Below are 72089 nucleotides of genomic sequence, written 5' to 3'. Positions count from 1 at the left end.
CTAATGCAACATGATAAGGTTATTGCGTATGCGTCTAGACAGTTAAAGCCCCATGAGCAGAAATATCCAGTTCATGATCTTGAGCTGGCGGCTATAGTGTTTGCTTTGAAGTTATGACGTCATTAATTGTACGGAGAGAAATGTGATATCTACACGGATCATAAAAGCTTAAAGTATATATTCACCCAAAAGGACTTAAACATGAGACAAAAGAGATGGTTGGAGTTTATTAAGGACTATGACTGTTCAATTAACTATCACCCAGGTAAGGCTAATATGGTAGCTGTGCCCTAAGTAGAAAAGAAAAATTAAGCATGGCCCGTATCGCGAATGAATTAGCCCGGGACTTAGAAAAGATGGAAATCGAAATTCGAGTATCAGGTGAAGATCGGGAAACGCTATACGAGATTACTTTCCAGCCAGCGTTAATGGAAAAGATTAAAAGAGGTCAAAAAGGAGTTATGGAACGAGAATCGGAAGATCTGACCGGAGAAGAATATGTACTCAAAAGGATAACCGCGGTCTATATAAGTTTTCCTCTCGCATCTGGATTCCTAATGTAGAAGAACTGAAGAATGAAATATTGCATGAAGCACACAATTCTAGGTTTTCTATTCATCCTGGTAGCACGAAGATGTACCAAGATTTAAAGAAACACTTCTGGTGGCCAGGAATGAAGAAAGAGATTGCGGAGTGGGTTAGCAAGTGTCATGTGTGTCAGAGAGTAAAAGCAGAGCACCAAAGGCCCAGTGGATTGTTGCAGCCTCTGGAAATTCCACAATGGAAGTGGGAAGAAATTGCAATGGATTTTGTGGTAGGCTTGCCAAGGAGAAGATCGAATCACGATGCCATTTGGGTAATCATTGATAGATTGACCAAGTCAGTGCATTTCCTCCCAATTAATGAAAAGTATTCTCTGGAAAAGCTAGTTAAAATATATTTAGATGAGATAGTTTCCAAGCATGGGGTACCTGTGTCTATAGTATCAGATCGAGATCCAAGATTTAATTCGAGGTTTTGGACAAAGTTACAAGAGTGTTTAGGAACTAAGTTAAATATGAGCACCGCTTATCATCCTCAAACTGATGGCCAGAGTGAGAGAACGATCCAGACAATCGAAGATATGTTAAGGGTATGTGCTTTGGATTTCAAGGGAAGTTGGGACGATCATTTACCATTAATAGAATTTTCCTATAATAACATCTACTATGCCAGTATTGGAATGCCACCCTACGAAGCTTTATATAGACGAAAGTGTAGATCACCTCTATACTGGGATGAGGTAGGAGAAAAGAAAGTGTTAGGACCTGAATTAGTGTAGCAGACAAAAGAAGCAGTGGTGTTAATTCGGAAAAGATTGGAAGCCGCTCTGATAGACAGAAAAAGAATGCAGATTTACATCGAAAGGACATAAGTTTTAAAATAGGATCATTGGTATTACTAAAAGTTTTGCCATGGAAAGGATTGATTCGATTCGGTCAGAAAGGTAAACTGAGTCCGAGATATATAGGACCATTTGAAGTTTTGAAGCAAATAGGAAAAGTGGCATACGAGATAGCTCTACCCCCGCAGTGGCAGCATATCCATAATGTATTTCATGTGTCCATGTTGAAGCCGTACATTCCTACCTCGAATCAAGTAATTGAATATGAACCGATCGAGCTTCAATCGGATTTATCCTATGTGGAGCAGCCAATCCAGATATTAGATCGTAAGGAGCGTGTACTTAGAAATAAATCTATCCCTATAGTTAAAGTACTTTGGAGAAACCCTAGGGTAGAAGAGTCTACCTGTGAACTAGAATCAGATATGCTTGACAAATATCCTCACTTATTTAATTAGTAAAGATTCTGAGGACAGAACCTTTTTAAGGGGGGAAGGATATAACGACTCGTATATTTATGTAATATTTAAATATGCAATTATTGCATAAATATATTGAATAAATAATTTTGTATTAATTTTGGTCCCTGTTTCTGATTTATTATTGTTTATAGGTGATTGTTGGATTGCGTGGTGTGTTTTCATAATTAGTTGCTGCACCATTTTATTTTGATTTCACTTTTAAAAATGATTTTACGACAATCTTATTTTTAAAAGCTATCTAGGTTGCCTCTAAATTTTTTTTTATGATTCTAAAATTTTAAGGACTATTTCTGGGATTTTATAAAATTTACAAATCAATATTCTGTTAATTATTTATTTTTGAATGATTTTATTAGGTTCATAATATTCTGAGAATTTTAAAAATTATTTTGGAAATTTTCGGGATTAAACTTACCCGCGCATGGTTTCATTTAAAGGCTAAAAGCGGGTATAAGTTGCGTTTTGAAAATTTTCTTAAAATTTCAAAATCTATGTTTTTACAAACTTCGGGATATTTGTGACATTTTAAGACTATTTTGGAATTTTTCCGACTAACTCTCGCGCGCGGTATGTATCGCCAATTTTACGATTCAGTGTTATAAAAATTTTGTCCAGTCTTGGAAGTAGCCACGTGTTCCTTTTTATTGGACACGCGGCTTAACAGAAGGAGGGGGCATTTCTTTTCCTTTCGGTTAATTCGACCCGGTCTCTCTCTCTCTCTCGAATAATCTCATCATTCTCCCTATCTTCTCTGTTCTTTCTCTTTGCTTTCCTGTTTCTTGCTGTTGTTCGCCGTGTTCCGGCCGTTATTTTTCCGGTTGGTCCCTGCCTTCGATTCGCCTCTGTATATATATATATTTATATATGTGTGTGTGTATGTGTGAGTATATGTGTACGTGTGTGAGTATGTGTGTGTGTGTGTTTTGCTTCCGTGTTGCTGTTGTGTGGCGGTGTCGCCTGTCCTTGCCGAGAATTAATCGGCGGAGTTTCGTGTTGGGAACCCGAGAATTAATTGGGTACCCGCGAAATTTTGCTGCCGTCCGCGATGACTTTTTACGAGCGGATGGTGGACGGTGATGACGTTGTTCCGAGTCCTAAATATTTTAATAATTAAAATGAGTTATATAAATTGTTTTCGGGACTAAAAAAATTTAGTTATGTGGCGATTTGAATTGTTTTGTTGGGATTTGGCGTCGATTGAAGTTTCGAAGGGTAGGCCTATAAACAGAAGAGTCGATGTCCAAATTTTTCTAAAAATTTCCTTAAATTATAAATCGAGTACATAAATCTCGTTTAATACAAATTAACCCATGATTGTTATGTGCACTATTATTGCATATATATTATTGTTATTAATATGCATGCGAGTCGGGAATTATATCGTTAGATAATTATTAGTGAGGAAAAGTCAAGCACAATCGGTCATTTAACCTAGGTTGTTTTGATTTCGTAGGTTCGAGTCAAAGGACCCGGTAGTTGAAGTCAATTAGAGTTAAGCCAAGAGTTAGTACAAAGCTTCGCAAGGCAAGTACCCCTGAACTAATCTTTTACAGTTCAGTATATATGAATGGTTGTTGATTTGAATTACGTACTGGAACATAACGTTTTAAGTTACGTATTCCCCGTATTTAAATATGTTTTACTGAACGAGGTTTTGGGGAAAAAGTAACTTCTGAAAATGCCTATCTCTAGATTGTGATTAAAAATTTAAAAAGGGATTTTTAGAATGTGTGTTATAATTGTTTAAAAAGGAGATATGTGTAAATGGTTTTGGAAACTGGATAAAAATAAATCAGATATTGGGTGGTCAGTTGGCATAAGAGGTCCATTATTAGGTAACGGCCCAGCATGGTGGCGTAAGAGGCTAAGTCGGATGCACGCACTGGTCGGCCGCTTAGTCCAGCATGACAGAGGCCTAGCTAGTCTCTGAGTTCTGGAACGAAACTTGTGGTGGGATAGACTGATCAGCTGTCCCTAGAATTCATCCTCTTTTATATATCTGATAAAGGTTTAATGGTTCCCGAAACGGAATAAATGGTTTATAGTCCCCGTAACGGGACATGTGATTTATGGGTCCAGCAATGGACAATGGTTTTGGAAAGGAAATAGCATGCTAAACTTGAACTCTGGTATTTTTTTTTACACAGCACACTACAAATGATGTTATTTTGCAAAGCATGCTAGTTTCGATATCCAGTTTATACCTGTTTTATGGATTTTTCATATATCAGTTTAATATCTGTTCCTATACTATTTCATACATCCTGTTACTTATTATTCATATAGAGGTACTGTTGGGCAATGGATTGCTCACCCTTGCAGCTTGTTTTGTATTATTTATTGCAGATGTCTAGAAGACTAGCTCAACGTAGAGTGTTAGCCTCCGGTCCCGGCTCCTCTGAGGTAGTTTGTATCAGGCCCTGAGGTCTGATGAGTTGCTGTAATAAGGGAGAGTGTCTAGTTTTGAATAAATTAGTGTGTGTGTTGTAACCTAAATAATACTTGAACCTGTGTCGGCTCCTGGTTGGGGTCGTGTATTATAATAAAGTTTATTTAGTAGTTTTGTTATAATTTATCATATTTTTGGTGACGTCAACCCCTGACCCCGGGGTTGAGGCCGTCACATCCTTCCTTAGTTGCTGCTTCCTCATCATCTGAAGCTGGCCTTTTAGCTCTCTGTTTCTTGTATCTCTTAGAAGGTGGGGATTCCTTGGGAGGTTCAGCAGAAGTCATTCTTCTAAGCCTTTTGAGAAGCTTAGATCCCCCAATTCGAGAATCCTTCTGAGAAGGGACCTTCTCAGCTTCTGTAACAACAGGTTCTGATACAGAAACCTGTTCCTCACTATCAGACTCATCTCTCAGAACAATCCTCCTTCTCTTCTGTGGTGTCTGAGGAACAGTCTTTGTCCTCTTGGGCTTGGAAGATGAAGGCTTCACAGTAGGTGCTGAGGATGAAGGTTGAGCTGTCTGTGAAGGTGTGAGATATGTTTTAAGATATGTTCTGAGGGAGGGTTGAGGTATAGATGTATCTATGGTTTGTTCTGATGGTTGGTGTGATATTTCAGATGTGGTGGTAGATTGAACATCTGGATAAACAGATCTATAGGTTTGAGGATCAGCATTTACCAGGATCTGTTTTACAGACTGAGGTATCTGTAAAGGTCTAACCACCATTTTCTTAAGGTCAGCATTTACCAAGTCATTAAAAGCCCGTTTTGCAAGTTTAAAAGGTGGAATTAAAGAACTGGCTAGTTGAGGGTCATCAGCACAGCAAAAGGTATATATAAGCTGACAGAATCTAGCAAAGTAAACTACATTTTTATCCTCTGTCCTCCTATCCCCTATAAAACCTAGCACAACACTTGCAAAATCAAAATGAGTTTGGTTAATAATGGCATACCCGATGTGCTGACTCATTATTGGAATGGCATCAAAGTTGGAACACTTATTGCCGAATGCTTTAGTGATGTAGTCGAAGAAAAAGCTCCATTCCTTTCTGATATGTGCTCGTTTCAACTGTCCAAGCTTGGCCAAACTCTTCTCATACCCCAAATTGGCCATGAGCTGTTATAGAGCTGGTTCCTCCGGTGTTGAGAAAATGCAGCCTTCTGGTAAATGTAAAGCCTTGCGAACTGTTCCAGGAGTTACCACATGTTCAGAATCATCCACTTCAAAAACAATGCTGGGAGTACCATTAGCACCACCATTATCAAAATGCCCAGTCCGCCAAAACGTCAGAACTTGTTGGCTTGAAAAGACTGAAGGTTGGGTCAATGCATACCCAATTTCACTGTGTGCAAGAAGAACTTGCACAAAATGCAACTCAGACGGAGCTTCATCATGGTTTAGGATTGCAGCATAGTTGTTGGGAACGAACTTAGCTCCATCGATGATCAAATCCTTAGGTGCCATGAGAAAAATTTAAAATTAAGATTGCCTGTAAGGTGTTTGATAAAATATTTGTATGAAAAAACAACGTCAGGAGATGAGAGAGAGTAAAAGCAAAGAAAGAGAGATAAAGTGTAAAAGTAAATAAAAGATTCTATAATCTTCTCTCTCTCTTACTTATACTTTGTTAAAAAAATAACCGTTGGACACCTGTCAGACATGCAGCAATAATGAATAGTTAATGGGCACGGGAAAACAATAATCATTACTTATCACATTCAGTTTTTCAAGGAAAAACCGTTCCACTTACCTAGTAATCCCATTTATTAAGGTAAGTCAGTTTTAATTCAAAATTTAAACAGTTCCCACTTAATTAATCATTGTTACTGCAAAATCAATATTTTGAAAAAAAAATCAAGTGTGAGAATGACCAAAAAATAAATCAGGTAAACAAGTATTGATATTTTAAAATCAGAACTTAATTTAAATAAAAAATTAAAAATGGTCATCAAATTATGGATATATCAGGATTTAACAGTGTAGTAAAATTGCAAACATCTCAGAAATAGAATCTTGCAAAAATAAGAAATTCCATTAATATATTAAGAGAATACATCCATGAAATTGAAATTACATCAGAGCATTACAGGATTGTCCTAAGCTTCTAAACCTAACATCAACAGCTTTTGTCCTTGGCTAAGAAGCCAGACAAAGCTGACGATGAAGAAAAACAGGAAGAAGAAAACAAATTATTTCTTCTTCCGACTCTCTACAAAAAGAATAGCGAGTTGAATGATTCGCTCTTGTTGGCGGAGAGCTTCCAGCCTTTCTTCTTCCAATCGCTCCAAATGGCGATGGTAGTCCATGTAAAAGAACAGGAGGTGTGTGAGAACCTCCTGGGGAACCGAGTCCCAAATCTCATCAGGAATGACAGTTACGTGCCATTCCTGCTGCCAGTCCTCACAGCTCAGCTCCATGTTGAAGGTCTCATAGTTCAAAAACATATTGTAGTTGACCATGTTTGTGTTGGTATGAAGGAAAGAAGAGTGAGTATGTGAGAAAAGAAATGATGTGTAGACTGATTTGAGGTGTTGGTTTATATAGGCAAGAGAATGCCAGGAGACACAAGGAAATTTAATGCTGACAGGTAGAAATAATTCTACCTTGTCTCCCTAGACTTGGGAAGAAGAAAAACGGTCATTGGAAAAGTAAAACAGGGTTTAATGCGCACAACAAACAAGTAAAAAAAATTACTGTGCATGTACGTGTTCTACTAACCCTAATTGTATTGACTGTTAATATCTTACCCGTTCATATTCTGAGTAAAAATAGGACTGTTTCAAATTTTAACCACAAATAAGTCAAGTAGAGGATCAGAATTTAATAATAGCACTTAGACTTATATCAGAACTTAACAGTAATCAGAACATGATTTCTTAACTCTAAAAATGAATGCTTACCTTTGTGATTCTTCACACAAATTCTGAGTTCGGTTCTTCAGAACTTATTAAGCAGAACTTCCATCAGAACTTGTCCTCAGAATTTATGCAATCTGACACATAAACTGTTCATCTAAAAGAACATTGATCACCACAGAAATTTTCATTATTCATATGGAGTGTAAGTGTGTGCATTAAGCAAAATATCAGACAAAGAGTAAGGTCTGATTCACTTCAGGACATCTTAGAAATAAGGCTTAATTAAAACTTTACTTAAAATCTGTCAGTATTCTGAAGTCTACTATTGAATGAGTTCATGCATGAGTCCACCTCAACTGTTTTGTGCTTATTTTATGCATCTTTTGAAATTCCATTTTACAGTTGCTTCTCAATGTAAGTGAGTCACGACTACTTATCAGAATTTATGCTATTAACCGAGTATTTCTCCAGTAATCATAGAGTGTGAAAAGTCACCAAGAAAAATAATTATTTGCTTTTCTGATGCATATTACTTAATACCAGCAATGCAATTGGGTCGTCCCTTCCACATTTTTACTCTAGACCTCAAAGGAGTACCTGATTTTTATTTCTTTTTCTTTTCTTTTTCTTTTGATAAGTGAGGTTTATCAGCACTTAGTACATTCAACAGATTTACTAAATCAGAACTTAACAGATGAGAAGCATTCTTCTAGTTTTCGACTTAGTAATAAGATAGACAAAGTAAACTTAACTAAGCTCAATATCAGAATTTGCTTGTGTCAATGGATTTCAACATAAATAACTACTTCTAATATGAGATCTCTAGTATATTGAAGACTACTAGGTCAGTATCTAGCACAGTTATCCTCATAGGATTGAATAGGAACATAAACAGACATATCACTATCAGAGTTTAGAAATACACATCAGACAACAATCAGTACTTAGGCAATTTTCAATTAAGCACAGAATACACAAAGAGAGTAATTTCTGAAAATACTGATCATAAAGTTTGATGCATCACAACAAAAACTAAGCAGATTTAGAGAAAGAACCTGAAACCATTCCAAGTTCATTTACCAATCTTGTAAAAGTAGCTTCACACAGTGGTTTTGTGAAGATATCTGCTAGTTGTTGATCTGTTGGAACCTAATGTTCCCTTATGAAGTGGTACCTAATGCTGATGTATTTTGTCATTGAGTGTTGAACTGGATTACCTGTCATAGCAATAGCACTTTGATTATCACAGTATATAGGGATTTTAAAATATGTTAACCCATAATCCAGTAACTGATTCTTCATCCAAAGAATCTGTACACAACAGCTTCCTGCAGCAATGTACTCTGCTTCTGCAGTTGATGTGGAAATTGACTTTTGTTTCTTGCTAAACCAAGAAACCAATCTGCCTCCAAGAAATTGGCAGCTTCCACTTGTGCTTTTCCTGTCAATTTTGCAACCTGCAAAATTTGCATATGAGTAACCTATTAGTTTAAAATCTGATTCTCTGGGATACCACAATCCCAGATCAGCTGTTCCCTTTAGATACTTGAAAATTATTTTCACAGCTGTTAAGTGAGGTTCTCTTGGATTTGCTTGAAATCTTGCACAAAGACAGGTAGCATACATGATATCAGGTCTACTAGCAGTTAGATAGAGTAGAGAGCCAATCATACCTCCGTAATCAGTGATATCTACTGATTTACCAGTATCCTTATCTAGTTTTGTTGTAGTGGCCATGGGAGTGGATGCACTTGAACAATCTTGCATTCCAAATTTCTTCCACAAATTTCTGGTGTACTTGGTTTGACAAATAAAAGTGCCTTCTTCATTCTGCTTGACTTGAAAGCCCAGAAAATAGCTAAGTTCCCCCATCATACTCATTTGATATCTTGACTGCATCAGTTTGGTAAACTTCTTGCAAAGTCTGTCATTTGTAGAACCAAAGATGATATCATCAACATATATCTGAACCCGAAGTAAGTCCTTTCCATGGTTGAGGTAGAACAGTGTTTTGTCTACAGTTCCTCTGTTAAATCCACTTTCCAGAAAAAACTGAGCTAAAGTCTCATACCATGCTCTCGGAGCTTGCTTAAGGCCATAAAGTGCTTTATCAAGCCTGTAGACATGATTAGGATATTTGGGATCTACAAAGCCTGGAGGTTGTTCAACATATACTTCCTCCTCCAATTCTCCATTGAGAAAAGCATTTTTCATATCCATTTGAAAGACATTAAACTTTTTGTGAGCAGCATAAGCCAAAAATATCCTTATGGCTTCCAATCTAGCAACTGGTGCAAATGTTTTATCATAGTCAATTCCCTCATGTTGAGAATATCCTTTTGCAACCAACCTTGCCTTATTTCTTGTAATTATGCCATCACTATCAGTTTTGTTTCTGAATACCCACTTTGTACCAACAACAGATTTGTTCTTTGGTCTTGGCACTAGGGTCCATACTTTGTTTCTTTCAAATTCATTTAACTCTTCCTGCATTGCTTGCACCCAATCAACATCTTGAAGAGCTTCTTCCACTTTCTTTGGTTCAGTCTGAGAGAGAAAAGAATTGTAAAGACATTCACTCGAAGTAGCTGTTCTAGTTCTGACACCTGCATCAGGATTTCCGATTATTAAGTCAGGTGTATGTGATTTAGTCCACTTTCTTGCAGATGGAAGGTTTTCTCTAGAACTGAATGCTCCCCCGTGATCCATGCAATCTTCATCAACATTTTCTGATGCTCCCCCTGAAACTATGCTCTCTGAGTTGGATTCTTCAAAATTTAAGTTTTCAGAATTATCAGAACTTGGCTTATCAGAGCTTGACGAATCAGAACTTGAAGAGCCAGATTTATGTTCAGATGCTTCTTGAGATGTGGTTGTATCTTGAGTATGCCCCCCCTGCATAGGTGCATCTTCCTTTGGCGTAGTCACCACAGTTTTAATAACATTAGAGTTTAATCCATCAGAGTTTGCAGTATCAGAATTTAGACTGTCAGGATTTTCAGTATCAGAATTTAAGTCTTCATTTTCAAATCTCAGCTGATCATGATCATTGAAATCTTCAAGTCCAGAAATCTTCTTATCATCAAAAGAGACATTGATAGATTCCATGACCACTCTTGTTCTCAAGTTATATACTCTGAAGGCTTTTTTGGAAAGTGGATATCCAACAAAGATTCCTTCATCAGCTTTTAGATCAAATTTGGATAGCTGTTCAGGATGAGTCTTAAGAACAAAACACTTGCATCCAAATATGTGAAAATACTTCAGATTTGGCTTTTTTTTCTTCACCATCCCATATGGTGTCTTTCCATGCTTGTTAATTAGTGTTGCATTCTGAGTAAAACAAGCAGTCTGCACAGCTTCAGCCCAGAAATAGGTTGGAAGCTTTGCTTTATCAAGCATTGTACGTGCATCTTCAATGAGAGTTCTATTCTTTCTTTCAACAACTCCATTTTGCTGTGGAATTCCGGGAGCAGAAATTCCTGCTTGATTCCATGGTTGTTGCAAAACTCTTCCATTATCATATTCTTGAACTCAGTACCATTATCACTTCTTATTATTTTCACATAATTTTTGACCAATTTATCCAGTTGCCTGACATGATCAATCAAGATAGATGCAGTTTCACTTTTTGTGTGCAAGAAATACACCCATGTGTATCTGGTGAACTCATCCACTATGACCATAGCATATTTCTTCTTTGCAATAGACATGACATTTACTGGACCAAATAGATCAACATGTAGTATGTGATAAGGCTCAAGAATTGATGATTCAGTCTTGCTCTTGAATGAGGATTTCCTTTGTTTAGCCTTCTGACAAGAATCACAAAGGCCATCAGGAGCAAATACTGACTTTGGCAGTCCTCTCACAAGATCTTTCTTGACTAGTTCATTTATATTGTTGAAATTTAAATGAGAGAGTTTCTTGTGCCAATTCCAGCTTTCTTCAATTGATGCTCTACTCATCAGACAGATTGCAGAACCATCGGTACTTATTGAAAGCTTGGCTTCATAAATGTTACCACGCCTGTATCCTTGCAGAACAAATTTACCTGTAGATTTGCTTACAACTTCACAGTGTTCTTCAAATAAATCCACATGATAACCTCTATCACAGATTTGACTGACACTCAGCAGATTGTGTTTAAGTCCTGAGACCAGAGCTACTTCTTTTATGATGACATTCCCAAGATTGATATTGCCATATCTCAATGTTTTTCCAATGTTGCCATCTCCATAAGAAACACTTGGGCCAGCCTTGTCCACAAAGTCTAATAGCAGGGCTTTATTTCAAGTCATATGTCCTGAACATCCACTGTCCAGAACTAGGATGTTTTTCCTGTTGCCCTGCAATCACAAAGACCACTAATGATTAGTTTTAAGGACCCAGATTTGCTTGGATCCTTTGGCCTTATTAAGTTTGTTAATATTTGCAGCGGATTTAGCATCAGAGTTTATGTTAACATTTTTCTTATCAGAATTTACACTATCAGACTTTGAATCAGAACTTACACTAGAAGAAACATTGCTAACTTTCTTTAAAGAAGGTTTTATCTGATAATAATCATGGTACAGACTATGATATTCCTTACAAGTATAAATGGAATGCCATAAACTACCACAATGAAAACAAGGATTTTGTGGCTTATATCTAACAGACTGACTCTTAACTCCTGACTTTGAAGGTAAGGAGTTTATGTTCTTATTCTTCCTGCAAAAAGAAGCCAGATGGTTAGAACTTCCACAGTTATGACATGTTTTTCTAGTTGCATCAGGAACAGGTTTATAATCATTGCTTTTATTCACACCTTCCTTTCCATTCCTATTTTTTCTAGGTGATTTTACCTTGTTTGCATTCTTAACATCTTTCAGCTTATGCTTAAGCTGCTTCTTCATCATTAAGCCTACGTTTACTTCAGTTGTCTTTTCCTGTTTTAGTTTGTCAGAAGTTAATTCCTTTTTAACTTCTGATTTTTCAGTATCAGACTTTATAGCTACAAACTTAACATGTTTTAACTTTGACTTTTGTTTAACAACTATAGACTTAATATCTACAGTTCTTTTATCATTCTTATCATCTCCATAACCTAAGCCCTCTTTCCAGTTTTCACTACTTAACAAATTCTGAGTTGTTCTTCCAGAGTTAGTCCAAGTCCTGATAATCTCTCTTTCCTTTTCTAACTCAGCTTTTAGAGATTCATTCATTTTAAGCAGTTCATCTCTAACAAGGAAAGCATCATCTCTATCTTTCTGAGTTTGATGGAACATGACTAACTCTTTTTCTAAATAGTCATTCCTCTTTTTGCAAACAAGATTTTCAGAACTTAATATTTCACATGTTAAAGTTTGATCTTTATAGCTAATGAACATGGTTTTAAGATATCTTCTCAACTCATTAATATCATCAGTATGAAAGGAATAAGTAGTTTGAGGTACTTTTAACTCAGCAGCTTCAGAACTGCTTTCAGCACTTGTCATATCAGCATTTGCCATCAAGACATAATTTTCCTCACTTTCAGAATCTGAGGTGTCTGTCCAGCTTTTGTTCTTTGTGACAAGAGCCTTGCCTTTATCACTCTTCACTTTCTTGCAATCAGGAGATATGTGGCCTTTCTCACCACAGTTGTAGCATTTGACATTTGTATAATCTCCTCTGCCAGACTTTCCTCCTTTGCCCTCAGATTTTCTGAAATTCTTCTTATCAGAACTTGCACCTTTCCTGGAAAACTTCTTTCCCTTCCTGAACTTTCTGTATGAAATCTTCGTGATTCCTTTCACCATAAGAGCACACAGCTTCATCATCTCTTCATCAGCATCCGTCTCAGACAAGCTTTCAGATTCTGAATCATCATCACTATCAGAACTTGATGACTCAGTATCAGACTTTGTGAAGAGAGCTTTACCCTTGTATTTCCTTGAGGTAGCTGCCTTGGGGGATTCTTCTTCATCCTTAAGAGCAACTATTCTTGACTTTCCTCCTTTCCTCTTGCTTCTTTGTGTTAGTGTATACTGAAAATATTTATTTGAAGTATATACATTTATTTCTGGCCAGTTTATTTGAGAATCATTTGAATGTTTACATGTTGTCTAATATTATATATTGTGAACAATCTAGTATCAAATGGGATACAGAATATTAGATTGTTAAATACGGTTATATAATATAATAAGGTTCACAACACAGTTGATGTTGGACAATCTACTTGTATGGCTGTAGTATTATTTAGATTAGTTTATATTGACTAATAAATAATGCTAGTATACTTTGTGTATGTTGAACAGGATCAAATTTAGAATTGTTCCCTTAATACTGATTAAGAAGGAGAACTAAGATTCTATGTTATTATTAATGCTTAGGTTCTTAATCCGGAAATAGTAATTGACACGTGTATATTATTTACATGCTTTGATTTATATATGAAATAATTCTTTTGAATTATATCATTATATTTTGGGTGATGGAATTATATACATGGTGGATATTATTTATTAAAGGAATCCATGTCCTGATAATATTCGGGTTAATGATGTCCCCTTGAAAGCTCAAAAAGATTTAATTATGTGAAACCCTACAGGTGGAATTTATTCTGGCATAATTAAATAAAGGTTGAGTGGATGATCAAGGATAAAAGATATTAATTAAATAAATTATCAGTAATTTATTTAATTAATGGACATATGATATTTTAAACATGGGGAATTTAATAAGCAAATAATATTGGAACCGAATTAATTAAATTACGGTATTAGGAAAGGTAGTGCAAATATTAATTCTTTAGTGGATTGAATTAATATTTAATTACATTGGGCTAGGCTCAAGATGTAATTAGAAGGCCCAACCTAATTATCCATGGTCCCTATTGTAGCCTATATATATTCTTATTCTCTTCTTGCTTGGAATTGTGTGAAAACATATTGTAGCCACCAAGGAGCAAGAAGAGAGGATAACTTGAGAAGACGGAGGCCACACTTCGCTCAAGGGAATTTGGGAATACAATAGAAGAGCGTGGAATCAACCATTAACAAGGTAATCCTCTTTTCGTAATTTTTATCGTAAAACGTAGTAACACCCTAAGTCCGTGGTTCCCAACAATTGGTATCAGAGCCTGGTAATGGGTTCTACGTTTTATGATATAATGTCCATGTCGTAATTATATATGTGTGTATATAGTGTTTTGCTTGTATTATTTTTGATGCAGGTTGTTAATCCACTATTATGGCCATGTATATTTTAATTATGTGTTTGGATCCCACGTGGTTTAATCGTGGTTAATTTTTGTTTTGGTTTCCACGTGGTTTAATCGTGGTTGTAATTTACATGAGGGTTGATCGTGTTAAAATAGATTTTACAAAATTAGTTTTGTATTAAATCTATTTTTTTTGTAATTGTTCCGGGTATTTTGTAATAGTTATGTGCGATCAGAAATCAATTCCGGTAGTTTTTTGTTCCGCTGTGCGATTACAAGGGGCTGCTGTTGATGTTTGGATCGAACAAAATCAAAACAAAACTCACAGAAAAGCAACAGGCGCGCGCGCTGGGGCCGCTGCGGCAGCTGGGGCTGCTGGGGCCGCTGCGGCAGCTGGGGCTGCTGGGGCCGCTGCGGCAGCTGGGGCTGCTGGGGCAGCTGGGGCTGCTGGGGCTACTGGGGCTGCTGGGACTGCTGGGGCTGCTGGGGGCGTCGGGGCGCGCTTGGGGAAGTTTTTTTTTAGAGCTGGATTTTTTTTTCAAGGGCCATAATAGTGGAAAATTTATTTTAATTTTTTTTCCATTAAATTTTAATTATTGCTTTAATTTATTGATTATGTGTGTCGTTAATTATGTGTGTAATTCTTTTAAAATTGCATGTTTAACTTAATTAGGACGACATGGACATAAATTTTATTTATTGCTTTAATTAAATGTTATATGTTGCTAAAATTATGTGTGTATTTTGAATGCATGATTAGACATAATTATAACAACATAGGGCCCCATTTAATTTTAAAATTCCTCAATTTTAATAAAAAAAATTCTAAGTGGGAGAGGGAATTAATATGAAATTAAATCCCATGGTCTCCATTATTGGTTGTAGGTAATTTAACATAAAGACGAATATAAATTATATATACGTCACCCATCGTGGCATGTAATTTATGGTGTCTAGAATGTTATAGAAATTAGCAGAACAAACTTCTTAAATTAATTTTAAAAGGAATAAAATACGGATTTTCTTTATTTCTGATTTGGGGCGATTTTGTCAAAAACGAGTTCATCGAACTTGTAAGGCTGTGGGTTTTAAGCGAGACCGATGTGACTCCTCCACTACCTGGAAATCAAACCATTGATGAATATTGAATTGAAGTATTCTATTCAAGGCAAAATTACGAATATTGGAAGGTATACACGCCACCCATCGTGGCGTACCAAGTTCCATAGATTCTAAATAATTTAAGATTTGATGATGGTATACACTTAGCTATGAAAAATAATATAGTCCACCCCATCGTGGCATATTATTTAGTAATAGGACCGAAGTAACATTTAAACAAAATTAGGTGGTATACATGTCACACATCGTGGCGTACCAGAAGCTTATGGTGTTTAGATGTTAGTGCATTAAATTTTAATAATTGTTAGAGGAATCAATAGATCTTAATAATTAATGCACCCTTATTTATGTGATGTTTTTATGCATGATTCTCAGGATAAAATGGGCTTTAATCCACTATTCACCATACTTAAGGATAACAAACTTACCGGACCTAACTATATTGAATGGAAACGAAATTTGGACATTGTGTTGACTGCTGAGGAGTACAAGTTTTGCACTTATGAACCCAAGCCTGAACAGCCTGCTGCTGATGCTCCTGAAGATGAGAAAGAGTATTATAAACGGTGGATTAAGGCTGATGAGATGTCGCGATGTTACATTCTGTCAGCAATGTCGGGTGTTTTGCAGCATCAGCATCAGTCTATGGCCACTGCTTCGGATATGCTCTTTAATCTCAAGGAACTTTTTGGAGATCAGAATAGGGCTGCTAGGCAAGTAGCCATGAAGGCTTTAATAAATACTCAGATGGCTGAAGGCACACCTGTAAGGGATCATGTTCTCAAGATGATGTCGCATCTGAATGAGATAGAGATCCTTGGTGCTGAACTTGACGGGGAAACCCAGATTGACATTATCCTTATGAGCTTGTCCAAGAGTTTTGAGTAGTTCCGCTTGAATTACAACATGAACAAGAGGCAGTATAGTCTCGCGGAACTGCTGACAGAACTTCAGGCAGCTGAAGGATTATTTCGGCAGAGTGTTCAAGTGAATGTGGCTGAGAAAGGTTCTTCCTCTAAGCCGAAAGGTATTAAGAAGAAGAAAAAGGCTCAGACACAGAAAGCTGTGAAGGCAGTGGGAGTTCAGGGTGGTGTGAAAAAGCCTAAGGGAAAGTGCTTCAGATGCAAACAGTCAGATCACTGGAAACAGGATTGTCCTCTTCCTAAGAAGACAAACAATACTGGTATATCTCTTTCTCTAGTTACAAAAACATTTATAGCGGCTATATCTACGAGCACTTGGTGTGTAGATGCAGGAGCCACTGATCATGTTTGTAAATATATGCAGGGGTTCCAACTATCCAGAATGCTTAGAGATGGTGAGATATACGTGTTCATGGGAGATGCTACGAAAGTAGCAGTAGTTGCAGTAGGAGTTATTTATTTATCTTTTGGTTCTGATAGGATTTTGGTTTTGAACAATTGTCTTTATGTACCTTCTTTTAGAAGGAATTTAATTTCGGTTTCTAAACTTGCTTTGGATGGTTATAATGTTTGTTTGGATCGTAATGTTTCTATTATGATGAATAAAGGAATTATATGTTCTGGTACATTGCAAGACAATTTGTATATAATTAATCCTAGTCAACCTGCACTACAACTGCAATTTAGGGAATTGAACAACACATCTTCTAACTCTACTAAAAGAAAGGAACCTTCTAGTTTGAACCAAACATATCTTTGGCACTTGAGATTAGGTCATATTAACTTGAGGATGATTCAAAGACTGGTAGTAGACGGGCCTTTAAGCTCATTGGTAGTGGAGCCATTTCCAGTTTGTGAATCCTGCTTGGAAGGTAAAATGACTAATAGGCCTTTCAAGGCAAAAGGGAATAGAGCCAAACAACTGTTAGAATTGGTTCACTCTGATTTATGTGGACCCATGAATATCCAAGCAAGAGGTGGTTATGAATATTTCGTCACTTTCATTGATGATTATTCTAGATATGGGTACGTTTATTTGTTGCATCGTAAGTCTGAGTGCTTTGATAAGTTCAAAGAGTACAAAGCTAAAACGGAGAAGCGACTTAATAAAAGTATCAAGTCACTACGATCAGATCATAGTGGCAAATACTTGCTTGGAGAATTTAGGGAATATTTATCAGAAAATGGGATAGAATCCCAGTTAACTGCACCAGGCACACCCCAGCAGAACGGTGTAGCAGAGAGAAGGAACCAGACTCTTTTAGAGAGTGTTAAATTGATGATGAGTTATTCGGATTTACCCAAGTCATTTTGGGGACATGCCTTAGAGACATCAGCTTATCTTCTGAACTTAGTACCTTCTAAGTCGGTTCCTAAAACCCCCTTAGAATTGTGGACCGGGGATAAACCGAGTCTAAGACATATTCGAATATGGGGTTGTCCAGCACATGTGCTGAACAAGAACGCGACTAAGTTAGAATCTCGTACAGAAGTAAGGTTGTTTGTAGGCTACCCCATGGGAACGAAAGGATATTTATTTTATAGTCTGAAGAATCGGGATGTCATTGTTAGCACCAATGCAAGATTCTTAGAGGAGGAATATATAATGAATCACAAACCCATGAGTAGTGTCATTTTAGAGGAACTAGTGGGAGGGACAAATAATACCCATGAAGCTGTAGTACAAGTAGAACAACCACAACATAATGTACAACCTGTCACTAATACCGCACCAGTGCCTCGTCGTAGTGGGAGGGTTGTTCAACAGCCTGATAGATTCATGTTTTTGGGAGAGTCTTCAGACTTGGTCTCTGGTGAACATGATGATGATCCCCGTACATACGAAGAGGCAGCACAAGACAAAGATGCAGATCTTTGGCAAAAGGCGATGGAATCTGAGATAGAATCAATGTATTCTAATCAGGTCTGGGAGCTCATGGAACCACCCAAAGGTATAAAACCTATTGGATGTAAGTGGATCTACAAGAAAAAGAGGGGATTAGATAAAAAGGTGAAAGCCTGGAAAGCAAGACTTGGTGCGAAAGGGTATACTCAGAAAGACGGTATCGATTATGAGGAAACCTTTTCACCGGTAGTCATGCTTAAGTCAATCCGTATTCTTTTATCTATAGCAGCTCATCTCGATTATGAGATTTGGCAAATGGATGTCAAGACAGCTTTTCTTAATGGAAGTCTTGAAGAAACCATCTATATGCAGCAACTAAAAGGATTCATTAAGGAAGGCCAAGAACACCTGGTATGTAAGCTTAAGAGGTCTATTTATGGACTTAAACAAGCTTCTAGAGACTGGAATATTCATTTTGATCAGGCAGTCCAGTCATATGGATTTCATCAAAGTCCAAGCGAATCCTGCATGTATAAGAGAAGTGAAGGTAATGCAGTGGTTTTTCTAGTACTATATGTAGATGATATTTTACTCATTGGAAACAATGTTGAGATGTTGTCATCAGTAAAGGCATGGTTGTTCAAACAATTTGACATGAAGGACTTAGGTGAAGCGGCATACATCCTTGGGATAAAAGTTATAAGGGATCGCAAGAAAAGGATGTTGGCTTATCTCAAGAGCCCTACATTGATAAAGTATTAGCTCGTTTTAACATGCAAAACTCCAAGAAAGGTTTTCTAATAAGCAGTGTCCTTCGACACCTAAGGATATAGAGAGCATGAAAGCAGTTTCTTATGCTTCAGCATGTGGAAGCTTAATGTATGCTATGTTATGTACGAAGCCTGACATCTGCTTTGCTGTAGGCATGGTTAGTAGATATCAGTCGAACCCAGGTCAGGAATATTGGAGTACAGTAAAAACTAAACTCAAGTACCTGAGAAGGACTAAGGAGTATATGTTAATTTACAAGGCCTCAGATCTATTTCCTTTGGGATATACTGATTCAGATTTCCAATCAGATAGGGATAAGAGGAAATCAACCTCGGGATATGTTTTTACTTTGGGAGGTGGAGCCGTTATATGGAGGAGTGTAAAGCAGAAATGCATTGCAGACTCCACCATGGAGGCCGAGTACGTGGCGGCCTCTGAGGCTGCCAAGGAGGCTGTATGGTTCAGGAACTTCCTTTTGGACTTAGATGTGGTACCTAATTTGCCTAGGAGCTTGACGGTGTATTGTGATAACATTGGTGATGTGGCAAATTCAAAGGAACCGCAAGACCACAAAGCAGCTAAACATATTGAACGTAAGTATCATCTCATACGAGGAATCGTAAAGTGAGGGGATATAGTTGTGGCTCACATATCATCAGAAGACAACCGAGCAGATCCTTTCACAAAGAGCTTGCCAACCAAGGTTTTTGACAAGCATATGGAAGCGATAGGAGTCAGATGATGGACACATAGATTTTTATGTAATAGTGGATTAAATAAACACTGATGTACACATAGAATATTTTGAGTATAAGTGGGAGATTATTAGTGTATATTGAAAATATTTATTTGAAGTATGTACATTTATTTCTGGCCAGTTTATTTGAGAATCATTTGAATGTTTACATGTTGTCTAATATTATATATTGTGAACAATCTAGTATCAAATGGGATACAGAATATTAGATTGTTAAATACGATTATATAATATAATAAGGTTCACAACACAGGTGGTGTTGGACAATCCACTGGTATGGCTGTAGTATTATTTAGATTAGTTTATATTGACTAATAAATAATGCTAGTATACTTTGTGTATATTGAACATGATCAAATTTAGAATTGTTCCCTTAATACTGATTAAGAAGGAGAACTAAGATTCTATGTTATTATTAATGCTTAGGTTCTTAATCCGGAAATAGTAATTGACACGTGTATATTATTTACATGCTTTGATTTATATATGAAATAATTCTTTTGAATTATATCATTATATTTTGGGTGATGGAATTATATACATGGTGGATATTATTTATTAAAGGAATCCATGTCCTGATAATATTCGGGTTAATGATGTCCCCTTGAAAGCTCAAAAAGATTTAATTATGTGAAACCCTGCAGGTGGAATTTATTCTGGCATAATTAAATAAAGGTTGAGTGGATGATCAAGGATAAAAGATATTAATTAAATAAATTATCAGTAATTTATTTAATTAATGGACATATGATATTTTATACATGGGGAATTTAATAAGCAAATAATATTGGAACCGAATTAATTAAATTACGGTATTAGGTAAGGTAGTGTAAATATTAATTCTATAGTGGATTGAATTAATATTTAATTACATTGGGCTAGGCTCAAGATGTAATTAGAAGGCCCAACCTAATTATCCATGGTCCCTATTTTAGCCTATATATATTCTTATTCTCTTCTTGCTTGGAATTGTGTGAAAACATATTGTAGCCACCAAGGAGCAAGAAGAGAGGATAACTTGAGAAGACGGAGGCCACACTTCGCTCAAGGGAATTTGGGAATACAATAGAAGAGCGTGGAATCAACCATTAACAAGGTAATCCTCTTTTCGTAATCTTTATCGTAAAACGTAGTAACACCCTAAGTCCGTGGTTCCCAAAACTTTGTTCCATCTCAAGTTCATGAGTCTTGAGCATCCCATAAATTTCATCAAGAGTCATTTCATCAAGATTATAGTTGTCTCTTATTTTTGTTGCCTTCAAATCCCAGCTTTCAGGAAGAGCCAACAGGAATTTAAGGTTTGAGTCTTCAAGATCAAACTCCTTATCAACCAGTGACAAATCATTCAAGAGTTTGACAAATCTATCATATAAATCAGTCAATGACTCATTAGCCTTTGAGTCAAAGTGTTCATACTCTTGAGTAAGTATTGTCTTCCTGTTCTTAATCGTATCAGTTCCCTGACATCTTGTTTCCAAGGCATCCCATATCTCCTTTGCAGTCTTGTAGTTTATTACCCTGTTTCACATTACATTATCAATGGCACTATGCAGTAAGTGTCGTACCTTAGCATCCTTAGCAATTGATGCGATATCTTCAGCAGTGTAGTCACTCTTTTCCTTTGGTACTGACTTTGCTGCTTCACCTGCAACTGCAACTGTGAGCTTGGTTGGTTTGTGAGGCCCTTCCTTGATTCTATATGGTCATCCTCACCTTCCATATGGGATATTCAGATGGTCTCAATATGGGAACTCTAATTGTCTCATATCGGCTTTGGATTTGTGTTTTTGGAGGTTCTTCAGTTTTGGTGGGCTTAGTTGGAGTTTCTACTTCAGACATGATTGTTTTTTTATCTTAAACTGTTTGTGTGTTAACAGATAGGCTCTGATACCACTTGTTAGGTCACACACACTGTAGAGGGGGGTGAATACAGTGTATAGCACAATCAAATCAAACTTTAATAACTCAAGTAACATAAAACAAACTTTATTCAAAACAATAAACTCTGTTACAGTATGGAACTGTCCTCTCTCAGTGATGAACAAATATCACGAGAGCTGTTAGGGTTACAATGAATAATCTTCTCGATAATGATAACACTTATAGTGTAAACCCTATGTCTGTGTTTATATACTATACAGTTACAAGATAATCGCTAATTGATATGGAATATAATTTTGCTTCCTAAAATATATCAATCAGATATCTTTTCTTCCAAGTATTCTATTCTTCATAGAATTCCTTCTTCATGCATATCTCTTCTTATGTTTGTCTCGATCTTCTCTTCTTGTAAATCAGCTGCCTTGCTTATCTGAACATTTTTTTTAAGTCCTGATATTATCTTCTGATAAATATCTCCTGAACCTTAAGTACTGATAACTTAAGTTCTGACTTCAGTATAAGTGCTGATTTCAGTTAAGTACTGATTTGTCCTGTTTAAGTAAGATCTGAAAACTAAACATAAATCTCATTAGTTATGACATTATCAAATATATCTAACAAATATTATTTCAAATATTCTTTTAAAACATAATTATTCGAGGTCTAATTGTTTAATAATTATTATTTAATTATTAATTATTTATTAAATGATTTAATATGATTTAAAAATCATAAAACCTATTCTAAAATACTCCTAGATTTCAGAAAATCATTAGAATACTTTCAGATTCTCGATGAATATATCTCGACTTAATTTAAATATTTAAACATAGTTTCAAAGGAAACTTCCCCCTTATTTATTTATCTGTTGACAACGTTCAACTCACGTTATCTTAGTACTTCATCCGAAAATTTTTGGAAGTACATATGTATACATATATGAGAAGAGCGGTGCCTATCAACAAGCAAAATGCTCGGGGCACTTCGATATAGTTCGATGTTCCAAGTACATGATAAGATTCTTAAAAAGGACAGAGGAGGGGTAGAGATCCAGTACTTCGTGGACGGGGGAGACTTCTATTTTAATTTTCCGTATGAGAAGGTACCATGTGTACTGAAGGACTTACGAAGTATGCAAAACATATTCGGTTAGAATAGGGAAGCATATAAAGCTCTAATGCGGCTTGAGTGACAACCAGGATGTTAGGAAGTCATCCATCTACATGTAGAGAATGATACCGTTATACGACTGATCATCATATCTCGGGGGCTCCGGCGAAGGTCCTATTCTTCCAATTGGAATTGTGATGCAATATTGTAACCCAAGCCTAGGTGCTGGGTTAACCATTTAGGTATTTGCAGGATAATAAGTTAACAAACGAATTGTTTTCGAAAGAAGGTGTGTATCACCAAGAAAACTCTTTGAATAAAATACGTATGCTTGTACGGATTAGTATAATTTCCTTTAACACTCTTTTCATACTATCGGTTATTATGGCTAAGCATTATTGCTCACTCTTGTTTTCTTTTAAATGTCACAACATAACAGATAACCAGTATGCTGGTGTGGGACTTAGTCGCTTGCAGTCATGGAGAGAATCCCTGGAAACTTTGTCTCATGCCAGAGTATCAGATAGGTATAGGATATCATTCGTAATTATTGTAACTTCATGTAGAGGTTATGAATAATTATTTGAGATCCTGTAAAGTACATTTGAGTTTTAATAACAGATGATACTTGGTGTATGTCATTTCTAAGGCTATAACTTGTGAGTGTGTGAGATTGAGGGATTGTGATATGGATTTATTGGATTATTGAGTTAATACAGGTTATACATGATTGAAGGATTGCGTGATAACTGTAACGACCGAGGAATTACGCTGGTATTATATTATAATAATGATAAATTATGTGTATTATGATGTGATTAAATGTGTAAGTTGTTAAACCCTAACTGCTATGTGTTATGTGTTGGCTGTTTTGATCCAAACATGTTTTGGATATTTATTGAACGTTTTATCGTCAGTTATATATATTATATCAAAACCTGTACAGCTCAAAACTATGTTTGAAAAGCCCGTATTTCAAACAAAATCATTGGCCCTATTTTGCCAAAAATGCCCTATACCATATCGCTATTCTGAACCCCTAGACGTTTTACCAATTGACCTTTTTCGCGAAAAATGACTTTTCCAGATCCCTTCGGGTACCAAAAACCCCACAAAAATTATATTTTTATTTTTATATGATCATGAAATTATCATATATCATTTTTCTTTGTATTTTTGTATTTTTCACAATTTTTGGGAATTTTTAGTATTTATTTTGTATTTATTGGACATTAAAAAATTCAATAATAATACCCAAAAATTATAAAAATTAGGGCCAAATATTTTTAATAGGAGTGTAATTAGACCCTTAATTTTACTTAGGGGTATTATTTTCATAAATATAAATACCTGAATTATTATTAATTAAATCAGTTAATTACAATTAAAAATCAGGAAAAAATAAAAAGAAAAAGAAAGGGAATTAGGGTTAGGGTTTGGTGAAGAACAGGGCAGCAGAATCAAAGCTGATTTTCATCGTGATTCCGGAGTCCAAATAGTTAGTGTAAGTACTCGTTTTGAAGCTTATGATCTGTAGTTTTCGATTATGTAAGTGTTTTTGATGTTTGATTGATCGAACTGAAAGTTTATATTTTCGGGTTTTTAATCGCGAACTCGGGTTTGATTTTCTGGTTGTTGTTTGATGTTTTGATGATTACGAGCGTGTAGATCGTCGTTTTGTGAGTAGATTGGCACCGGTTTCGTCGAGGTTGGTGTACGTTTTGAGCTCGCCGGAGTTCCGCCGCCGCCGCCGCGTTTCTCAGGTTTCCGGCTGTTGTAGTCGACGAGGACGAAGGAGGAACAGAAGGGGAGCGTCGTTGTGTTGCTGTGCGTTGAAAACGAAGAAGAACGAGCCTGGAATCGGACGTTTTCGTCTCGCCGGAAAATCTCCGCCGGCGTCGGATTCTGGGCAGTGGCCGGTGTTCTTCGTGACCCGATCGGGTCGAAGACGACCCGAATGCAACCCGGTTTCGACCCGGTTTCGATCCAAAAACCCCCAATCTGTTTCTCTGATTTCTGTTTCTGAATTTTTATTATTTAATTCTATTTTATAAAAACAAAAATTAGATTTATTAATTCTAAAAATCAATTAAAAATTAATTTTGAATTCTAAAAATAGTATTATTAATTTCTAAATTATTTTATTAAATTATAAATTTTAATTTATTTAATTATTTAATTATTTATCTAATTATTTATTAATTATTTAATTAATTAATAATTGGATAATTAATTAGTAATTAGGTAATTAATTAATAAATAAGGATTAAAAATATTAAGAAATGTGATTAATAATCTAATAATTAGTTAATAGTGCAAATAATGATTCGATAATTAGAATTATTATTCGAGCGCTAGTTATTCGATTAATATTGTAATAATTATTCGTATCGTATAATTAGATATTAGTAACTAATTGATTAGCGAATCATATAAGTTTCGATACTAATTTAATATTCGATAATTATGCGGGAATTGCGAGTAATTCGTAGTTATACAAGTAATTAATCGTTAAGTGATCTATAATTTGAATAATTCGTAGTTATTCGATAAATAGCGTATCAGTTAATTAAGTTGATTGATTATTTATAAATAATCGATCTAATCGAATAAATATCGATAAGTTATAAATATTATAATAAATTGTGATTAATCCTAATAATTAGGGATTTATTATTTTAAATTATTAAATAAGTATTTATTAATTATTTATTAGTTATTTATTTATGAAATATTTAAAAAGTGATTAATTATTTCGATAATTAATCACATGATTTTCAATAAATCATAACTTCTTCATTTTAACTCCAAAAATTATAAAAAAACTATTTTTGACTTTGATTTTTCTTAAATAATTATTTAAAAATTATTTTAGGATTTAAAAGGTTGTAATAATTATTTATATTGAATAATAAATTGAATCATCAGTGTTTAATTTATAACAATTCAACCGTTTGTCCGATTTAAGTGAAACGAAGACCCCTAGACTCAGAAAAATGAGACGAATCCAATAAAAATAGTTGTAAGTTATAATTTCTTCCGAAAAAGAGTGGTTTGGTGATAATTGATAGTTCGTAAGTCCTAATAGGGGTATAATTGAGCCGAATAATTCCCGAAAAATTATAATAAAATCAGATAAGACTAATAATGCAGGTATAAGCCTAGAATTGATTCTAAAAATAATTATAAATCTAGAAATTAATTATGTGCTTTACGTGCTATGTGCTTTATGTGATTATGTGAATAGATGTGATGTATAAATGTATGTATATATATGCGAGTCAGATAGAAAGGCATGGGTAGACTGATAAGGTTGCGTGATATCAATTCAAGATACACGTATATAGTAAGTTATCTAAACACCTATCTTTCCATGATTTGTTCAGTGTTAGCAAGGCAGAGCAAGCTAGGGTCAGAAGGCAGTGAGTTAAACCAGGTTAAGTACGCGCAAGGCAAGTTTTTCCCCTATTCTAAATTCAGAATATTGATTTATATTTCTTTTCTATCATATCAATTCTCTTTGATAATCATTATTCATATACACTGTTACCCATTTATTATTGCTTGTTCCAGTTTCATTTCAATTCTTAATTTACCCAATTTATTGAATTCCCTGTTCATATTTCAATTCCTTTACCCTACATATACTCTGGTATATCCTGGTGTTGGGATATATCAATAGCATACCGATTGTTCCGGATGCTCAGCCTTGGACTGGATAGTTACTATAAAGGCTGGGTTTTTCCCAGACCATTAATTAATAGGCCATAGTTTCCTGAGTACTCCTTATGTTGGTTGGGTCTATGCAGTTGGGTATAGATTCGCACTATATTCTGACTGATCAGCAGATTATAGTGCATATGCTGGTTCTTATTTCCAGTCTTGTTCATTTGGCACTCGCCATCATTGGCAAATTACTATTCGATACAGATACAGATGGTTGTTACAACCAGCAGCTTATTATTTCTCTCATTTCTCCTTCTCTATACTATATATATATTTTGCAGGCTTGTTGAGCAATTTTGGCTCATCCCTTTTTATTGTTACTCCTATTGTTTTACAGTTAAGGTAGAGAATGAAACCCATCAGGACCCGCATAGTCAAGAAGCGAGTCAAGCAGCGGGACCCTCTTATACCAAGAGTGTTCCTTCCTTTTCCCGAAGAGAGCTTTGAATTGCCAGATCAGGTGTAGCAGGATAAGTAGTAATATTGGGTTGAATAAAAGTCTTGTGTAGTTTGAATAAAAATTGTGTAGTAAAACTGTAGATAGAATAAAGTTTTATATCAAAGATAGTTCTTGAGACAGTTTTTATTTAGTTGGGTTTGTAATAAAGTGTAGTGCGTGATTCTTGTTTTCAAACTCATACCTTAAAAGATCCTGAGTAGTGATAGTTCGGGGTAATTATTATATTTATATTCCACTTGTGCAGGTTTAGTTGGTAATTGTTGTTAATAATGCCCCAAATCTATACCCCAGATTTGGAGGGTGTTATAGTTGGCATCAGAACTTAGGTTTGACCTTTGGAAACAAGAACGTTAGGGTTAAGATAAGATAGGAAAATGAGATAGGATGTGAGTAAGAGTGTTAGGATTGTTTGTCTATGTGATTAGAAGTTATGAGTTGTAGGATTGTGATTTGATTGTTTTTGTGTTATTATTTTTATGTATATTAGATGGCTTCTTTATCATCGTCTACGGAGAAGACCGAGACAGATCCAGTGGATGCACCGGTAGTAGCCCCAGTGTCAGAGCAGATCTTACCTCCATTGCCACCTGAGCCAGCACCAGAGATACCACTTCCCCCAAAGGTACCAGGTTTTGCAGATTATTTTCCATACTTTGAGCCAGAGATACCAGATATTCCACCATTAGAGTTTCCAATGTTTGATATTCCTAATATGGTTGATCTTCCGCAGTGGGAGGATTTAGAGCCTCAGATTCCGATGCCACCAGTCGAGATTCCAGAGATGCCACAGATGGAGCCAGAGGCAGAGCCGCCAGTGTATGCGTCTATGGAGCAGCCTGTCTTATTTCCTGCCCCATTAGCCATTTATACACCTGTTCCGGGAGTTTATCAGTTTCCTCAGCCGGAGTTTATGGATGAGATCGTGGTAGATGGACCATTACCTTCTCGAGGTTCCAGCACTGATCTTCGTGAGCATCATACCATAACTTATCAGCATTTTCAGGCAGAAAGAGAGGAGAGGATTAGATGGCAGAACCAGTGTAAAGAGATCCTTGGATTGTATGAGACGCAGACAGATGGTCATGTCAGAGCATTACGACCAGATTATATACTGAGAGAGAGCTTGGCTGAAAGAGATGGAAAAGGCTTTTTCGTTGGTAAAGGTTGAGGAAGAGCAGAAGACGGATTTCGCTAGCTATTTCCTAAAAGGCGAAGCTAATTACTGGTGGGAATCGAAGAAAGCTTTGGAAGAAGAAGGTGTGGTGACCTGGGATAGATTCACTGATCTTTTCTTGGAGAAATATTTTCCTCGTTTTATGAAGAACCAGATGGAGATCAATTTCCTGGAGCTGAAACAAGACAACTTATCGGTTGCGGATTATGAGACCAAGTTTACTGAATTGGCAAGGTTTGTTCCAGAGCAGGTGGATACGGATGAGAAGCGGGCCAAGAGATTTCATCAAGGACTGAAACCATGGATTCGTAGCAGGGTAGCTGTATTTGAATTGACAACTTATACGGCTGTTGTTCAGAAGACTATGATTATTGAAGGAGAAAGCGAAGCAGCTCAGAAAGAGAAAGGACCAGGGAATTTTCAGAATCGTTTCAACAAAAGGCCGGGATTTCAAGCTCGAGGAAAAGTAAACTTTAGGAGGCCAGAACAAAACAACCAGAGGATGGGTAATCAACTACCTGCCCCAACTCAGCAAAGGCTTATTCGACCACCTGTACCTGATTGCAGAACGTGTGGTAGAAAGCATATGGGAATTTGCAACAAGCCAAATGTCACGTGTTTCAAGTGCAAGCAAATGGGACACTATTCTGGAGAATGTCCGATGGGAAAAGCAGAAGTTACTTGTTTTAAATGTGGGAGAAAAGGACATATCGCCAGAGACTGCAGAGGAATTGCAATGGCTGCTAGTATTCCAAGAGTTTTAGCATTACCTCCACCTCCACTACCACAGCAAAATCAGCCCAGAGCAAGGACTTTTAACATGTCAATGAAGGAAGCGGTACAGAGTCCGAATGTGGTTGCAGGTACACTCCCTGTAAATTCCGTAAATGCTTTGGTGTTGATTGATTCCGGAGCTACTAGATCTTTTATTTCTGAAGCTTTTATCTCTAAGATAGATTGTGAGGTTCAGTGGTTGGATGAAGTGTTAGTCATAAAATTAGCGAATAATGATCAGGTTACAGTAGATCGAGTATGCCCGAGTTGTGATATTGAGATAGGGAGACGTCATTTTTCAGTTGATTTGATACCTTTTAGGTTAGGGGAGTTTGATGTTATTTTAGGAATAGATTGGCTATCTAGTAATAATGCTCAAATTGACTGTGCGAATAAGAGAGTGAAATTGCAAACTGAAGAAAATGAAACGGTAATATTTAAAGGTGAGAAGCAAAAACAGAAATTCCTATCAATGATGCAGATGAGAAGATTGCTATGTCAAGGATGTCAAGCTTATTTAGCCTATGTACGGGATGCTGATAAGGGAAATCTGAAGATTGAAGATATTCCTGTAGTTTGTGAATTTCTTGATGTTTTTCCAGACGAATTACCAGGACTTCCACCAGATCGAGAAATCGAGTTCACTATTGACTTGACGCCAGGGACCGAACCAATTTCTAAAGCTCCATATCGAATGGCACCTGTTGAAATGAGGGAATTAGCAAAGCAGTTGTAAGAACTTCTTGACAAAGCAATTATAAGGCCAAGTGTATCCCCATGGGGTGCGCCAGTATTGTTCGTGAAAAAGAAGGATGGTAGTATGCGACTGTGTATTGATTATCGTGAGCTGAACAAGTTAACTATCAAGAATAAATATCCTTTACCTCGCATCGATGATTTATTTGATCAACTAAAAGGAGCAGCATGGTTTTCAAAAATCGACTTACGATCAGGCTATCATCAGTTAAAGATCAAGGCCGAAGATACTCCAAAGACAGCGTTTGGAACGAGGTATGGACACTATGAATTTCTTGTGATGGCTTTTGGATTGACGAATGTACCTGCAGCATTTATGGATTTGATGAATCGAATATTCAAGAAGTATTTGGATAAGTTTATCATTGTATTTATTGATGACATCTTGATCTACTCAAAGACAGAAGAAGAGCATGCAGCGCATTTAAGAACGACATTGGAGATATTACGAAAGGAGCAGCTTTATGCAAAATTTTCAAAATGTGAATTTTGGTTGAAAGAAGTGCAGTTTCTAGGGCATATCATCAGTAGAGAAGGCATTCAAGTTGATCCAGCAAAGATTGAAGCTGTGTTGAATTAGGAAAGACCAAAGACGCCGACAGAGGTTCGAAGTTTTTTAGGATTGGCAGGATATTATCGAAGATTTGTCAAAGATTTTGCGAAGATAGCGACACCGCTGACCAAGTTAACTCGACAAAGTGAAAAGTTTGAATGGAATAGTAAGTGTGAAGAAAGTTTTCAAGAATTGAAGAATCGGTTGGTGACTGAACCAGTATTAGTACTGCCAGACGAGCAAGGAAATTTTGTTATTTACAGTGACGCTTCATATCGCGGTTTAGGATGTGTGTTGATGCAACATGGTAACGTCATTGCATATGCGTCGAGACAACTTAAACCTCATGAGCAGAAATATCCGACGCATGATCTGGAATTGGCAGCAATTGTATTTGTATTGAAGCTTTGGAGACACTATCTGTACGGTGAAAAATGTGAAATCTACACGGATCATAAAAGTCTGAAGTATATCTTCACGCAAAAGGAACTAAACATGCGACAACGTCGATGGCTGGAATTAATTAAAGATTATGATGTGACAATCAGTTATCATCCAGGAAAAGCAAATGTTGTAGCAGATGCACTAAGCAGAAAAGAAAGATTGAATCGGTTAACTTCATGTGAAGAATTGGTTAAAGAATTCGACAAATTGGAAATTGAGATTCGTATTCCTCATGAATCTGCAGGAACTATTTACGCTATGACTTTTCAACCAGGGTTGCTAGAAAAGATTCGCCATTGTCAAGATAAAGTGATGAGTCAAGACGACAACTTAACAGGAGAAGAGATTACAACTCAGAAAGATAATGAAGGAATTTTACGTTTTGCGTCAAGAATCTGGATCCCTAACATGGCAGAATTAAAAGAAGAAATTATGTGAGATGCACACAATTTGAAGTATTCCATTCATCCAGGAAGCACGAAAATGTATCGCGATTTGAAGGAAAACTTTTGGTGGCCGAATATGAAGAAGGAGATAGCAGAATGGGTGAGTAAATGCTACACATGCCAGCGAGTTAAAGTAGAGCATCAACATCCGAGTGGGTTATTGCAACCATTAGACATTCCAGAATGGAAATGGGAACATCTAGCGATGGATTTCGTAGTGGGACTTCCAAGGACGAAAGCCAATCACGATGCAATTTGGGTTATTATTGATCGATTGACGAAATCAGCACATTTTCTTCCAATTAATGAGAGATTTTCATTGGACAAGCTAGTGCACTTATATCTTAAAGAAATTGTGATGCATCATGGAGTACCAGTATCAATTGTATCGGATCGAGATCCTCGTTTCAATTCAAGATTTTAGAGACAATTCCAAGAATGTCTAGGAATGAAGTTGAATATGAGTACAGCCTATCATCCGCAAACTGATGGTCAAAGTGAAAGGACAATTCAAACGATTGAAGACATGCTACGAGTTTGTGCGATCGATTTTGAAGGTAGTTGGGATGAACATTTACCCCTAGTGGAATTTTCTTATAATAACAGCTATCACGCCAGTATTGGAATGCCACCGTATGAAGCATTATATGGAAGAAAATGCAGATCACCAGTGCATTGGGATGAAGTTGGAGAACGCAAGATTTTGGGTCCAGAATTAATTCAGAAGACAAAAGAAGAGATTAAACTTATTCGAAAACGAATCGAGGCAGCACAAAACAGACAAAGCAGATATGCAGATCAAGCAAGAAAGGATATGGACTATCAGGAAGGAGAACACGTATTGCTCAAAATATCGCCATGGAAAGGATTGACCAGATTTGGCAATAAAGGGAAATTGAAGCCACGATACGTTGGACCATTTGAGATTTTGAAGAAAATTGGGAAGGTTGCGTACGAGTTAGCTCTACCACCCCATATGCAGCACATTCACAACGTATTTCATGTATCTATGCTTAAGAAGTATAATCCTGATACAAGGCATGTAATAGAATATGAACCAGTAGAACTTCAGGCAGATTTGTCGTATGTAGAACAGCCAATAAGAATTCTAGATAGGCAAGAGAGGGTATTAAAAAATAAGCCTGTGTCATTAGTGAGAGTTTTATGGAGAAACCCAGTGGTTGAAGAATCAACCTGGGAGCTTGAGAGTGAATGTTAGAAAGGTATCCTCAGTTATTTGCATAATGTGATTCTGAGGACAGAATCTTGTTAAAGGGGGGGGGAAGAATGTAATGACCGAGGAATTACGCTGGTATTATATTATAATAATGATAAATTATGTGTATTATGATGTGATTAAATGTGTAAGTTGTTAAACCCTAACTGCTATGTGTTATGTGTTGGCTGTTTTGATCCAAACGTGTTTTGGATATTTATTGAACGTTTTATCGTCAGTTATATATATTATATCAAAACCTGTACAGCTCAAAACTATGTTTTAAAAGCCCGTATTTCAAATAAAATCATTGGCCCTATTTTGCCAAAGATGCCCTATACCATATCGTTATTCTGAACCCTAGATGTTTTACCAATTGACCTTTTTCGCGAAAAACGACTTTCCGGATCCCTTCGGGTACCAAAAACCCCACAAAAATTATATTTTTATTTTTATATGATCATGAAATTATCATATATCATTTTTCTTTGTATTTTTGTATTTTTCACAATTTTTGGGAATTTTTAGTATTTATTTTGTATTTCTTGGACATTAAAAAATTCAATAATAATACCCAAAAATTATAAAAATTGGGGCCAAATATTTTTAATAGGAGTGTAATTAGACCCTTAATTTTACTTAGTGGTATTATTTTCATAAATATAAATACCTGAATTATTATTAATTAAATCAGTTAATTACAATTAAAAATCAGGAAAAAATAAAAAGAAAAAGAAAAGAAATTAGGGTTAGGGTTTGGTGAAGAACAGGGCAGCAGAATCAAAGCTGATTTTCATCGTGATTCCGGAGTCCAAATCGTTAGTGTAAGTACTCGTTTTGAAGCTTATGATCTGTAGTTTTCGATTATGTAAGTGTTTTTGATGTTTGATTGATCGAACTGAAAGTTTATATTTTCGGGTTTTTAATCGCGAACTCGGGTTTGATTTTCTGGTTGTTGTTTGATGTTTTGATGATTACGAGCGTGTAGATTGTCGTTTTGTGAGTAGATTGGCACCGGTTTCGTCGAGGTTGGTGTACGTTTTGAGCTCGCCGGAGTTCCGCCGCCGCCGCGTTTCTCAGGTTTCCGGCTGTTGTAGTCGACGAGGACGAAGGAGGAACAGAAGGGGAGCGTCGTTGTGTTGCTGTGCGTTGAAAACGAAGAAGAACGAGCCTGGAATCGGACGTTTTCGTCTCGCCGGAAAATCTCCGCCGGCGTCGGATTCTGGGCAGTGGCCGGTGTTCTTCGTGACCCGATTAGGTCGAAGACGACCCGGTTGCAACCCGGTTTCGACCCGGTTTCGATCCAAAAACCCCAATCTGTTTTTCTGATTTCTGTTTCTGAATTTTTATTATTTAATTCTATTTTATAAAAACAGAAATTAGATTTATTAATTCTAAAAATCAATTAAAAATTAATTTTGAATTCTGAAAATAGTATTATTAATTTCTAAATTATTTTATTAAATTATAAATTCGAATTTATTTATTTATTTAGTTATTTAATTATTTATCTAATTATTTATTAATTATTTAATTAATTAATAATTGGATAATTAATTAGTAATTAGGTAATTAATTAATAAATAAGGATTAGAAATAATTAAGAAATGTGATTAATAATCTAATAATTAGTTAATAGTGCAAATAATGATTCGATAATTAGAATTATTATTCGAGCGCTAGTTATTCGATTAATATTGTAATAATTATTCGTATCGTATAATTAGATATTAGTAACTAATTGATTAGCAAATCGTATAAGTTTCGATAGTAATTTAATATTCGATAATTATGCGGGAATTGCGAGTAATTCGTAGTTATACAAGTAATTAATCGTTAAGTGATCTATAATTTGAATAATTCGTAGTTATTCGATAAATAGCGTATCGGTTAATTAAGTTGATTGATTATTTGTAAATAATCGATCTAATCGAATAAATATCGATAAGTTATAAATATTATAATAAATTGTGATTAATCCTAATAATTAGGGATTTATTATTTTTAATTATTAAATAAGTATTTATTAATTATTTATTAGTTATTTATTTATTAAATATTTTAAAAGTGATTAATTATTTCGATAATTAATCACATGATTTTCAATAAATCATAACTTCTTCATTTTAACTCCAAAAATTATAAAAAAATTATTTTTGACTTTGATTTTTCTTAAATAATTATTTAAAAATTATTTTAGGATTCAAAAGGTTGTAATAATTATTTATATTGAATAATAAATTGAATCATCAGTGTTTAATTCATAACAATTCAACCGTTAGTACGATTTAAGTGAAACGAAGACCCCTAGACTCAGAAAAATGAGACGAATCCAATAAAAATAGTTGTAAGTTATAATTTCTTCCGAAAAAGAGTGGTTTGGTGATAATTGATAGTTCGTAAGTCCTAATAGGGGTATAATTGAGCCGAATAAATCCCGAAAAATTATAATAAAATCAGATAAGACTAGTAATGCAGGTATAAGCCTAGAATTGATTCTAAAAATAATTATAAATCTAGAAATTAATTATGTGCTTTACGTGCTACGTGCTTTATGTGATTATGTGAATAGATGTGCTGTATAAATGTATGTATATATATGCGAGTCAGATAGAAACGCATGGGTAGACTGATAAGGTTACGTGATATCAATTCAAGATACACGTATATAGTAAGTTATCTAAACACCTATCTTTCCATGATTTGTTCAGTGTTAGCAAGGCAGAGCAAGCTAGGGTCAGAAGGCAGTGAGTTAAACCAGGTTAAGTACGCGCAAGGCAAGTTTTTCCCCTATTCTAAATTCAGAATAGTGATTTATATTTCTTTTCTATCGTATCAATTCTCTTTGATAATCATTATTCATATACACTGTTACCCATTTATTATTGCTTGTTCCAGTTTCATTTCAATTCTTGATTTTCCCAATTTATTGAATTCCCTGTTCATATTTCAATTCCTTTACCCTACATATACTCTGGTATATCCTGGTGTTGGGATATATCAATAGGATACCGATTGTTCCGGATGCTCAGCCTTGGACTGGATAGTTACTATAAAGGCTAGGTTTTTCCCAGACCATTAATTAATAGGCCACAGTTGCCTGAGTACTCCTTATGTTGGTTGGGTCTATGCAGTTGGGTATAGATCCGCACTATATTCTGACTGATCAGCAGATTATAGTGCATATGTTGGTTCTTGTTTCCAGTCTTGTTCATTTGGCACTCACCATCATTGGCAAATTACTATTCGATACAGATTCAGATGGTTGTTACAACCAGCAGCTTATTGTTTCTCTCATTTCTCTTTCTCTATACTATATATATATTTTGCAGGCTTGTTGAGCAATTTTGGCTCATCCCTTTTTATTGTTACTCCTATTATTTTACAGTTAAGGTAGAGAATGAAACCCATCAGGACCCGCATAGTCAAGAAGCGAGTCAAGCAGCGGGACCCTCTTATACCAAGAGTGTTCCTTCCTATTCCTGAAGAGAGCTTTGAATTGCCAGATCAGGTGTAGCAGGATAAGTAGTAATGTTGGGTTGAATAAAAGTCTTGTGTAGTTTGAATAAAAGTTGTGTAGTAAAACTGTAGATAGAATAAAGTTTTGTATCAAAGATAGTTCTTGAGACAAGTTTTATTTAGTTGGGTTTGTAATAAAGTGTAGTGCGTGATTCTTGTTTTCAAACTCAGACCTTAAAAGATCCTGAGTAGTGATAGTTCGGGGTAATTATTATATTTATATTCCGCTTGTGCAGGTTTAGTTGGTAATTGTTGTTAATAATGCCCCAAATCTATACCCCGGATTTGGAGGGTGTTATAATAACCCAGATTCCTCACCCCGGATTTGGGGGCATTACAATCAACATTCCACATAAACACATAGACATGAAATGACATGGCATTATTATCTAGTTAACAATGCATACTTATACCCTATTTGCTATTCTAGATCCTTATGCAATTGACCAAGTAACACAAAAGCATTATGACCAACACTCCTACTTCACCTTTAAAGAACTCAACTCAACTTAGAATTTATAAGGCACACTTAGGCCTCACTTCAAATGACTCACAAAAGCAATGCACATACTAAACTTTCCCGAACGCTCACTTTGGCACCCCTTTTGTGCCTTGGCAGAAATATTCATTTCCACCTTATACCTCCACTCAATTCTGACTACCACAAACTTTTATGACAAAATACTAACTCTCAAACTTGGTTTGACATTAAGGCTGTAAGAACCCTGATTTTTGTAATATTTTAAAACTTCTGTGAATAGTAACTTGAGCTGATTAAGTAATACGTATGGGGATCATCATAAAATGAATAGTGGAATTTTGAGAATTCGAGATAAGATTCTTGTTTATCGAGGAAAATAAGTGAATGTAAAAGCCGACGGAATTCGAAGATTCACGATTATACTACGTGTTTTCGTATCCGTAAAGAATGGCCTAGAACAGGGAATAATACGTAAAATAAATAATATATCAAGGTGTTTCTATGATCAAGAGAAGGAATGGAATTGGTTATAGGATTATAAGCGATAAAAGAAATCGCTACGAAACAAGTCATTATACGTGGAAACTATCGGAATGGAACGACGATTGCGTTTACGATAAATAAACGAATGAGAAATTAAATCCCATGCAAGTTGGCCATGCATAACCAAGTCCTAACTAGTGGTTAGGAGTGTAACTAGATGATTAGAAGTTAACTAGAATAGTTAGTGGAATAGTGTTGAATAGTGATGGGAGACAAACAAGTACACAAGCCATAATTCTCCCTTTTCTCACTTCACCACACAATCAAACCAACCCATACCTTTGCCAAATTATTTTCAAATCTGCTGCATACATCCCATATATTCATTATACACTCCCACACTTTATCCACAAAAGAAAACAACCTCTTTTCCCTCACTTAAAGCTCTCCCATTTTTCATTCCAGCAGTTCGGGTTTTCTGAGCAAGGGAGAAAGAAAAATTCTTAACTCAAAATATACTCATTCAAATATCATGAAAGTTTTACCATAGATTCTCTATATCATGGGTAAGCTTCATACCAAATTTCAGCCTCAAATTATTTTATTTCAATTTTATAAAAATGTTTGAATGAGGTGCGGAAAGGTAACTCTGAAATTCTAACTTGTTTCTTGGTTTTGTTTCTTAAGGATCTAGCCCTTCTAAGTGTTTTATAAGCAAACCAAGCCTCAATAATCCTAGAACTAACCTTTCTAGTGTCCAAGAAGGTATAATTTTCAAACCTTTAAGGTTTTATGGTTGGATTTAAGAGTTATGTTTGTTGTAGTGTTAATATCCAAAAGATTGTGTTTGTTCGAGTTTGTATTGATTATGTTCTTGTTAAGGCTTGAGATGTTGAGTTGTAATCCATGTATGTGGTACTAGATAGAGCATATAAGGTGTATGTTGGTGGATCTTGGGAAGTACTTGTGTTTATGATGGTTATAGGTAGTGATTGTGTTAAGATCAAGTAGTAGAAATTGAGTTTGGGCATTCTTGCACTTGATCTGTTTTCTGCAGGACATTCGGCCATGAAAATGGTTAAAATTTGAAAACCACTGGCCATTACTAGATGGATATTGGTTTTTAGTTTCTATACATGTGTAGATCATAATGAGGAGATTTACGGTTTAGGAGTTATGCTTGTTTTAGTGTAAAATATTTCTGCGATTAGCCAACTGCACTTAAGTCCACTTGCATGGTGATTTTGAAGGACTTAAAATAATTTCGAGATTCTGGAAAAATTATAAAAAATGGATATGACAGTATAGAAGACTGTCCAAAAATAATTTTGAGAAAATATTAATTTTTCGATTTTATAAAAATATTTTGGTAAAGCAAGCGCAAGTGAGAAACGCATAAAAACCTAGTTTTGACGCGCGTTTTCTCACGTTCGAGCTTAAAACTCAAAATGGACTTTCTAAAGCGAACGATCGATTTCAAAACTCGACCATGTTATAAAGTGAGAATATAAGTGTTGAGAATGTGACGATCGGAGATTCGTTATACTTGAGTAGTTGCGAAAGTTGCTTAATAAAAGCGAGACGTTAATCGCGTACTAACTTAGACCGTTGGTTCTTGTTTATAGATCGCCAACCAAACACCAGAGACCATACCACTTCGATTACTCGAGGCAAGTTTTCGAAACCCTATCTCATACTATCCATGCTATATATATATACTGTTGTGATATTGATGCCATAATTTACAGTTCAAATATATATGCTTGTCTATGATATCGATGTATACGAATTATGCGATTGTTTACGAAAATAAATTTCGTTTTACACGAGTATGAGAAATTGAAACGTATTTCAAATATAATATATGATAATGGGAGTCGGAGATATTTTAATAACGATTTAATTCCGGAGAGAGCCGCGTAATATATATATCAAGCGAACGATTGAGATTTTGATTTAACGTCGAGAAATATTGGTTTATTCATTTAAGGAACACCCTTACTTGATTGATTATTTTATAAAGCGATACTTAAGGGATTATTAAATATCCAGAAAGTATTTAAAAATATACTAAATAGTTTATAAATCATTTCACGTTATTTAATAAAGATTTAACTATTCAAAGAGCAATTATAGGATACCAAATCCTGTTTTGATTATTTGATTAAGGTGTCTCCATTCGTTGGACCTTATTCAGAAATATTTTGTATTTAAGGTTTTTTATTAATTCATTGAACCTTAATTAGAAATACTTTGTAATTAAGATTTTATCAATTCATTGAACCATATTCAGAGATATTTTATATATAAGGTTTTTATCAATTCATTGAACCTTATACAGAGATGTTTTATTTATAACATTTTATCAATTCATTGAATCCCTCTTAAATTATTATGAGACCTCAGATATTTAATATCTTTGGACTTCTAAAAACTTATTTAAAAATAGACATAGTTCCCAAAGGTACTTTCTAAATTATTCAAAACTCTTGAAAGAGATTAATCATTTGAAACGTATCAAAACCTTAGGGAACTTAGTCTAGAAGCATAAGAGTTTTGCTTCCTCGTTCAATAAAGAACAAGTGAGTAATATATGTGTCACCCTACTACAGATAGAGATTTGAAAATGATTTTAAATTCAAAACTCCGACAACTCCCAATGATCAATTGAGTTAAAAGTGATGAATAAATCATCTTATTTAAAGGTCAACTTTTAACGACCTATTCCTTCGAAAAAGGATTTTGAGCAAAAGATATAATTGTCTTGGAACTGGAATGTGGCATGCCCGACACGGAGTGGTATCAGGCAGTGACAAGGCGCGGAGTGGCGCATTATGCAAGCGTGGAGTGGCGCATTGTACGGTTATATGGTCTGTGTGACCATTGACTTTCGGACTTGCACGGCAATGGGCAACCACCGTGTAGTGTCTTGATGAGCCCAAAGGCGGCTAGGTTTGTATTCCTTCTACTAGTAGAGAAAATTTCGTATTCGGCTGATCACCGATACGTGGTTTATTCCAGTATAGTCCCTTTCTTCTATTTTGGAAAAACTGTTGTGAAATATACAACAGAGAGCCGATAAGGCTGAGTTTTAAACAAGGATATTGATGAATATATATCAAATCCATTTGAGAAATCTGCCAATAAGGCTGAGTTTTAAATTGGGATGTTGATGAATATATATTACACTCATTTGAGAATCTTGGTCCGAGTAACATCTTGAGATTTTGAAATAAAATGAGTACGAGTATAAAATGATTTTAAGAAAGAGATGAATACAAGTATCCAGTGGATATAATATTGTAGTTGATTTTGAGAATATTATAAATTTGACAAGCATATAAACTTTCAGAACGCTTTGGAGATACAAAGTATAATTATTGGTTTTATTTATCCTTACATACTTAATTATGGGGATATATACCTTGCTGAGCTATAATGCTCACCCTTGCTTTTATATATCATATCATAACAGACTACCAGCATGGATCAGACCAGGACTGCTTTCCGTAGGCGGGTAAGAAACGCACGTTAGTTCTGTAGGCTTTTTGTGCGCTAGCCCCGTCAGGTAGATAAGTGGAGATGATTTATTTGATACTGTTTCCAAGCATATAACATGTGTGTGTGAGAGTTTAAATAAAAGATCGAGTAATATTGTGAAAAGAGAATTATTTAATTAATAAGTGATCGTAACAACCCGAATTCACGACCTTGGATTTGGGGGTGTTACAAAGGCCTCATACAAAAGACACACAAATGCAATGCATTCCTCTCAAGTTTTAAATGCAACTCTAATGGTGACTCTTGGGTGTTTTGGTGGAAATTGGGTATCTCCACCTTTTTCCTTAACTCAAAAAAAACTCTCAAAGGTTAATAAGACTCTAAAATGACTCCCAAAGTCGGAATGACACAAAGACCTCAATCAGGCCTCCTTAGGCCTTAAGTTGAAGTTGACACAAAACTGCCTCCCCTGATTTCGAAACTGCCCTGTTTTTACCAACTTAATACTCACTTATCTTGTTAATTTATTGATTTTAATGGCTTGATAATCTTCCTAAGACTTTATTATACTCATATAAACCAAGGCCCAATGAATTCCTAACTTAAAGCATGATTATAATGGCTCAAACGTGGACCTACACCAAATCTGCCCTGTTCTGGGCTCCCCTCGGTTTTATGCTTTTGCACCTACCCAAATGCATGTTTTTATTCAATATAAAGCTACTGGACTCATTTATATACCAAGTCCTAACTCTACTGAGCTCGGGCCTATTATGGCCTCACCAATGCACACCTAAAACATCCTAAACTTATGGGGCAAAATCTGCCACTAAGTGTTAATGCATCTCCTTCCACCTTAACTCCCTTCTTATCAACCAAAACCAAAAAATAATTCAACAACAAAGTCCTATAATATACTAGTACCTACTTAATTCTAGTATACAAGGTCTAATCACATTTTATTTGACATTAAAATTGATTATTAAGAGGTTAACAGAAGCAACTACAATGGCAATTTCATATGTTCGAGGTTTTTAGCGAAATTCGAACTATATATTCAAATAATTAATTGATATCTATTGTATATAATCACTTATCATCATGGAATACTTCAACTAGCATTTTTATAACATAAACCACATCACGCATCTCATAAAAATCAAGTACCAAAGCACAAAATTATCAAGTATGGTTTTTACTTCGAAAATTACTTGTAAACCGACATGCAAGTGCTAAATCCAACATGCAAATGCTAAATCCAACATGCAAGTGCTATAACTTAATGTATCTTGAAGAAATAATGGCATGCAAGAGTTTAAACTTTATAAAATAACATTTTAAGGAGCAAAACCTTTGAAAATAACATGCATGGTCATTTTTCATAAAAATTTCTCAAGATCAATACTCTAAACATTCGGCTCTTAAGAAATAATTTCCAAATGTTTATGAACAAGATTATTACATGGAAAATAGAAGTAAAACACTTCTGCAAGACCATATCAAGTTTATATCTATAAGCCACCATGGTTTTAGACCTTAGATTCATGAGAATCAAAGTCTAAACCTTTTGCTCCAAGAACACAACATGCACTTAATAAGCTTACCTCAAATTTGCAAGAACTCCCAAGTATCATAGCCTTAGTCTCTATTTTGTGAGAATTTGCATGCAAGGGTACTATAGTAATCTAATAACTATTATTCTAAAATTAAAGCATGATTTAAAAGAAAGACTTTTAATAAATAATTTATAAAATTCATATATTACAAAAATTTTACCATAAAATACTTTAGAATATTAGAAATTTTATAAAAGTACCATCAAAATTTTCGAGCAAAAATATTTTTTTAAAGGAATTTTCTAAGATTTAATGCGTGAACAATAAGCCATTTAAGCATGCAAATAATTTAATTTTTTTATGCAACTAAAATTCTAAAATATAATGTATCACTTTCTCAATTTAATCTAATCATCAAACCAAAAAATTCTCGTATCTAAATATTCGTACACATACGCAATCCACAAGAATCAAATTGTTACACAACAGAATAAATATACATATGTACATAATTGACGAGAATTCATATTATTACACAATATATATATATATATACTCATATAATATTCTAAATAATTTACCGGTTGTCACACTTCGTGTACATGACGAGAATGAAATATAAAACTAATCTAATGAACTTACAAGAAGAACTCGAGTTACATTCGAGATTTAATACTTACAAGATCGAACGGCATGCAAGCCATATTAAAAACACCATTAACCTAAGATCATAAGCCATAACCATCCACCATTCTCAATTAACACATAATAACATGTTAGAACACATAATCTGATCTTAACATATCATACCCATCATGATCTAAGCATAAAAACCAAATATTAAAAAAATCAGAAACTTCGAAATTAAATCTGATAACATTAAATCGCAGATGACAGGGTCTAAATGAAATCAAACGCCTTACAGATCAGTCGATGATAGCTTTAGATAGTTTCGTTCAGATGCTCGATTCCATATGAAATAGCATATTAATACGCCAAAATCGGACACCAGACCCATATTTCAGCAAATCCGCTGCATCCGATTCAGAATCGTATCAACTACGATTCTTATAATAAGAACAAACACAAAACATGTATATATCAGTATATATACAGGTTATATAATTGTCATATGATTATACAACTCTCATGAATATCATATATTCAAAATATATACATACATATATATATATATAAATATAACAACATGTAAAACATACAAAATCGCATACATAACAGTCATGGAATATAGTATACATGTTATCATCATAAAACCAGTAAACACATAAATGAATTAAACACTTTCTGCAAGTAGCTCTGATGCCATTGAAGGGTTTCGACCACATAAACGCAACAGAAACAATAATTAAAAACGTGAAAAACCAGAATTTCCGAAACCCACCGCAGGATCCATGCGAAAAAATAGATATTTAAGTCATAGATCAGATTGTTTACCTTAAGAAGCTTAACAAATTGGTTAAATAATGAAGATCCACAGATTGTTAATCACCACGCATCCGGCTCTCGCAATCTATGCTTTATCGATATCCACACGAATGCTTAAACTCAAGGATTGGATGTGTACTAGCACAAACTCGTTTCTTCTTGCTCTCATCATCTTCTCTCTTGGTGGCTGGAGTTTTAGTAAAAGTCTTGCCTTCAAAATCAACCACAAAAGATATTATATAGAGAGTAGAAAAATGAATTATAACTTTTAACTAATTAGGAGTTATTATTAATTCAAAATTCATATTTGTATAATAATTAAGTCACACTTAATTATTTAACAACTGAATTTCATAATTAATATTAGTAAATTTGAATATCATTATTTATCTAATTAATTAATTCATACTTAATTAATTTAATAAATAATTCAAACTACTTCAATTTAATTTAAATCCAATTTAAATTAAATAATCCTTCAAGCATTCTTTGTGTGTGACCCTATAGGTTAATATTACGTTGGCAGCGAATTTTAAATCTAATTTAAAATCGTAAACAATGAGCGGCCTCTAGTAATTCATCATTGCTACCCAAGTAATAATAATTGAATCGGTGATGGATTAAACCTTTCATGAATAATGTTCAATATAATATAATCCTTTTAACCAAATATTATAGATTAAACTAGAGGCATGTAATGTGTCATCCTCATCATAGTTTAATCCAAGTTTCCTTGATCAATGAGTAGACTATCATATTAAATCAACATTTCAGCGTGGCCACACATTTCATAGTCTAGCTCACACAATAGCCCAATAATATCACTCCTAAAATAGGAGGGTTAAATCTCATCTAGATCATTCACATTTCTTATATGATTCATAATATGCCCAGTATCCACTTTTATCATTACCCGGTCAAGGATAACTTTTAATGAAATCAATGTATATTAATTCTCGTGTAGAAATATAATGACTTCAGGTCTAAGGACCATTAAATCATTATCACTGTGAAAATTACTTATGACACAACAAACATGTAGAATCTTATATCGGGTCTGTCCAACACCATGTACATTTATATATGCATGTGTTTTTGAATTTAGTATCACTATACCTATGATCAATGAGATGTGATCATCAGTCAACAAACACACCAGTTTTAATGCATTATTATTATTCATTAATAATAATACTCGACTAGGGACCTTTAGGAATATTGATAATATTCTTATAATCTCATTTCTCAGTCACGTACTCAAAGATATATAATTGCATATCATATTCCAAGGACATTTATTAATCTAACATTTATATCGCAGTAAATTAAGAATTAATAAATTATAAGGGGAATAATCGATATAACATAAATATTAAGAATCCAAATTTCTTAAACTAAAATATCATAGTGTTGTCTCTAGGGAACAAACACTAACACGATTGATTCAAGACTTACAAATGGGGAGAAATCAATGGTCAAGATACATGCAAATCAGGAAGCTCAGACAAGTCTGCTACAACAATTGGTGGCTGCATAAACCTCACACCCTGCTCAAGTTGATGCTACCAAAAAGGGGGAGAATAATGTAATTATTCCATTTAGTAAGGGGGAGATAGTTAGTGAGGGGGAGAAATTGCACATTCAAGTCAGTAAGGTGATTGTTCCGGAAATTACCTTCTCAAAGCCACTAATGATAGACTACATTGACTTGATACAAATAGTATGTGACGCCCTCTAAACCTGGGTTAGAAGTTTGGGGTCCACAACACGCACACCATATTATATAACCTGTATATAAAATATTATATGTATTGATCCTTCTTTACACAATCACGGACCGTAACAGGTTAAAGTATGAAAACAAGCCACAACCTTATCTTTTAATACATCATACCAGATCCCAACTAGTTCCACTTACAATTGCTAATGATATCGTTCTTACAATCTTGCATAACTCAACTACAATATAAATCTCCTGCTAGCTCGATCCAACTTAACCTGAAATCCTAGCTCGCACACTGTACTGGGAATCCTCGTTACCAACAATTTCCTTTCCAGCTGTTAAAAACACAAAAAGGTTTGCAAGAGTGAGCTAACTAGCTCAGCAAGTCATAAATGCAATAACTGTGGTTAAACAATGATCAATTGAAATGATTTAGAAGAACCAAGTTTCTGAATAAGCAATAATTAGAATTGGATATTCACTTTTCATTTTAAAATAAAACAAGGTTAGGCTGCTGATCAGTCACGCACTAACCCCGAGCAAGGCTACCAGCTTTGCTCTATATACTGGATCCAAGGCACATATTGGCCTACTATGACCACGAATCTGGTCCCTATTTAAAAATAATCCAATTCAAGAATAATAATATGATAAACAATATAATTCAATAAGCTGAATGATAGACAACATTTATCTTGAAGCATAGGGTGATTCACAATACCATGAAGGTATAATAAAGAATTCAAAAAGATTGGCTTTTAATCAAGGAAAGAATCATAAAGTAGAAGACCAAGGGTTCAAGGGTTACAAGGATTGGTCTTCTGTTGAATAGGGCGTAAAGGTTGGTATGTCAAGCAATTCAATATCAGAAGTTAGTATATGATATATATGTATTTGTGGAGTTGTATCATATATGTCTGGCTCGTATCTGGGAATTTTAACAATCAATGGTTTATGAAGAATAAGGCTTATGACTCAAGATCAATAAGAATCAGGGTTCAAGGTTGAATAGTTTAAAGCGCTTGCAATATAAGATAATATTTATTTTGAATACTAGCGACATGTTATGAGAAAGTTCAAAAAATATTTACAACATATCTTGAAGAAGGTTCAGAATACTTGCCTTATCACCGATAATTTCCAACTTTACTTGTACCCATCTCACACTTTTATTTTCCCATCATTTTCCTTCTTTTTCTATGCCTTGCTTCTATTCATCGATCACTTGCTTTCTTTTTCTATATTTCAGTTTGATTTACTGATCACTGGCTTTCTTTTCTATGCCTCGCTTACTCTGCTAGGCATCATAAGTATCTATCAATACTCAATCTCATTTCATTCTAATCGTCACATAGACGTCATAAGCTTTTATCTACCCTTCGTTTTACCCAAATCTGATTTACGGATTGTAAGTTATGACTAAAACAGTCAAACAATAACCACAAAGGCATATAACACATCAATCAGATAGCACGTAGCACATATCATACAGGATATTCGATCAAAATAATTTTTCAAAGAAGATTCGGGGTAAAAATGATTTTCCAGGTATTTAATACAAATTTTTGAACATTTTTCGGAATTAAAACAGGTCTCTGAATCATTTTATAATTAAATAACAGGGTTTGAACACCCGAATCTGACTTTAAAATAATTTAATACTAATTATCGAGCTTGGGAAATAATTTTAAATAATGTTTGGAAGCTCGAAACTATTTTTGGGAATTTTTAAATCAAAGTAAATAATTAAATCCAAATAAATAATCAATTAATATTAATTAATAACTAATTACGTTAATTAATCAATTAATATTTAAATTAATTGACTAATTAAATAATTAATTATTAACTAAAAATAATTAATTAAATAATTAAGATTTATTTTTAACTTAAAAATAATTTTTCAGAAAAGAATTATTTAATTTTTGAATTTTTAAAACAATAAAATTCAATTTCTGAAAATATTATAAAAAGAAAATATATTTTCTGTAAATAATAAATCAGAAATCTGATTTTTGAAACTTTTAAAAACTAAAATCTGATTTTTAAAAGATTTTAAAACAGAATGATAAAAACGTAAATTTTATAAAAATTCGGGGGTTAAACTGTAATTGTTACAGTCACCCCCTACCTCCAACCCTCGCCGGCCGGAACTCTATGGCCGCCGCCATAGAGCTTTTCCGGCAGCCTAAAAATACACCAGAAACTCACGAAACTTACAGGGGAAAATCCCCAAGCTTCTAGCAACACAGCCATCCCGCTATTTCGATCAAACCATCCCTGAATCGTCCAGAAATCTTGAATGAAAATTACGCCGACGCCGCGCGGATTTTTCCGGCGAAGTCGTTGCCGGAACAAAACAACACAATCAAATACATTATTCACTTCGCTTTTACACGATCTATATGATGGTGTGTTCAATTTTATTCCAGGATTAACATAACTAAAACCCCTAAAATCATTTAAGAATATTCATATGAACATAAACCCTAATTTGATCAATTCAAAGATCAAACCCCTTTTTCTACATGTTATTGAACTCCAATTTCATCATATAATATACCAAAATGTTCAGGAGAAAATTATCTACGTGATTATGCCATCAAATCATACAAACAACATCAAGAACAAATATTCATATTTTAATTCATAAATAATTCGAAATAAAATAATTAAATTATAAAAATACCTTGATTTCTGCACTATAATAGATGGTGGATTCAGAAAGAGGTTTTCGAGAGCTTCGTTTTGATATATTGCACGCCCGAATCGGAGTTCGATAACATCTCTGTTTGTGCGATTGATTTTCAAGAACCTCAGTATTAATTCGATATTTTGTCTGTATTTTACGAGATTTTACGGACTGATTATGATTATACGAATAAAATGAAATAATAAAAGGGCTATATATATTTATGGAATATTGGTTCATGTTGGATCGTTTTGGATCGATAAATTAGTTACTTAACCGCAAAGTAACTACAAAAATGATCCAATTTGGTACCCGTATTCAATAATTACCCGAACCGAGCTTTTTATAAAACACTTTATACGAAAATAATGTAATAATATCCCGTCTTTCGAGAGTACGGGTTTTGTTGATTCACCGAAATGATTATCGTATCGAAAATCTTGAGCTGGGCCGCGCACGGGTCAAACCGTAATCCGGATTGAAAAAGTCAAAATACGGAAAATGTCAGGAATTACCATATTAGGTTAGAAAGGAGTTTTCGGAAGAGTTTCGGGTTGTAAAAATATAAAAACGGTTGAAGTTGGACGATTCCGGGCTTTATAAAATAATTTTGTAATTATTCAGAAAATAATTAATAAATTCATAAATCAATATAAAATCATACAACAGTCCAAAAATTACTAAAAAAATACCGTAATTATCTATATTTTATTCTGGTCATAATAAAATTAACATACTTATACTTTACCACATATAAGTATCCACATATCCACACCGATCATTAGATAATTTACCAAAAATCACATAATAATCACATAAAAAAATCATTTATTGATAAAAATAATTACACGAGATATCCCGGATATTACATAGTAGTAGCTGAACTAGAGCTAAAAGAGAAATGGAAAAAAATTGATGAGAAGATTGAGAAGAATTTTGGTCAAATTGCAAAACCTGATAAAGAAGTGAAACACTTCACTCAATTGAGACCAATTTCAATCAATGAAATGAGCTTAGGGAATTTGGAAAAAGGTCAACCCTCAGCAAGAAGACTTCTACAGGTTAATGTGATTTTACAGCCAAAGAAAAACTTCTCAAAGAATTCAAGAAAAAATCCATTGGACCTTGTCTATGCAACTCCCAAGCCTGATGAAGAGAAGCTGCCTGGTATATCTATTGCTTATCACAAAGATCCAAGAGACTCAGTTCTAAAGAAAAGAATTGCTAAAGTCTACAGGCATGGAAAATTGATTTATGTGATAGCTGGACTTCCGCAATTTGCAGAAGCTAAGAAAGAAGAAAAGGTCCAAGCTAAGAACCAAGCTAAGAATCCTGCAACCACAGAAACTGAAATGCCTACTGTGATAGCTGAGTCTGTGAATGCAGAGAAACAAGAGGAACCAAAGCAGACAAAACTACCAAGATAGGAATTCAGAGCAAAGAGGAAGCTGGATTTTGATGAAGAAAAGGAAGAGTGCATGCCAACCCAATCTACCACTACAAGTCAACCAACCTTGCCCATCATGGAGCAGGTTGAATTCAAGGTCTATTTTAATATAAATTTTCATAGTGAACCCATAATTCCCAAGGATGAACCCATAGATTGGGAAAGCCTACCAATCCCTGATCTAAACATCCCAATCCCAACCAAACCAAAGAAAACAAAGAAAAGAGCAGTCACACAATCCAAACCTATCAGACTTCAATCCAAATTCTTAGCCAAGCCCAAACCAATTCTCAACAAGAGAGACCAACTCAACATCTGTGACATCAAGGATTTTTCAGACCTCAATTTTTATCTGGATGAGCTAGATGAATTAAGAGCTATTGATGCTCACAAGAAGCTTTCAGAGAGATTGGTGTTCGCGTACAAGGGTGCAAAAGAGCTAACTTGGCCTCTTCACAGAATTTTCAATGAAGGCTATTTTGTCTTAGTAAAGATATTCTCCTTAGTGAAGAAGAACTTTGGGTTCAATATTGTTGCCAAAAGGGAGATATTGAACAAAATTGAAAAGATAAGAAATAGTTGGAGAGACCCAAATGCACACCTAAGAGTGTTAACTATTCCCTACAATGGAGATAAAATGCATTTGAGGCCATACTGGATGACAGAGTTCCAGGATGAGAACACCAGAAGATTCTTCAGATTAGAAGATCAGCTAAAGATTTCAAGAAATGAAACTCTAATGGAGATGCAAGAGATGCTGGATCAGACTAATGAAGATGAATCTAAATTCTACAGGCAACTTCAACACCGAATTGAAGAGAACAATGAGAAAATGGGAAATAAGACTAGACATTCAAGGAAATAAGATAAATTTGCTCAGTCTAAAGGAGCACCTTGAAAATGGCTTTTGAGATTTTCTATGAACCTTTCTCTGTATAATATTCAGTGAATTGTAGCACTTACCAATTTTATCTGCTATTAATCAGTCTATATATATAAGGTGTTTTGTTATCATCAAGTTTCTCTTAATTTATGCCTACAATTTCAGTAGACATAAATTGGGGGAGATTGTTAGGAATATGTCATAGGCTTGATGATAATTTCACCAAAACACCGTAGTATATTTAATTTAGTGTTTTCTTAGCTTTCAACGGATGATTCGCTTTAAGATCCGTTGAGAGAGTAGCTTATGTATTAATAAGTTTTGTAACACTTTCGCGCATACTACAATACTTTAGAGATATAGAAGTTGTAGGATATTCAAATTCATGTTGATTACTAGATTGATATGCAAAATAGGTTGGAAATTGTATATATTAGATGCCTTGTAACTTTGCATTAGTGAAATGGAGTTAACTACTATGGAAGACTTTCAACAGATGATTTTACAAGGCTTCAACGGATGATCCAAGTCACATTCAATGGATGATCTAATGAAGTTTCAAAGGATGATTCAACACGGTCTCAACGGATGATCTAATGAAGTTTCAACGGATGTTCTAATTCAAACTGTAGTTGATAGTGATTTGACAGTCACATGAGTTGAACCCAACTTATACTATTCATCGGACATTATTCATCGCATTTGTCAAGTTGCTCATTTCCGAATTCTGACGAACCCAACTTACGTTTATTTAATTCCTAAGTTAAGAATATCTCTTTCTAAATCCATTTTGAGGAATTAAATATTCCTACACTTTTTTAGTTACCGAAGCAGTTCGATTTTCGGTCAAAATATAAGTTGCGAATTTCTGAGATCTGACGTAATTTACATACATTTTTTATAGTATGGATCACCAATACGGATTCTGAATTCCCTTCTGGGTCGTGCAACATAGGTGGCATGATATATATTTACTTATACTGTGAAGTTATTATTCATTAACTTTACACCAGAAAGATTGATCCTCGATTACCGATAGAATACACATTCATCTGAATCCAGTTATAACAACAAACGTTTAAAATCCTTAAAAATATTAATATTACTAGGAATAAAACTTATATGTCTTTTATAATCCTTGGATTTAAATCCTTCAACCTTAACGCTTTATACTTAATCCCTCCGGTGTCTGGTGGATTTTCGGGAAAAATCAAAGTGCTCGTTTTCGAATTCTGACGACTTTTACATACACTCAAATTCGTTATTGAACAATATACGATTTAGAATTTCATTATTGGAACTCGTACATATGGTCGACTGAAAATATTCCCAATCAACAAAATTACTATTCGTCCAAAAATTTCAAATTCATCCAAAATTTCGGGTTATTACAGTCTCCCCTCCTTAAAAGGATTCGGTCCTCGGAATCTAATTAGAATAATGAAAGTACTTTTCCAATGCAACACATTTTTATTCCCAGGTTGAATCTTCAAGCTTCTTGTTCTCTCATAACACTCTCGTTAACGCTATAATCTTATTTCTCAATACTTGCTCCTTTCGGTCTACAATCGCTGCCAATTAATCTATACCAAAAATTTAAGGTTAAACTCTTATACGTTCATATTTCGTCCTAAACCTAGCATCGGGTTTTTATGTTCGTAACATGGACACGTAAATGACATCATGACACATTTCCAATTTGGAGGCGATGACAACGCGTATGACATTGCAAGACTTTAAAAGGTCCAATATTATCAACTTAGCTTTCCCTTTCTTACTGAACTTTATCGATTCTCATTATGGAGATACTTTCAACACCCGAAATCTCCCACCATATATTCTTTGTCCTTCCTGGTACAACGGACGTATCTGTGTTGGCTTCCTTGAGCTGCTACGAGTCGTTCTCGGAGGGTCTCAATTCTTCTTTGTCCTCTAGGTTAATTCTGAACTCTATACTTTTTGTCTGCCACCTTTATCCTAACGTAAATGGAGATCGGTACTTCTTTCAGCACAAGGCTTTGTAAGAAGGCGTCCCTCTACTTGCGTGGTAATTATAACTATACGAAAATATAATCGGTGATAAGTGATCACTCCAACTACCCTGGAAATCCAAGGGACAGGCGCTTAGCGTAACCTAAATTGTCTGAATAGTTCTCTTAATCTATCCGTTGATCTGTGGATCATAAGCTATGTTCATGGTAAATCTCGTTCTCAACACTCCAGAACTTTAGCCAAATATGGAATTAAATGTTGGGTCACCATTGCTATTGGAACTACATGTCAAACATCTTTTTAATAATTGATAATATCCTTTTATCTTCCCTACTTAAAGTATCAGCCACCATATTTGCCTTTTCTGAGTGATGGTGAATTCATTCATCATAGATTTTAATAAAACTCAACTATCTGTTCAATCTCATTTTTAGTTATTTTTATTTCGACAATGTACCTAAGGCTCCTGTGAAAAGGAAAACTTCACCCTTTTCTTCATAAATTATTTTTTCCAATTCATTAGTGCAATCACCATAACGGCTAACTCCAAGGCATGTGTTGGATATCTTGTCTCCTATTCCTTGAGTGGTTTAGACTCATATCAATCACCTTTCTATGTTGCATCTACCTACATCTTCAAACCTTAAGGGATCCATCACTTACAATTTACAAAGTCCCCTTTACCATCAGATCTTACTACCACCGAGTTGTTACTAGTTTTTTCTTTAGTTCTTATAATCTCTATTCCTTAAATTCATAAGGACTTGGTAGCTCTGGAATCCATTAGATTATCCATATTAGTAACATCTACTAGGAGTGTATCTTCAACCACAGAAGTATTCCCCATATTGTTCTTTATAAACACATTAAGTATAACGACTCGTACATTTTGTATTATTTTAAAAGTGTAATTCTTAAATAATAAAATAAATTAAATATGTGATTTGGTCCTCTCAGTTGTGTGTTGTTTTGTTATCAATTATATGTGATTGTTGGTTTTTGAGGATTAATTGTATAATAAATTATTGAAGCATATTGTTTTTGTTTCACTTTTAAAAGTGGTTTTATGGCAGATTTATTTTCATAAATATTTCGACTATCTCTAAAATTATTTTTATGATTTCATAATTTCAATAAATATTTTTGGGATTTTATAAAATTTAGAAATCAATATTTCATTAATTATTTATCTTTAAATGATTTTTCTTACTACATTAATTTGTAAATTCAGTATTTAATTCGAGGATGTTTCAAAAATTATGAAATCTATATTTTATTAAGTTTGGAATATTCCGAGAATTTTAAAATTATTTTGAAAACTTTTCGGATCAAATTCACTCGCACGTTTGTTCATTAAATCATTAAATGCGGGTATGTTGCACGTTTTAAAAATGGTTTAAAATTATAAAAATTTTATTTTATTAGTTTTCAATTATTTCCGAAACCTTAAAAGGATTTGGGGAATTTTTTGATGAATTTTCATGCGCAGCTCAGTTCATTTAATTGAGAAAAGCGGAAAAAAATCAGGCTGCCGGGTAATAATGGACATGTGTCTCACAGTTAGTATATTAGTTGATACGTGTCTAGTTTTTTTTCAGTTTATTCGATACGTGGTAGATGCAAATCAATTACATACATTTCATTTCTTAATTCATTTTCTTCCTATCTCTAATTTCTCTTGTCTCTCAGTCGAATCTCTCGAATCTCTCTCCTTTCTCTCTGTATCTCTCCCTCACCTCTATGTTCCCGTATTTTTCCCCTGCTTTCCTCACATTTTCCGATGATTCTTCCATATCTCTCTTTGTTTCCGTTCCCGGTTGTTCGTTACCGCCGTCGCCGCCTTGTTTCTGTGAGGCCTGGTGGTTTTGATTAGTTTTGTTTGATTATATATGTATATATACCATTGTATATATATGTGTGTAATTTATATGATGTGTGTGATGTATGTGTGTGTGTACTCTGTATATGTGTGTGAGTTGGGCAGCGTGCGTGTGCATGCGGCAGTGGCCGTGTGTTTGTTTGGCCGTGTTCCTGTGTTTCTGTGACTAGGCTTCTATGTTGGGCCTTGTTGTTGGATCTTGTTTTGGGCACTTGTTGGGCCCTGTGCATGCAGTTGAACTTGATTGTTACAATTTTTAATTTTTATTTCCTTTTACTGCAGGGAATTATTGATTAAAATTCATGATATTAAATTATAATATATGGGGGAAATTATTTTAATCGGTGAAATTTATTCAGACACCCAAATATTTTCGGGCTCCAATAAATTTTGCCGCCGTCGACGATGAGCCTTGACGAGTCGACGGTGGACGGTGATGATTAATTATGAGTCCTAAATATATAAAACAAATAAAGTGGTTCGTATAATTATTTTTCGGAATGTAAATAGTTATTGAATTATAAAAATTGTGACATAAATTTTGAAATTGTGATTATTGGGATTTGGACGTCGATTGTGTTTCGACGGGTTGGCTTATAAATAGAGGAGTCGCTGTCCAAATTTTCTGAAAATTATTTTAAATAAGAAAAGTGTATTATACGATATAAAACATTTTACTCATATTGTGAATATTGATTACATGATTATGTGTCTATACATTATACGAGTCGGGTTATCGGATTGGGTTATTTAGGTTCGAGGATATCAAGCATGACGGTATAACTAATTAAGTTATTCTGCTACTGTAGATCCTAGTCGAGTCTCGCAAGGACTGAAGTCAGCGTAAAAGCTACCTAGGGTTTCTGTTAAAGCGTTGCAAGGCAAGTACCCCTGATCATACTTTTATGGTTCAGTATATATGAATAAACTGTTGTTTTCCTCTCTTACAGGAACAAAAATGTTATAAGTTATGTATCCCCAGTAGTTATAATATTTGTTTAAAATCTGTTTTGGGGAAGAGTTACTTCGAAAAGGTACCTATCTCAAATGAAAATGAATTGTGAACCATTTTTATGTGTGCTGTTAAATAAAACTATTTTAAAATGAGATAGGTACAAGTGATTTGAAAAACTGGATAAAACGAATCAGATATTGGATACATAGGAGCCATAGTGGCCTATTGAGGTTGCGTAAGAGGCTAACTCGGTTGCGTGCAATAAATAACCGATTAGACCAGCAGGTCTGAGACCTAGCTAGTCTCTGAGTTTCGGAACAGGTTATGGGATGGCAGTTGGAGCCGTATGGTGTTGATAGCCTGATCAGCTGTCTTCACATATCCATTACGTATCTATTTGTGATTCCCGTGACGGAAACAGTGATTTGTACAGTTGAATTATAAATGTGAATAGCATGCTGAAATTGGACTCTGGTATTTTCATATCACACAACTACATTATTTTATTAAGAGCATGCTAGTCAGTGATATCCAGTTTCTTTTACTGTTATTTGGTTTTGATAGAGATTCGAACTGATTTACAGGTTACTGTTTTATAGTTTTGTTCCTATAACTGTTTACCTAACTATTTTACTCTGATATTCATATGTTGGTACCGCTGAGCGATTATATGCTCACTCTTGCAACCTGTTATATATATATATATCACAGATGCCTAGAAAACCTACCAGCTTCGGACAGAATAGAGTCTCAGCCCCTTTCGGTCATGGCTCATCTGATGTAGTTTGTATCAGATCTGATGAGTTGTTGAATAAGTTTAGTGTGTCAGGCTTTTAATAAATGGTTTGTAATAGTGAGTAGCTTAAATCATGCTTGAACCTGGATCGGATCTAGGTTTTGGGGTTTTGTTAGTATAATAATAATAATAATCTTGTAGTTTATGTTTATGGTTTGTCATGTTTGGTGACATCAACTCTTAACTCCGGGGTTGATGCCATCACAGTTGGTATCAGAGCTATAGGTTCAAGTCCCTGATTTAGGTTAGGAATTGAGTCAAAAAGGTATAGAAACTGTGTCCTAAGGTGTGAGTCAACAACTCATTTAGAGGAGCAAACCTAAGAGTCAGTCGAGGGTTCCGAAGGCGTTACCCTGACATCTATTGATGTTTTGATAGAACTTCCTTAACCTTATTGTGTCTTTCATGTATATTTATATTGTTGGCAGTGGCCCAAAGTGATATCCAGTTCTCCATCCCGGGAGAACAGATCTGATTCAGACAGTTCAGACTCAGAAAGGACACTAGATGCTGGAGTGGGCAGACTCCTTTACCTCCCCCACCAGTGCCTTAGTTTGTTCCGAGAGATATACCTTGACCTAGTGCCCGTTCTCGTTGGGTACAGAGATCAGTTTCAGCTGTTAGGGATTTCCACCGGGTTACGGACCTAGCTCTTCTTTCCCTAGACCTCCAGTTCCTCCTTCTGCTCCTACAGGTACTTTCTCCCCGATTCCGTATCATGTTCACCGAGCGGTGAACAGATCTCTTATTAGAGAGCAGATCCCAGAGTTGGCCGCGCATCTTAATCGAGTACCAGTCGGACCCTTTCAGGGTATCCCTATTCCCTCACCCGATATCCAGGCCAGAGTGAGGACTTTGACTCAGACTGCTATTGAGCGATCTAGATCTATTGACCCTTTTATTAGCTCTGAGTTTAGGGCTATTCAGTACCAATATTTGGTTAACTGGTTGGTGTTCGAGTTTGGCTCGATTGGTGGCGGTGGTAGTGGTTAGAGCAGAGTTACAGCAGTGATAGACAGAGCTCAGATTTGGTTTGTCAGAAGTTATGTAGTTTATTTTATATGTACATTATGTTGTATTATGTAGTATATGGGGGCTGATATATCAGTCAATTTTGTTGTGTATGGTTGTTATATAGTAGCTGCTTTATTATGTTGTTCAGTTTTCATATACTTGTGCATTGTTATTACTGTTGTTACTATTATTGTTGCTTCTGTTGCTGGTATTTCTAGAATTTAACCATTCACTCACGATGGATCCAATTAACTGAGGATACGGATATTTTCTTAGTTGGAGAACTCTCCTGATATATGTATAAGCTGCTTGGAACATTCTATTTTCTTATATATGACTGCTATGTTTCAGGAGAATGCCACAAAAGAAGAATCCGCAACCCAACAACGGATCTGCTGGGGATCCCTCCATGAGTGAATTGATAGATTTGTTACATCAGCAGTCTACTCAGCTGGGCCAATAGCAAAAGCAATTCCAGCAGCAACAACAACAATTTCAGCTACAACTACAATAACAGCAGCAACTCATACAACAACAATAACAACAACAACAACAACAACAAAAAATCCAACAACAACAGCTGCAGATCCAACAACAGCACAAGTTGAGGGGGACAATCCAAGCTGTTAGTTTTAAATCTTTCCAGGATGTAAAACCCCCAAAATTCAAAGGTAAAGTAGATCATGTTGCTGCCAGGATCTGGTTGAAGGAGATGGAGAAGGCTTTTGCATTCACCAAGGTGAGTGAGGATTTAAAGACAGACTATGCTAGTTACATTCTGAAAAATGATCTAAACTATTGGTGGGAGTCTACGCGAGCCTAGGAAGGAGAAGGTCCTATTCCCTGGACACGATTCACAACACTGTTCTTGGAAAAATATTTTTCGGATTGTCTCCAGAACTAGATGGAGATGGAATTTTTAGAGTTGAAGTAAGGAGACAGAAGTGTCACGGAGTATGAATCCAAGTTCACAGAATTGTCTCGTATAGCACCAGAGTATGTAAGTTCATAGGCTCAGAGAGCGAAGCGGGTTCGGGGTCGGGGATCCGGGTCGCCACGGTCTTTCTTTCCACAATATCACTTCACTTAATTAATAATAAATAACCTTATGCTGTGACCCCACACTAACACACACCACAACCCGTTATAGTCTCAGAGATGAAATTGAAATAAGTACAAGTCTTTGAATCCACAATTTAAAAGTTATTACAACCCAAAATGATTACTTAATAAGTTTACAATTAATTGCCATTATCTGCCACAAGTTATAATTATACATAATTGATTCTCAAAAGTAGATGGTCTGATCTACAATAGATCTACCTATGCAGCTATAGCAGCTACAACATCAACGGGAAGACGCGGGACGCTTCCCACGCGCTTGCACTGGGTCTGCTTGAGTCTGGCCATCCTTCCTAACTGTTGTTGTGTGATGAAGAAATAAAGCAAGAGTGAGCCTTACAGCTCGCAAGATAATATATAGCGATAACAATATTACAAGTATCTAAATAGATACTTACTAGAATCTTTTATCACGTGTAAGATAATTACTTACTAGATATAAGTAAAAACAAGGGATGAAGTTACCAAATACTTCACTATACTTATATCAATTATAAAGTTACTTGAACTACCACTGTTCAAAGTATAACGAGCTTTCAACAATTCATCATATAGATGAGACTACAAGATAGATTTGAATAGATTAAATCTTTGAAGTAGTATTGAAGGAAATGAAGTTATGATATACTTCATTAAGTTCCGATATATATATCCACATATACATCTTCCTTATACAGTCCCTAAAAACCTCTGTCATGTAAAGTATGAACAGAGTTTGTAACATCCAATGAATTTTTGGAAGGGAAAAAGAATTGTGGCATAAACCCGATATCTTGCTGATCAGGCAAAGATACCAATAAGTAACCTTTTCTACTAGTAGATGGATGAATCCCCCACCGGTCATCACCCTGGCCACATAAGGACCTTGTGTTGGACCGCCACCCGGCCTCTTACGCGTTGATGGACTGCCACCCAGCCACTTACACTTTGATAGACCATTCCCCGGCCTGTCGCTTATGCCGACTCAATTAGATGGGCTTACTTCCCGAACGTTGGGTAAGTAATCAATTCATTTGTTTTCTCAAAACAGCAACCACGTTGCGAATGTAAAATGCACCACAGAGCTGGATCCTCCAGGTTTTGAGCGAGTATTTAAATCCCCTTTGAAAGGAAGATCTTAAATATAAAAAAATGAGTTTTGGGGTCCACTCTAACTTTAAAAATCATTTTGAAGACTCGAAAACATTTTTAAGAATGTTTGGAGTACTGCTGATTTATTAAAATAAATCAGTCCCGATATATTAGAAAATATCTGAATATTATTATTTAAATAATATTCTCATAAAGATAATCCTTATAAAAATAATAGAAGTAGAAGTTTTAAAACTTATACTTGAAATGGATATTAAATAACCAAGATATACTTATATGAAAGTACTATCTTTATTTGAATAATCGAAAATAAGTTTGATTATCGAAACATTATTCTTTAATAAAATAAAGAATATTATTAAATAATAAGCGGAGTCATAATACCTCGAATGAATACTATAAATAATATTCATTAAATAAAATAAACGGAGTCATACATCCTCCAATGAATATCCAATTAATAATCATTAAATATAATAAACAGAGTCATAAGTCCTCGAATGAATATTCAAATAATATTCATTAAATAAAATAAAGTTATCAAATAAACCTTATTCGATTAATAGTTTGGAAAACTATAACCATATATATATAAATATATATATATATATAAAATCTACTCGGGATCCTCGACTCCCGGTTTTAGAAAATGTTTTCACCTTTTGATCCCATCCACTAAGGGTAAACTCAATACCGCTTATCTCTAGCATAGGTATTATGCAATTATAAGCATTTTAACCAACATATATATAAATCAAGAATATGAAACAGGCATGCATATATACCATATCACATGCTACAATATATCGCATGAATTTGCTAATAACAAATATGCAATTATCGCAAGATCATGCATATACACATATACATCACAACAACAGTTATACGGGTAGAAAACTTGCCTGAGCGACTGGGGGTGATAAAAGGCTCGGGACGAGTCTGGTAACCTATAAACAACAAGTAAGTTGGAATTAAACCAAAGTCACTTGTAAATCTATACTTTAACTAACTTAGACTCTAACGCTTGTTTTGCGCTTACTGATTCTCTTAAGTCACTCGAGTACCCTCGGCTCCACCATTTTTAATAATTAAACATTACGAGTTTTAAGGCGATTCCTTCGTGAGTGTCTTACCAACTACCTAACACTCTTACCATAATTGTTTCATACTCTAATTAACCCTTTTTCATCTTTAACCTATGTTTCAAAGTAAGGCGAGGGGAAAAGTTTCGTTCGCGAAACGCCGTTACTTGAAACGGTCGTTTCTCCTAAACCGTACATCGGAATCAAATGAACTACATATCAAAACGAAGCTTGTAACATGAACTATCTAAACATGGCAATGGTCATAATCTAGCAGGGAGTTCTCGGGTCCAAATGTTATGAACAAAAGCAGTCTAAAGTAAATCAGACATTACGACGGCTATGTTTACGCGATTTCCCAAATTTAAACCATTCAAAAACCATCACAATTCAACCTCAACCCATTCATACAACCAAAGTCCATCCTTATCACATCATAACAGCCCCAATCAATTCAATATTAACATTTATACTTATGCCTAAGCTTGAATTTAACTATACTTAAGTTCTTTTAACCAAAATAACAAGATTCACCATTCCATTTCACTACCACTCCAACCCAAACTCTAAACCACAAGCATTAAGCTACTATATCACCATAATAATCAAAATCATCTTATTATACAAAGGAATCTAGGGTTTGGAGATGATATACCTTCCTTGAAGTGGTGGGAGTAGCTAGGAAGCCTTAAGAATCCTTGAGAAGTCTTAGGGATGCTTGGATCTTAAAGGAAAACAAGAAAAAATCAAGTTAAAAACTTTGAAATCACTATTCTTTGTCTTCTTCATTGATTTCTTGAAGAAGATTGAGAAAGAATTGAAGGCTTAAACTCATAATATAGCCATAACTATGCATAAGGATGACTAGGGAATTATCTTACCAATTTAGGAAGCCTTGATCTTGAGTTTTGAAATTTGTTTCTCTTGGAAATGGCAAAAGCCGAGAGCAAGCCTTGGTGATGAAGAATAAAAGTTTGTTTTGATGAGAAATGATTTGTTTAGCTTGGTTGATTGAATTAGGTTTGTTTTATTTTAGGTTAATTACCAATTTAACCTTGGTTTTGTGTGGTTAACAATCCACCACATTTCCTTCCTTCTTAGGTCATGCTTATGTCATGCTATGATGTCATCTTCCCCTCCTTTTCCTCTTCTCATTGGTTGGGTGACATCATCCTCTCTAATCCCTTTGATTAACTTCCTTAATTGTTTGCCTAATGACCGCTGATCTGTTATACGGTTCGCTTAACTTTCATTTTCGTTTATCGTTTGAGGGATCATACCCGGGATCTTATTACTTAGGTTCCCTTAACCTTTCTCAATATATTATATTCCTTTTATGATCCTCTCTTATAATCCTTTAATTTAAATCCTTTTTATCATGTTACCTTATACTCAATTCTTTCCGTATCTAGTGGATTTCCGGGAAAAATCAAAGTGTTCGGAATTGGTTTCTGGCGATCTTTACATACACTTATATACCATATAGAGTACTAATAAAATCTCAGAATATCCATAACAGAACCCCTACATAGTGTGGCATGAAAAGTTTTCTCATTTAGCAAAAACACTATTCACAAGGGTTACAAAAAGTTGAAAATTTTGGGGGTTATTACAGTCTCCCCTCCTTAAAAGGATTCCGTCCCGGAATCAAATAGAAAACAAATGGGGGTACTTTTCTAGCATCGCACTCTCTAGTTCCCAAGTTGATTCTTCCATATTATGATTCTGCCATAGCACTCTGACTAGCTTGATTACTTTGTTCCGAAGCACCTGCTCCTTCTTATCGATAATCCTTACTGGCTTCTCCACGTAAGTCAGATATGGTTGCATATCCACCTGCTCGTACTCCACTATGTGTCTGGCATCCCGATGATACTTCCTTAGCATTGACACATGGAACACATTATGAACTTGTTGCAAGTTAGGGGGCAAGGCTAGCTCGTAAGCTACCTTTCCAATCCGTCTTAATATCTCAAAAGGTCCAATGTATCTTGGGCTTAGTTTTCCTTTCTTTCCGAACCTCATTAATCCCTTCCAAGGGGATACCTTTAGCAATACTGAGTCCCCGACTTCATATTCCTTGTCCTTTCGGGCTAAGTCTGCATATTTCTTCTGTCTGTCTTGGGCTGCTACAAGCCATCCTCTGATAAGATCCACTATGTCTTTGGTCCTTTGGACCACTTCGGGTCCGAGCATCTTCCGCTCTCCTACTTCATCCCAGTATAAGGGAGATCGACACCTTCTTCCGTACAGGGCCTCATAAGGCGGCATTCCGATGCTAGCATGAAAGCTATTGTTATAAGAAAACTCGATCAACGGCAAGTGATCATCCCAACTTCCTTTAAGGTCTATTGCACACACTCTCAATATATCCTCTAGTGTCTGGATGGTCCTTTCACTCTGCCCATCCGTCTGGGGATGGTACGCGATACTCATATTTAACTTGGTCCCCGCACATTCCTAAAAGCTCTTCCAAAATCTGGAGTTGAACCTTGGGTCTCTGTCTGAGACAATGGACGTTGGGACTCCATGTCGCGTCACTATTTCCTTAAGGTAAATGTCCACCAGTCTATCAACTGTGTATCTCTCATTGATAGGAATGAAATGAGCTGACTTTGTCAGTCGGTCTATAATTACCCATATGGCGTCATGATTGGCTTTCGTCCTTGGCAAGCCTACAACAAAATCCATCGCTATCTGTTCCCATTTCCATTCGGGAATCTCCAGGGGTCGTAAGAGTCCACTGGGTCTCTGGTGCTCTGCCTTTACCCTTTGGCAAGTCAAACATTTGTTTACCCATTCTGCTACGTCCCTCTTCATGTTGGGCCACCAGTAATATTCCTTCAAATCCCTATACATCTTGGTACTTCCCGGGTGAATGGAATACCTTGAACTATGGCTTTCATCCAAAATCTCATCTTTAAGTTCTTGAACATTCGGAACCCAAATCCGGTAGGAGTACCTCATTATCCCTTTATCATCTTTCTCAGTATGGATCTCCTCTCCAGTCATTGACTCTCTGCCTTCATTCATTATTTTCTCTTGGCACAATCTGATCTTTTCCAATAACTCTGGCTGCATTGAGATCTCAAAAAGCTTTTCAGTTCCGGTTCCGGTTACCTTTACTTCTATTTCCATTCTCTCAAAATCCCTTATCAATTCTTCCGAAGTCGTTATCATTCTGAGTCTTTCCTTTCTACTAAGGGCGTCAGCCACCACATTGGCTTTCCCCGGATGATAGAGAATCTCACAATCATAGTCCTTGATTAGTTCTAACCATCTCCTCTGGCGCATGTTGAGCTCTTTCTGCGTAAATATGTACTTGAGGCTCTTATGGTCTGTGAAAATCTCGCACTTCTCTCCATAGAAGTAGTGCCTCCAAATTTTTAAGGCAAATACTATTGCCGCGAGCTCAAGGTCATGAGTAGGATATCTAATCTCGTATTCCTTCAGTTGTCTCGATGCATACGCAATCACTTTACCGTGCTGCATAAGCACACATCCTAATCCTTTGTGCGACGCGTCACTATATATCACAAAATCACCTTTTCCGTCTGGCAATGCCAACACCGGGGCAGTTACCAACCTTTTCTTTAATTCTTGAAAAGTGTTCTCGCATTTCTCCGTCTATTCAAACTTTTCTGTCTTACGAGTAAGTCGTGTCAAAGGGGCTGCGATCTTCGCAAAGTCCTGCACAAACCTACGATAGTAGCCGGCCAATCCTATGAAACTCCTTACCTCTGTGGGTGTGGTTGGCCTTTCCCAATTTGAGACTGCCTCTATCTTGGAGGGGTCGACCAATACTCCTTCTTTATTGATCACATGTCCTAAAAACTGTACTTCATTCCGCCAGAATTCACACTTCGAGAATTTGGCATACAACTGCTCCTCTCTGAGTATTCCTAGAGCTATCCTCAAATGCTTTGCATGTTCTGCCTCAGTCCTTGAGTAGATCAAAATATCATCGATAAAAACTATCACACACTTGTCCAAGTACTTCTTAAATACTCTATTCATTAAATCCATGAAAGTCACTGGGGCGTTGGTTAATCCAAAGGACATTACCAAGAACTCATAATGCCCATACCTGGTACGGAACACTGTCTTGGAAATATCTTCGGGTTTAATCTTTAGTTGGTGATATCCAGTTCTCAGGTCAATCTTGGAAAAATAAACAGCATCCTTTAGCTGGTCGAACAGATCGTCTATTCCAGGTAATGGGTACCTGTTCTTTATGGTTAGCTTGTTCAACTCTCGATAGTCTATGCACAGCCTCATGCTCCCATCTTTCTTCTTAACAAATAAAACTGGTGCTCCCCACGGAGACACACTGGGTCTTATCATACCCTTATCCAAGAGTTCCTGCAATTGGATAACTAATTCCTTTATTTCTAATGGGGCTAATCGGTAAGGTGCTTTTGAAACTGGCGCCGTCCCTGGGGCCAACTCAATAGCAAATTCAATCACTCTATCGGGTGGTAATCCCGGAAGGTCTTGTGGGAATACGTCTTCAAATTTGTTTACTACCGGAATATCTTGTAAGTTGGGCACCTCCTTCTGTGTGTCCACCACATAGGCTAGGTAGGCCTCATTTCCTTTTCGTAGCATCCTTCTGGCCTGGGCCATAGTCAAAAATTTCTGCGTCTGCCTCTTTCCTCTAAATATAACTTCTTTCTTCCCTGGGATATTTAGCTTAACTTTCTTCCCTTTACAGTCTATCTGAGCATCATTGCTAGATAGCCAGTCCATTCCCAAAATTACATCAAACTCCCCTAATTTAAAAGGAATCAGATTAACACTAAAAGATTGCTCCCCTATGCCTATCTCACAGGCGGGGTGAATCTGGTTAACAGGAATAATTTCATGATTGGCTATTTCTACTTGTAAGGGTTCTATCAAGGGTTCATCTTTAAGTCTTAATTTACGCGCAAAGTCCTTTGATATAAAAGATTTAGTTGCTCCCGAATCAAATAAAATGTTTGCACTGACTGAATTTAGAGAAAGGGTACCTGCTATCACATCTGAATCTTTAATAGCATCCTGGACTGTCATGTTGAAAGTCCTTGCAGTAGGTGGCTTATTGGAAGCAGCCCTGCTTGCTCCCGAAGCTGCTGGTTTGTTCATTGGGCATTCCCTCTTCCAATGACCCGGGCGTCCACACTGATGACAAGTGGTGGTTGGGCGGGTAATGGAGGTTGGCGAAGTGCACTTGTCCGAATAGTGACCCTCTCAACCACACTTGAAGCAGATTACCGGCTTTCCTTTACACTCCCCAAAATGCATGCTTCCACAAGTGTTACAGGCTGGCAATGGGGTTCGAGACTGGTTAGAATAGGACATTCTTGACTTCTGGCCACTCTGGCTCACATTCACGCTCATGGGCCGCTTAAACCCAGTGTTCCTTCCCGGTAGGGACACTGCTCCTCGATTAAATCTAGTTGGGAAGCTCCTTCCTGCGGAACCTCCATCCATGCTCATACTTTTCCTCTTTATTCCATTCTTCTCCCTTTCCTTCTGCATCTGTTCACTTCCGACTTCTACAATCGTTGCCTTTTGCACCAGAGTGGCATAATCCGTAAGCTCAAGGATTGCCACCCTATTCTGAATCCACGGTTTCAGTCCCTGCTGAAACCTCCTAGCTTTCTTTTCCTCGGTGCTCACAAACTCCGGCACAAACCTTGATAACTCAGTAAATTTCACTTCGTACTCTGCTACAGACAAGTTATTCTGCTTTAGCTCCAAGAACTTGAGCTCCATTTGGTTTTTCCATAAACCTCGGGAAATACTTTCCCAGAAACAACTGACTGAATCTCTCCCAGGTTATAATAGCATATGTCTCCATGTTTTTCTTGGCCTCCCACCAGTAGTTAGCCTCTCCTTTCAGAAGGTAGGTAGCAAATATAGTCTTCTGTGCCTCATCGGTACTTAGAATCTCAAAGGATTTCTCCATTTCCTTTAACCATGCCCTTGCCTCAACTGGGTCGGCTGATCCGTGGAACTCAGGGGGCTTACGGGACTTAAAAGCCCTGAAAGAGTTTGCCACAACATTGTTATTTCCTTGAGGGGTTGGGTTGACGTTCCAAGTTCTGCCTTAGGAGTTGCATGAACTGGCCCATGGGATCCATGCCTGGGTTTGGTACTGGTTCCTCAACCTCAGTTTCTCCTTCTTCAGCCTCTATCTCAAATCCCTCAACATCATATGTTTCCTCTTCCTCTTCATACAGGGAGTCATCCTGTTCCACATAATCCTCGTCTTCCTCTTCACTGTGTTCCTGGTTTCTATTGTCCTGATTATGGCTTCCCTGGTCCTCAGATCCAGGGTTCGACCTAGTTCCAATCTTTCTTGGCGACATGATACTGATAATAAAAAAAAATTATTGGGAAATTCAACATTAGGTCACAATCATATACAACATTGTGCCTTGCACAGCTCTATAATGGGGAGAACGTATATCACAATTCTATTATTTTATGACAGTTCTAATACGAAGTGCAGTAATAATAATGATAAAAACAGTGACCACGTCACTAAGGAACTGAACCGAAAGGAAACAAATATATACATAATGCGAGAAATACATAGTTTGATCTGGTCAAAAGTACAACAGTGCTACAGCCATCTGTCCCAAAGGTGATACACAAGAGTCTATTTGTCTAGTCAGAAAAAGGGATGCTATATACAAGTCAACTATCCCGGAAAATTGGCTCTTACTAAGGCCTCAGCTAACTAGATAACTAGACTATCCCATCGTCGGTCCTGAATCACACACCGGAGCGGGTCAGCTGCCATACCCTTTCCATCGCACGACGGAAAATATAGTCGGCCTGCCGCCTGGAGATCCTACCATGCCTGTCCCCCTGGAGAGATCTGAGTCTCACTCGGGACGTGAGCTCTATCCCCGTCAGCTCCCTCCTCAAGGATCGGGGTATAGCAGCCCTAGTCTCATAAGCTCGGGTACGCCTACCTGCCCTCTCCGCATCCAACTCCCTCCTGGCCTCATCCAGTCGGGCCTCAGCAACAGCCAATCGGGTCCTCAGTACATCCTGAACATAGCCGTGGGCTAACGAAGACTGCCTGTGGGCAGGGTCAAGAGGTGGTGAATCCGGAGCCGCTGGGGGTGCCTCCTCAGTCTGCCTAGGCTCAGAAGTATGGGTCTCTGAGCTGTCATCATAAGGGATCCAAGATAGTGGTGGTGGGGTAGGAGCTCTGACCACCGGAAGTGTGGGTAAAGGGGTACCAGCATACACTACCATAGGTCCGACACGCTCCTCAGCTACTGGGACCTCATCCTGGTCCTCCTCATCTGGAATAGCAATGACCTCTGTCTCTGACTCCTCTGAGGGGTCCTCCTCATCTGAAATAGCAATAACCTCCGTCTCTGACTCCTCTGAGGGGTCCTCCTCATCCTCCTCCATCTCAGGCTCCTCCTGATCCTCAACATCTAGCAGTGCCTCATCATGCTCACGCTCGAACATCTCAGGGTCCTTTATCTCAGGCGCCTACACATTAAACGAGCTAAGTTACTATCATGATACTTATAAGGGTTCCCGTAAGGGTTTTAACTGTCAGCACTACTTTAAGTAGTCCGGCCATGAACTTGGCAAGAGTTCTTATTATCTTTGTGAGTTTGTTATTATATCGTCGCATCATCTCTGAGTTTATAACGCTTAGCTCTGATACCATTTCTGTAACACCCACAGATCCGGGGTCGGGGATCCGGGTCGTCACGGTCTTTCTTTCCACAATATCACTTCACTTAATTAATAATAAATAACCTTATGCTGTGACCCCACACTAACATACACCACAACCCGTTATAGTCTCAGAGATGAAATTGAAATAAGTACAAGTCTTTGAATCCACAATTTAAAAGTTATTACAACCCAAAATGATTACTTAATAAGTTTACAATTAATTGCCATTATCTGCCACAAGTTATAATTATACATAAATGATTCTCAAAAGTAGATGGTCTGATCTACAATAGATCTACCTCTGCAGCTATAGCAACTACAACATCAACGGGAAGACGCTTCCCACGCGCTTGCGCTGGGTCTGCTTGAATCTGGCCATCCTTCCTAACTGTTGTTGTATGATGAAGAAATAAAGCAAGAGTGAGCCTTACAGCTCGCAAGATAATATATAGCGATAACAATAATACAAGTATCTAAATGGATACTTACTAGAATCTTTTATCATGTGTAAGATAATTACTTACTAGATATAAGTAAAAACAAGGGATGAAGTTACCAAATACTTCACTATACTTATATCAATTATAAAGTTACTTGAACTACCACTGTTCAAAGTATAACGAGCTTTCAACAATTCATCATATAGATGAGACTACAAGACAGATTTGAATAGATTAAATCTTTGAAGTAGTATTGAAGGAAATAAAGTTATGATATACTTCATTAAGTTCCGATATATCTATCCACATATACATCTTCCGTATACAGTCCCTGAAAACCTCTGTCATGTAAAGTATGAACAGAGTTTGTAACATCCAATGAATCTTTGGAAGGGAAAAAGAATTGTGGCATAAACCCGATATCTTGCTGATCAGGCAAAGATACCAATAAGTAACCTTTTCTACTAGTAGATGGATGAATCCCCCACCGGTCATCACCCTGGCCACATAAGGACCTTGTGCTGGACCGCCACCCGGCCTCTTACGCGTTGATGGACTGCCACCCAGCCACTTAGACTTTGATAGACCGTACCCCGGCCTGTCGCTTATGCCGACTCAATTAGATGGGCTTACTTCCCGAACGTTGGGTAAGTAATCAATTCATTTGTTTTCTCAAAATAGCAACCACGTTGCGAATGTAAAATGCACCACAGAGCTGGATCCCCCAGGTTTTGAGCGAGTATTTAAATCCCCTTTGAAAGGAAGATCTTAAATATAAAAAAAAAATAAGTTTTGGGGTCCACTCTAACTTTAAAAATCATTTTGAAGACTCGAAAACATTTTTAAGAATATTTGGAGTACTGCTGATTTATTAAAATAAATCAGTCCCGATATATTAGAAAATATCTGAATATTATTATTTAAATAATATTCTCATAAAGATAATCCTTATAAAAATAATCGAAGTAGAAGTTTTAAAACTTATACTTGAAATGGATATTAAATAACCAAGATATACTTATATGAAAGTACTATCTTTATTTGAATAATCGAAAATAAGTTTGATTATCAAAACATTATTCTTTAATAAAATAAAGAATATTATTAAATAATAAGCGGAGTCATAATACCTCGAATGAATACTATAAATAATATTCATTAAATAAAATAAACGGAGTCATACATCCTCCAATGAATATCCAATTAATAATCATTAAATATAATAAACAGAGTCATAAGTCCTCGAATGAATATTCAAATAATATTCATTAAATAAAATAAAGTTATCAAATAAACCTTATTCGATTAATAGTTTGGAAAACTATAACCATATATATATAAATATATATATATATAAAATCTACTCGGGATCCTCGACTCCCGGTTTTAGAAAATATTTTCACCTTTTGATCCCCTCCACTAAGGGTAAACTCAATACCGCTTATCTCTAGCATAGGTATTATGCAATTATAAGCATTTTAACCAACATATATATAAATCAAGAATATGAAACAAGCATGCATATATACCATATCACATGCTACAATATATCGCAAGAATTTGCTAATAACAAATATGCAATTATCGCAAGATCATGCATATACACATATACATCACAACAACAGTTATACGGGTAAAAAACTTGCCTGAGCAACTGGGGGTGATAAAAGGCTCGGGACGAGTCTGGTAACCTATAAACAACAAGTAAGTTGGAATTAAACCAAAGTCACTTGTAAATCTATACTTTAACTAACTTAGACTCTAACGCTTGTTTTGCGCTAACTGATTCTCTTAAGTCACTCGAGTACCCTCGGCTCCACCATTTTTAATAATTTAACCATTACGAGTTTTAAGGCGATTCCTTCGCGAGTGTCTTACCAACTGCCTAACACTCTTACCATAATTGTTTCATACACTAATTAACCCTTTTTGGTCTTTAACCTATGTTTCAAAGTAAGGCGAGGGGAAAAGTTTCGTTTGCGAAATGCCGTTACTTGAAACGGTCGTTTCTCCTAAACCGTACATCAGAATCAAACGAACTACATATCAAAACGAAGCTCGTAACATGAAATATCTAAATATGGCAATGGTCATAATCTAGCAGGGAGTTCTCGGGTCCAAATGTTATGAACAAAAGCAGTCTAAAGTAAATCGGACATTACGACGGCTATGTTTACGCGATTTTCCAAATTTAAACCATTCAAAAACCATCACAATTCAACCTCAACCCATTCATACAACCAAAGTCCATCCTTATCACATCATAACAGCCCCAATCAATTCAATATTAACATTTATACTTATGCCTAAGCTTGAATTTAACTATACTTTAGTTCTTTTAACCAAAATAACAAGATTCACCATTCCATTTCACTACCACTCCAACCCAAACTCTAAACCACAAGCATTAAGCTACTATATCACCATAATAATCAAAATCATCTTATTATACAAAGGAATCTAGGGTTTGGAGATGATATACCTTCCTTGAAGTGGTGGGAGTAGCTAGGAAGCCTTAAGAAGCCTTGAGAAGTCTTAGGGATGCTGATCTTAAAGGAAAACAAGAAAAAATCAAGTTAAAAACTTTGAAATCACTATTCATTGTCTTCTTCATTGATTTCTTGAAGAATATTGAGAAAGAATTGAAGGCTTAAACTCATAATATAGCCATAACTATGCATAAGGATGACTAGGGAATTATCTTACCAATTTAGGAAGCCTTGATCTTGAGTTTTGAAATTTGTTTCTCTTGGAAATGGCAAAAGCCGAGAGCAAGCCTTGGTGATGAAGAATAAAAGTTTGTTTTTATGAGAAATGATTTGTTTGGCTTGGTTGATTGAATTAGGTTTGTTTTATTTTAGGTTAATTACCAATTTAACCTTGGTTTTGTGTGGTTAACAATCCACCACATTTCCTTCCTTCTTATGTCATGCTTATGTCATGCTATGATGTCATCTTCCCCTCCTTGTCCGCTTCTCATTGGTTGGGTGACATCATCCTCTCTAATCCCTTTGATTAACTTCCTTAATTGTTTGCCTAATGACCGCTGATCTGTTATACGGTTCGCTTAACTTTCGTTTTCGTTTATCGTTTGAGGGATCATACCCGGGATCTTATTACTTAGGTTCCCTTAACCTTTCTCAATATATTATATTCCTTTTATGATCCTCTCTTATAATCCTTTAATTTAAATCCTTTTTATCATGTTACCTTATACTCAATTCTTTCCGTATCTAGTGGATTTCCGGGAAAAATCAAAGTGTTCGGAATTGGATTCTGGCGATCTTTACATACACTTATATACCATATAGAGTACTAATAAAATCTCAGAATATCCATAACAGAACCCCTACATAGTGTGGCATAAAAAGTTTTCTCATTTAGCAAAAACACTATTCATAAGGGTTACAAAGAGTTGAAAATTTTGGGGGTTATTACAGATCTAGTGGAAATGAAATTATTGGAAAAGCAACTTCAAGAACTGTTAGACAAGGGAGTCACTCGTCCAAGTGTTTCTCCGTGGCGTGCTCTAGTGTTATTCGTAAAGAAGAAGGATGGAAGTATGAGGCTATGTATTGACTATATGGAGTTGAACAAGTTGACAATCAAGAATAAGTATCCTTTGCCGAGGATTGACGATTTATTTGACCAGCTCAAAGGAGCATGTTTTTTTCAAAGATTGACTTGAGATCTGGCTAACACCAACTAAAAATCAAGCCTGAAGATATACCCAAAACTGCATTCAGAACAAGGTATGGCCATTATGAGTTCTTAGTGATGTCGTTTGGATTGACCAATGCACCGACGGCTTTTATGGATTTAAGGAACCGGGTGTATAAGGAGTACTTGGATAAGTTTTTTATTGTATTTATTGATTACATCCTCATTTACTCAAAGAATCAAGAATATCATGCAACACACCTAAGGATTGCACTCCAAAAGTTGAGAGAAAAATAATTATACGCAAAGTT

This window comes from Apium graveolens, chromosome 2, assembly GCF_009905375.1.
Source record: "Apium graveolens cultivar Ventura chromosome 2, ASM990537v1, whole genome shotgun sequence".
NCBI classification, from domain to species: Eukaryota; Viridiplantae; Streptophyta; class Magnoliopsida; order Apiales; family Apiaceae; genus Apium; species Apium graveolens.
This window is presented reverse-complemented; position numbering follows the sequence as displayed.